At 33.5% G+C, this 72,089-nt stretch overlaps 2 protein-coding genes, 1 long non-coding RNA gene, 3 other non-coding genes and 1 pseudogene across 6 annotated transcripts in view; 4 read left to right on the top strand and 3 right to left on the bottom strand.

The window, feature by feature from the left end:
* Nucleotides 1-5,473, bottom strand: part of LOC107926977 (ubiquitin carboxyl-terminal hydrolase MINDY-1) — a 6,964-nt gene extending 1,491 nt beyond the window's left edge. The window contains exons 1-10 of the mRNA XM_016857927.2: nucleotides 5,034-5,473; nucleotides 4,465-4,583; nucleotides 4,269-4,375; nucleotides 4,092-4,179; nucleotides 1,858-2,932; nucleotides 1,545-1,599; nucleotides 1,352-1,433; nucleotides 1,101-1,181; nucleotides 275-379; nucleotides 142-191 (exon numbers count right to left, since the gene is read on the bottom strand). Coding sequence (XP_016713416.2) covers nucleotides 142-191; nucleotides 275-379; nucleotides 1,101-1,181; nucleotides 1,352-1,433; nucleotides 1,545-1,599; nucleotides 1,858-2,932; nucleotides 4,092-4,179; nucleotides 4,269-4,375; nucleotides 4,465-4,583; nucleotides 5,034-5,280 — 2,009 coding nt within the window. The 5' untranslated portion in view covers nucleotides 5,281-5,473. The remainder of the gene's footprint in view (nucleotides 1-141; nucleotides 192-274; nucleotides 380-1,100; nucleotides 1,182-1,351; nucleotides 1,434-1,544; nucleotides 1,600-1,857; nucleotides 2,933-4,091; nucleotides 4,180-4,268; nucleotides 4,376-4,464; nucleotides 4,584-5,033) is intronic.
* Nucleotides 5,474-14,570: 9,097 nt separating this feature from the next.
* Nucleotides 14,571-16,252, top strand: LOC107926912 (protein STAY-GREEN homolog, chloroplastic). Its single transcript, XM_016857857.2, has 4 exons — nucleotides 14,571-15,041; nucleotides 15,130-15,303; nucleotides 15,393-15,560; nucleotides 15,648-16,252. Exons 1-4 carry the CDS (start codon nucleotides 14,919-14,921, stop codon nucleotides 15,984-15,986), a joined length of 804 nt encoding a protein of 267 aa, XP_016713346.1. The 5' UTR covers nucleotides 14,571-14,918; the 3' UTR covers nucleotides 15,987-16,252.
* Nucleotides 16,253-24,782: 8,530 nt separating this feature from the next.
* On the top strand, nucleotides 24,783-24,889 carry LOC121205320 (small nucleolar RNA R71). Its single transcript, XR_005900403.1, has one exon. It is a non-coding gene; the product is annotated as a small nucleolar RNA R71 (small nucleolar RNA).
* A 14,472-nt stretch (nucleotides 24,890-39,361) lies between these two features.
* On the top strand, nucleotides 39,362-39,468 carry LOC121205675 (small nucleolar RNA R71). The gene has a single exon (XR_005900751.1). It is a non-coding gene; the product is annotated as a small nucleolar RNA R71 (small nucleolar RNA).
* A 5,932-nt stretch (nucleotides 39,469-45,400) lies between these two features.
* On the bottom strand, nucleotides 45,401-48,170 carry LOC107926941 (protein FIZZY-RELATED 2-like; annotated as a pseudogene).
* Nucleotides 48,171-61,076: 12,906 nt separating this feature from the next.
* LOC107926914 (uncharacterized) lies at nucleotides 61,077-61,891 on the bottom strand. The gene is made up of 2 exons (XR_001692341.2): nucleotides 61,616-61,891; nucleotides 61,077-61,324 (listed from the first exon to the last, which is right to left on the bottom strand). It is a non-coding gene; the product is annotated as an uncharacterized lncRNA (long non-coding RNA).
* A 6,302-nt stretch (nucleotides 61,892-68,193) lies between these two features.
* LOC121205653 (small nucleolar RNA R71) lies at nucleotides 68,194-68,300 on the top strand. The gene has a single exon (XR_005900729.1). It is a non-coding gene; the product is annotated as a small nucleolar RNA R71 (small nucleolar RNA).
* Nucleotides 68,301-72,089: the final 3,789 nt, after the last annotated feature.

Raw genomic sequence — 72,089 nt, 5'->3', positions numbered from 1 at the left:
CGTCTAATATCCACAAAAGAATGACTTCCAATATGTAAAAAAGATTAATCACTGAGGCTAATTAGAAAGTACTGGCATCAAGAGAAACAATTGAAAAAGAAAATAATGCAAATACACATAACCAAAAGTTGGTATAATTACGTTATATCCAATCCACCTTGTGCTGCATTATCAATGCTGGCAATATAGTCCTGCAGAAGGTAATTCGTATGTAAGTTTCACTAAAGTCATTAAATAGACATTCATAATACTCTTGCCAAAGGGATATACATACAGCCGTACTAGCCATGGCATTTTGTTGATCCCAAGCACCATTGGTATGACTATCCACCTTGAATTCTTTGAAGTTGCCAGTCATAAATAGTGTGTCTCCATTGACCTGAAAGCACGGGTAAAGTTTTGGATACCAAACTCAAAAGAACCAAGAACAGAAATGAAATAGATTTACAACAGTAAGAAGGTACGAATTTAAAATTTTAATATATTTAGCAAAAAAATTTCAAAAGTTTTTTTATCATATTAGGAAGTTGAAAAGGGCAAAAAATATAAAAGAATGGAGAAAATGCATCATCTAATGAAAGAGCATTTAAAGTTATTAGTACTGTGGAGTATGGATAAACAAGGAAAAATCTATATCTGAAAAGCAGTTTTCTATTTCTTGTTACTTAAGGTATGGTTGTTTACATATGAACTTGTTTACCGCACAGCATGGAGAAAGATCTAGTTTTTTCTCAAAGCACAATATGTAAATTCAGGGGTAATATTCTTCCCTCTGTTCATATTATAGTTGTTACAATCGACAAATAGGAAAATCCACAGACCATAGCTATAGCTAGAACTTCCTTTCCAAAGACTAAAACCACTGACGGGCAAAGATTTTTGTTCTCGCTCATTTATTATGTTTTCCATTACTTTATAATGCTAAAGCAAAAAAGACCGGTTAAACATCATGACAAACTTCAAGAAAAACAATATACTTTGAGACTTCAAATAAGCAACCATATAAATATTCCAACTTTACCAAGTTTGAGTACAACATAAATGACACCCAAAACTCAAAGAAATGATTCTTGGTTAAGGTCTCAAGATAATAATTTTACCTCATTTAGTTTCTCCCACACCAAATCAGGCTGATTTAGATAGCCTTGGTCAGTAGCTAAAAGATAAAGTTCACCGTCATACTGCATGAGTTTCATCAAACCAAGAAATAATTAAAATAGAGCAATAAAGAAACTGGTAGAAAAATTGGCCTATTAATTTAGTAAATTTGTTCAAGAGTTACAAGCATAATTAGCAATTCATAGACAGCTATAAGCAATAAGTCACAGAAAAAGTCACTCCAGTTCGTAACCTTAAACATGGTGCTGAAATGATTATTACGAAAGAAAACACAAAGCTCTCGTTCTTTAAGACCATCTTGTAAGCAAAAAAGCCTGCAAAATATATTAATAGTCACTGAATGGCAAGCTTCCTCATGCCATAAAACTATAATGTACTCAAAAGTAAATAAGATTTTTAAACCGATAAAAAGCTACTCAACATACCCATAAAAGGTCAACTGACTGGCATTGTTCTTCAAGAAGTTTCCAATCAACTCCCCTGTATAGCACTAAGGAAGTTAATACTAGGTCATCTCACATAAAACACATGAAAATATCTAAACAAAAAAGTCCATTTGGATAAAAAAGTACTTTTAACAATTTAAAAAAACTGAAATGAACAAGCAAGTACATTAGTTTTCCCTTATAACAATTTTTGAGGAAGCAACAAGCAACGAGCAAAAGGTAAATAGCAAACACAACAAAGAAAGATAACCACACTTTAGATTTACATTTTTGATAAGGTACACCTACTAACCTTGCTGCAGATTGATTTCATCTTTAGACCTCATATTGGAGTCCTCCACAGCTGTTTTGCCAGCTTGTTTTGCAAGAATTACCTCACCTTCATATATAGGCTCCCGGTCTTGATATGTTGTTGTTATTGAATCTAATATGCAGTCTTCACCTTCATATATAGGTTCACTTCCATCAAGACTAGAAGTGAACACTTCAGGCACATCTAAATGATGTATTCTGCCACTAGATGAATCTGAACCAGCATTCTGTAAAGACACAGATGATTCTTCAGTCGTGTCACAACCATTCACATTATCTGGAATGTCAAGAGCATCAGTTGCAGATGTGGATTGTATCTCAATATTTCCACCCCCTTGTGAAATTTCAGTATTTTTTCCATCTGCAGAAGCAGTATTTTTTGCAAGAGAAATAGTAACTGCATTTTCAATCTGGAGCAATTCATCAGCACTACTCCCCTTAACAACCATTGTTTCAACATTATTCTCCTCGACCACATCATTAGAAAGGGTAATATCCCCAGATTTAACATAAAATGACTGATCCTGATTAATATCATCAGTCTTTAGCAACTCTTCTTTTGAGACGGTCTGAAAACACGTCTTACCAACACTATTATTGCTCAAGGAAATGCAATTATCTGAAAAGGATGGTTCATGCTGGTGCAAGTTCTGATGTTCAGCACTTCTGTCCCCCTCTTGTTTATCTACAGAATCTACAGAAACAGGGTTGTTTGAACACGATCTTATATCTAAACTGCCAGGATCACCATTTGAGGTTGGCAATTCAGCCTCTGATAATTTCAAGGCTTTCATTAGCTCTGCTTCCTCCTCAAGATCCCCTTTTCTTAAGCTTTGCTGGTCAGAAACAGAATGAGGAGAATCATCAAAAGATCTCGTTTTTGACAGGCAGGGAGAGGGAACACCTAGAGTGGCAGTTGTTGCAGCAGCAAAATCCACACAATCTTCAGAGTTGTTTTTGGGTGAAATCTCCATATTTCGAGTTTCCAATGCGACAAGCTCCCCCATAATAGCATTATAGGATTTTGACCCAATGGCACTAGCAGTTTCATAGTCCTGGCACATGTGTACCATGACAATAAACCATCAAATACTAGACCAAATAATTTGTACTACATAATGTGCGATTAATCGAAAATCAAGATGTGCAGGTCCAAACCTTGTAAGCCAGATCTAAGCAGGATGGACGTCTCAGAAAATAACAGAACAGTGATATAAATGGCTATAAGAAATGAGATGTATAATACGAAAAGAAAAAATATATATATAATAATCTAGAAAAGCAAGCAATACAATCTGATTATAAATGAACATACAAGCATGCATAATCAGAAAACCCATAAAGCAATGCATGTAACATATCCATAACGGGACTTAATCTATCTCAAACATTAGAAATTTGATACACAAAAAAATTTAATGTCTAATATAACTTGAACCATAACACAAAAGTCTAGCCAAACAAGCTACAGACTCAACTTGAAATGGTTTGTGGTCATAAAACCTATATGAACCCTTGTTAACAATGAAGTACAAATCAGTCCATCAAGAGCCCAACTACCTAGCTCATTCATCTGGAGGTAAGCTGCTCGGACAATTGAAAACATGATTTTGTGTACAAGGGTTACTCATATTTGTCTTGATTGTTAAAAATATGGATGTTATGTACCACTGACCATACAGCAGAGCCATAGTCAAGATCATACAAGAAACTATACATTCTTTGGCACATTTTTTCAACTATTGATGCCCCAGCTTGGAAAATTAGATAGAATAACAGAATTCAATATGCTTTATGGTGCACTAGCAAATGCTCCTTTGTCCAGCTGCAGTTTTCTACACAATCATATTTACAGCTGCTATATCTAAAGCCATTAAAGCGCCGTTATTACAAATAGTAAAATAATAGTTCATACTATAATGAAGTAAATACCCAAAAGGCATATAATCGGTCAGAAAGGGAAGATTTTAGTCTGTTGGCAGTATTCATGGGGACCAAGAATACTGAGAATCTTATTTAACCTATGTACTAGGCACATAACAAGCTTCCTTGAGTAACATGAGGAGCGTGGCAGGATTATTGATATGAAATGATGTAGATGCAGACAACAGTTATATAATCAACAAAGGCAGTAACAACATATAAATGCAATTCTTTCTTTTGGAATACACGATTCTTATTAGCTTGAGAATACTTGCTATGCATTAAGCATACCTGGGGATCAACTATCCAGCCATGATAAAGGGGAATATCAAGCAGATCAAATATGGCACACTCTGGAGTGAACTCAAAATCATCAATTCTGCAAGTTGTACACATAATTCAATAAGAACTGAAGAAAGAAGCCATTTATAGAAAAAAAATGAGGGAGAGAGAGATGAAAAGACTAACCTCCTGAATTTAATATTCACATCAATCCCTGTAGCAAGGCGCGGAAGTAAATCAATAGCATCTGCAATATTCTGCTGTTGGTTTTCTACATACCCTGCATCTTTATTCTATATGCCAAAAGGATATATAAGTATCATCCTACTGTAGCAGCAACAAGCTTTTTAATGAGCTGAGCATAATAAAGGAAAGAAATTACATTGACATTACTGTTAGAATCAATCAGGCGCTCAGCTACCAGTGAGAGCAATTTCTCCTGTGAAACTTCAGCTATATCAGCACTCAGGCTCAAATTGTTCCTTAAAAGGAGAATATTACCTGTCACAGCCCCCAACAAGTGTTCATTTTCAAAACTTAATTACCTCCAACTGTAATTTGCATAAAATTAACAATATAGTGCAATTAGACTTTTGATCATGTTTCAAATCCAATTTACAGACAGAAAATGTCATTCCCAAAATCTTCCTTTTTCTACTTCAATTCACGGTCCAAGGTTTTCCACAAACAACAGGAGGAACGGTAAATAATTAAAAGATTATCAGAACATTCCAAATGATCAAAAAGATCGATTATAAATCGCTCCGGCAACAATCAATACGCAAATCGAAATTCTCCAACTTCCTTTTCACTAAAACTACAAACCTGAGAAGTCAACCAAAGATTAAACTAAAAAAAATCTAAACAAATTCCAATCCGGATCACCTAAGCAATACAATTAGAAAACAATCAAAATCTAAAACCCTAGAAATGGAAAGAAAAAGGACTTACAGATGGCAAGGAGAGGGCAAGGTCCATTGTCGTTTTGGAGAATAATAGGCGTAGTACGACCTAAGAACTGGATTGGCTTAGTCTTGTGCAAGCACTCTTTAATTCCGTCTTGCTTTTGTTGTTCCTGATTCTGTCCTTCGTTCACTGCTACTTCCTCCGATTCACATGCCGAAGAAGCCAAAGTCAAAGGAGAAGAAGAAGAGGAAGCATCAGCAGCAACAGGAGGAGGTGTAGCAGCTGCGGCCATTTTTCTTTTTTCTTTTTTACTTTTGGTTTGAAACAATTTGATCACGGAGAAATATTACTACCGGATGAAACAAGAACGAAAAATATAAAGTGTTTATTTACACGAGTTTCTCTTTCTAAGAGTGTTTTATAAGCTTAATGCCCTATGTAGTGACAATTACAAAAAGCAAGGCGATTCAACGAAAAGAAAGTGAACCATTATAAGGTTCTTCTATTTTTGACGGCAAAACCAATGTTTTCATTTTCTTTTTTCTTTTTAATTTGGATATTTAATGAATTATACATATTTATATACTTTAGAATTCAAACTTTAAATTTTCCTACTTTATTAAAATCTCATTAAATGGTTGCATCTAATAATAAAGTATATTACACACTTAAAAAAAAATATAAGTCCAAATTTTAAAGACAATATTATTAGTAAAGATAATAATAAACCCCGAACATGTATATTATAAAAAAAATCTCATATATTTTTTTATTAAATATAAGATTATTATTCACTCTCTTACAAGTAAAATAACAAAATTGTATAAGATGATTTAGGAGGTTAATATATTCATGATATACTAAAAGTAAACAAAATATATTTAATAGTATTTTAAACTCGTTTGAAGTATAAATATTTTTTATTAGTGTCTACAACAAAGAAAAATGAGAATTTCATTTATTTTTATACAAAAGTAACCAAGGGAGATATTTGTTCAAACTCAAATTTTTTACCTATACTTAAAAAAATTTATTAAGTTGAAAAATGATTTTGGACAAAAAATTCATGAGTAAATTTCGAATTTCATGTCAATCATGTAACATGTTATGGTGTTGACTTTGAGAATTTAATTTATTTATACATATATATAATAATGTGTTTCAAGTTAATGATATGTATATACCTTAGCAACCAAGAAAAGGAAAAATGGTCAAATTAGTAACGGTTAATATTAGTCACATAATTAGGTTTTTTTTCCCCGATTTTGATGCCACATCTATTAGATAAAAAAGATTTTTGAGTAAAAGTTAAAATTTTATGTTTTTGTTTTTAGTTAAAAAAGAAATTTTGTAAAAAAAAATTTTATCTTAAAAATACTTTTAAAAAATTTAAAAGTATTTTATTTAGTAATGTTTTTTATTTCAAAAAATTTTTTTAGAAGTAATATTAAATGCACTTTAAATATTATTACAAGAAAATTTAAAAATTAGATTGTTGTTGTGGATAAAATCTTCATTTAGTTGATATTAATATTATTATCAATGTAAAAAAAATGTGAGTTCAAACACACTTAAGCAGATTTATTCTTTTATTTAAATGTTGAGGTAAAATTATAGTTAATACTAAGCTTTGTATAAAAAAGAACTAGATTGTTTTAAAAAAATAAAACTAAATTATGTAATTATGTGATAAATAATAATTTAGTTGAAAGGGGAATTTACCATTTCCGGCTTTCTTATTTCGGTAGCTGATGTTGGTTGGTTTTTGACTTTGAAGACCCATTATCCCGAATAAAGCTTAGGTTTTCGTCTTTGATTCGGCCTTTCCAAATTCCACCCTGCTAACCAAACCAATAAATCACATAATAACCAAACGGGATATGAGTTTTGGTGATGGACCTCTCAAAGGCAGAGCCAGCAACCAATCATTGTTTTCAGGTCTTGGCTTATCACCAAATGTTGACATATCTTTATAAATATGTGAAGCAGTTTATTTACGTGGTAATCTTTTAATCTAGGCACCTATATTTATACCATTCATTACTTACACTACGCCGGCCACTGTTTACGTCTTCAAGGCGTAATTCATTGCCACAATTATAACTTTACTTTTATTTATTAAATAGATATTTTTTCTACTAAAATATTTTTTTAGAAAACTTAGTTATAAAGTAAATTATTAAAACAATTTGCACACACCAATAAAACAAACACCCTTAATCTCATACAATTCATATTATACGTCTTACTTAAAACTTCTTTGAAAAATTATTTTTAAAAAAATTACCAAATCATTTTTAGTTAAATAAACAATCTAAATAGAATGATTTTTCTTTTAAGCTTTGCGTTAGACAGTTTGCGGCACTACTCCATCAAGCCTCAGGCCTCAGCCAAACTGAGGCCCTTTTCACAGCTATTTGAAGCCCAGCTTCTGGTCAGACTACCTAGCAAATAACAGTCGAGATTTGGGCCATCCACACAATAAAAATATGGATATTCTCTTTTCTTTTCTTTTTTTTTAAATGTTTTTATTTCGTGATAGAGATTTTTTTATTCTTTTTATAAAAACGAATATGAGCAACGTGGAGAAAATGGTACACACCTTCATTTAATCTCTTCGATATAAAACAAGGCAATACCGCATAAGTGGATGTTTGGGTTTTTATTGAAATTGGTGGATACCGGTATCCGATTCTTTAAGTACTAAATATTAAATAAATAGTATTAAATAAATTATAAAATATTCACGCACCAACTATGCATAATGTTGAGGTCAAAATTGTACGAAACAAGTAATGTGATTGTTATAAAGCTGAATTTTATTTTGTGCAAAATGTTAGTACAAATCTGATGTGAGAAAAATTTCGAACACACGGAACTCAAACAGAAAAAGAAATAGGATAAGGTTCTAAGGCGCATATCAAACCACTATCTTTAATGTTATATTTGCCTCCACCTATCTTTGGTGTGCAAACGAGTTCCAAGTAAATTAACCTCGAGGATACAATGAAGCCAATGACTATTTGTGTTTTGCACTGACGAGAATAGCCCACTACACACTGAGCAATGAATGACAAGAAACTCAATTTCTATAAAAGATTTCTACAGTAATACTTTATAGAATAATCTAAAAATATTAGAAAATGAAAGAAAGAAAGAATATTAGAATTTGTTGGTACGATTTCCAAATAAAATCTCATTCCTATTTATAGGAATTTTCATATCTTTTCATAGAGACATCTTTCATCAATAGGTGTCTTTCTGAATAATAATGTCTTTAAAATAAACACATAATTATTCATTTAATTATAACTATTCAAATAATATTATTTAAATAGTTATAATTCTTTTTTTAAAAATCAAATAATATAATTTTTGATTAATTACACCCATTCATTTATAATTATTGGAACACTATAAATATTTGAAAATGTTCTAGCAATCTCCCCCTATTGTCAAAATATTTTAGATTTTGATATTCTTGGAAATCAATTTGCATAAATGAAGGTATCTTACGATTGAACATTCACTTAGTGAAAACATGTTAAAGTTAATCGAAATCGCATGGTAGACTAAGCTTTGAACCAACTATTTCATTTGATTAACTGAACACATCTTACATAATGATTTCAACATCGGTCAATACATAGTATCTAGAGACACTATTATGGCCATGTGTTTATGTCATCTTTTCATGAGTGCTGTCGGAGCCAAGCCCTTGAGCTCCTAGAAGCGGCCACACTTTCATTCACATAGGTAGATCCCATCAAGAGTGTTCCCGTAATTATAACACTTTAACATATTTATGTTATGGGTCCATTAAGAGTACATTACTCATCATTTCCTTGTCATTACGGGTACCTAGCACTTTAATCTTAGGATGGATTTATATATAGTGCTAACAGTCACATACTAATGATGTACTTTGTCTCATTGAACTCAAGACTTGACGTTATACCAAGCATTGAGTCGAGTTTCCATCATGGGTGACTTAATAGGCTTGAGTCTCATCCCTTTTGAGGTCCTTTTTATTGCATCTCTAGTAAGACTTTTTGTCAAAGGATCCGTCAAATTTTCACTTGACCTCACATAATTAATAGTGATCACTCCATCAGAGATTAATTGTCGGACATAACTATGTCTTAATCCAATGTGTCTAGACTTTCCATTATATACTTGGCTATATACCTTTGCTAGAGTAGCCTCACTATCACAACGAATAGAAATATGTGAAATTGGCTTAGGCCATAAAGGTACATCATAAAGTAAATTTCTTAACCATTCTGCTTCTTTAGATGCAGTGGCTAATGCAATAAATTCTGCTGCCATGGTGGAATCAATAATACATGTTTGTTTCTTGGAACCCTAAGAAATGACTCATTCACCAAGAATGAAGATCCATCCACTAGTAGATGCATGATCTTTCAAACTGGTAATCTAACTAGCATCCGAATACCCTTCTAAAACTGGAGGATATCCATTATAACACAATCCATAATTAATAGTTTTCTTTAAGTACCTAAGTGCTCTATTCAAAGCTTGCCAATGCAAACTACTTGGATTACTTGTGTACCTACTTAATTTCCCAACAACATATGCAATATCTGGTCTTGTACAAGTCATTATGTACATAAGACAACCAATTAGACTTGCATATTTCAATTGATCAATTTTCCTACCAGCATTAGATACTAATTTTATTTGAGGATCCATGGGTGCAAATGCTGGTATGCAGTTTAAAAGATCAAACTTTGTAAGCACCTTTTCAATGTAATGTGATTGTGATAAAGCTATAGTGCTTTCATCTTGGGTTATTTTAATCCCAAGAATAACATCTGCTACACCCATATCCTTCATAGCAAAGTTGTTTGACAAGAATTTCTTTTTGTTTTCTATTTGTTCCAAATCCGTGCCAAAAATGAGCATGTCATCTACATATAAACAAATTATGACACCTTTTCCATTTCAAATTTGCTATATATACACTTATTGGATTCATTTATTTTATAGCCATTAGTTGAAACAACATTGTCAAACTTTTGGTGCCATTGTTTTGGTGCTTGTTTAAGCCCATATAAAGATTTAACAAGCTTACAAACCTTATGCTTTTGTCCTGGAACAACAAATCCTTCCGGTTGTTCCATGAACACTTCCTCTTCCAATTCACCATTTAAAAATACAGTTTTAACATCCATTTGGTAAACAACCAAATTCTATATAGAGGTAAGTGATATTAAGAGTCTAATTGTAGCAATTCTTACTACTAGAGCATAGGTATCAAAGTAATCAATACGTTGTTTTTGTGTAAAACCTTTGGCTACCAACCTTGTTTTAAACTTATCAATGGTTCCATCGACCTTCATTTTTTTTGTTGAAGATCCATTTACAACCTATTGGTTTGGAACCCGGTGGAAGATCAACTAAGATCCAAGTTTGATTTCCCATTATTGAATCCATCTCATCATTTATTACTTCTTTCCAAAAAGCAAAGTCTTGATATTTTATTGCCTCTTCCTAGGATCAGATTCTATATTATAACAATAAGGTATCTTATTGCTTATACTTTCACTTTGTCCTTCTACAAGAAACATAATGAAATCTGGTCCAAAATCTTTGACCTTTTTAATCCTCTTACTTCTTCTTAATTCTTAACAAGATTCATCATTATTATCAATTTGTTCCAATGGAATCTCATTCTCATTTGAAGAATGAATCAACTGTTGTGGCTGTAATTGTCTTGATATAGAATTAAATCTATTTTCATCAAAAATAGCATCTCTTGATTCAATAACAGTATTAATTGAAATTGAATCGTTTGGTTCAATTACCATGAACCTATATGAATGAACTTATATGCCTTGCTATTATGTGCATATCCTATAAATATGCATTCAATTCCTCTTTCACGTAACTTTTTACATTTAGGTGTTGGAACTTTGACAATAGCTCTACAACCCCAAACCTTCAAATAATTAAGGTTTGATTTCCTTTTCTTCTATTGTTCATAAGGGGTTATTTTAGTTTCCTTATTAAGAACTCTATTCAATATATGACAAGCTGTTAGAATAGCTTCTCCCCAAAAACCTTGTCCAAGACCTGAATATGATAACATTGAATTTACCATTTCAGTCAAGACCTTATTTTTCCTTTCAGCTACACCATTTTGTTGTAGTGTGTAAGGGGCTGAAACTTGATGGATAATCCTAGTGGATCCAAAATAACTTGGATTATAATATTCTCCATCTCTATCTGATCTTAAGTACTTGATAAATGATTCACACTGAAGTTCAACTTCAGATTTATAAACTTTAAATTTATCAAGTGCTTCATCTTTTGAATGCAATAAATATACATAACAATATCTAGAACAATCATCAATAAAAGTAACAAAATATTTATTTCCACCTAATGTAGGAGTATTATGCATGTCACATAAATCACTATGTATCAAATCAAGCAATTTTGTTTTTCTTTTAACCTTAGGGAAAATGTTTCTTGTAATTTTAGTCAACATACATGTATTGCACTTTTCAATATTATTATTAAAAACAAGAATTAAATCTAACTTATACATGTCATTCAATTTTCTATAATTCAAATGACCTAATCTATAATGCCATAAACAAAAAGATTCAACCATATAAGTAAAAATAATATTTTTATTCTTCTTAATAATATTCAGTTTGAACATTCTCTTATACATATACCCTTTCCCTACAAAAATTCCTCCCTTAGACAATATAAACTTATCTGCCTCAAAAACAAGTTTGAAACCAAACTTATTCAACAGACTACCAGACACTAAATTCTTTCTAACTTCTAGTACATAATATACATCATTTAAGGTTAAAACCTTTTCAGAAGTGAATTATAGTTCAACAGACCCTTTGCCTTTGATTGCCGTGGTGGAAAAATTTCCCATGTACAAGACATTGTCATTTTCACATTGTGAGAACTTTGTGAACATGCTTTTGTCTTTGCACACATGTTTGGTTGCTCCGGTATCAATCCACCATATATTGTCATCTTGTGCCATATTAATTTCAGATGTCATTGCAACAAACTTTTCGTTATTATCAGCTTTAGAAGATGATTTCTTCTTTAAAAATTGATATTTATTCTTGAAATGTCCCTGCTTACCACAATGATAGCATGAGCCCTTTTATTTCTTTTTGAACTTATGTGCTCTATCAGTCTGTTTGAACTTTTTCTTGAATGGTTTAGTAGTATGTACTTCCTCTGTAACATGCACTTTGGCATTTTTAGAATTTATATTCTGATCTGCTTTCGATATTCTTCTTCAATACGAAGATGATTTGCCAAAGCCTCAAGAGATATTTCCTCTTTCTTATGTTTTAGACTTCTTTTAAAGTCTTTCCAAGATGGAGGAAGTTTGTCTATTATGAAGGATACAACAATCATTTCATCCATTTTCATATCATATTGCTTGAATTGATTCAGCATCTTTTCAATATCATGGAATTGTTCCATAACAGAATGACCATCAACCATTTGATAATTATTGAAATGACTGGTAAGAAATTTCTTACTTGTAACATCTTCGGTCATGTATCTTGTCTCCAATTTGCCCCATAATTCTTTAGCAATGTCATTGTTTTGGTAGGTGTCGAACAAACCATCAGATAAACCATTCAATATGTGGCCCATGCACATGTAATCAATATTGTCCCATTTTTGTCTTTCTCGGGTTGTAGCAACAGATTCATTTTTAGTCTCTTCAGGTCTTAGAGTATCCAAAACATAAACAATCTTCAAAGTTGATAATAAGAAGTGCATCTTTTTCTGCCATCATCAAAAATTGCCACCATCAAATCGATCAAGTTCAACAAAATTGGAAGCCAGCTCCCTTAGTGTTCCACTTTCATGTGTTGTAGTAGTCATCATGAAATATGACCTTAAAATTGTTAGTACAAATCTCCGGTGAGGAAAATCTCGAACACACTAATGAAACTCGAACATAAGAAGAAATAGGACAAGGCTTCAAGGCGTGTATCAAGTCACTATCTTTAAGGTTATATTCGCCCTCACCTATCTTCGGTGTGCAAATGAGTTTCAAGCAAATTAACCTCGAGGATACAATGAAGCCAATGACTATTTGCGTTTTGCATTGATGAGAATAGCCCACTACACACTGAGCAATGTATGACAAGAAACTCAATTTCTATAAAGGATTTCTACAGTAATACTTTATAGAATAATCTAAAAATATTAGAAAAAGAAGGAAGGAAAGAAAGAATATGAGAATTTGTTGATATGATTTCCAAATGAAATCCCATTCCTATTTATAGGAATTTTCATGTCTCTTTATAAAGACATCTTTCATTAATAGGTGTCTTTCTGAATAATAATGTCTTTAAAATAAACACATAATTATTAATTTAATACTATTCAAATAATATTATTTAAATAGTTATAATTCTTTTTTAAAAAATTAAATAATATAATTTTTTGATTAATTACACCCCATTCATTTATAGTTATTGGAACACTATAAATATTTAAAAATGTTCCAATACAAAAAAAAAAGAGGAATTGATTACACAAATTTATTGTTAGAACGATGCGCTAGAATCATTGCAAAATGGCCTACACTAGTACAAAGAAGAAGGATAGTGTTTTTGATAAAATTTTCATAACAATCCTTATATTATATTTTAGACTGCATATTAATCTTTTTATTAAAAAATAGACAACTTACTTATACATCAAGAGTATTGAATGACACAATTTTAATGAGGAATTATTTATCTCCATTTAGGCTTTGCTTAGGTGAGTGGAAAGATAAAAAGCATATTATTTTTTTGTAAGTGTGCTTAGTAGGAGAGATAAAAAATAGAAAGAACATATAATTTTCTTTTCATTGATTACTTGGTATAGTTGAAAAAAGAAAAAAAATAAAACATTTAAAAAATGTATAATTTTGAATTAACATATACATCTCTATCATTTTCTCTCCTCTTATCTTTTCTAAACTAAAATTTATTTTTCAGATATACTTACTATAGGCACATTAAGATAAAAAATAATTATCCCTCATATTTACTTTCTTTTATGAGCTACTTATCCACCTAATCAAGTTGTGCTTATTATTTTTGGTAGGAAAACTAAAATGCAATTTAATCTAGAATATAAGAATTGCTCCGTTCTCTTAAATATATGCCATCGTTATATTTTTAGGCTAAAATTAAAATATTCCATATACTCACGTTAATTATTTAATTACTTATTTTTTATTATATATTATAATGATATTTGAAAAACTTATAGGTTTACATATATTAAAGTAAATAATTTATATTAATTTTATACGACAATAAAAACTACAATAATAATATTAATGAGACCCCCTAAATCACATTTCCCAGCTAACCTTACACGGCAATTGAAATATGATAGCTCCCAAATGCTAAATATAAAACTAATGAAATAAGTGTCACTAATAACATCAGGGTGACACCCGCACTCAACACGTTACACAAACCAATCCATGTGTCATTGTCAAACACCTCTCTGGTCTTTTTTTTTTTTTTAATTTGTAGCCAACTGACTACAATTTGATTCTGTTATTCATGTGTTTGGTTTTTTTTACTTGAAAAATAAACATCATATTTAATCTCAAAACCCTTCCCCAAACGCAATTCCAATCAATGGGATCTTCAAGTTGGCTTACCATACAAGCAAAATCAAAAGCTGAAAGCAAACAAAAGTAGCCAAAGTTTCCAAGTCTCACTCTCCTTTTTCTTTGTTCCTCTCTTTCTTTTTGGCTAATAATACTCTATCTAATACCTACTTATCTTGGTTTATTGTTTTGTGGTTTAGCCGTTTAGTAGTATTTCATTGTTGAATAGTTTTTTTTTTTGGTTGGGGGGTGCTGCTTCTCTCCATCAAAGTTGGAGCTTCAAGATTAACATGGGAACTTTGAGTTTTGCTCCGATTCTGCCTACAAAGCCAAGACCTTCAGTCTTTGAACAAAACCAGTCTCCTTTTGTTTCAAGAAGAAGATCCAAGAAGAAGAATCTACCTATTGTTCCTGTAATCTTTCCTCCTTTTTTTTTTGTGGGTGGGGGGTGGACTTGGGAGATTATATATTGGTTTGACGTGTTGGAATGGATTGAAACAGGTAGCAAGGTTGTTTGGGCCAGCTATATTCGAGGCATCAAAGCTAAAAGTTCTGTTTTTAGGAGTGGATGAGAAGAAGCACCCAGGGAAGCTTCCCAGAACTTATACACTTACACATAGTGATATAACATCGAAACTTACCTTAGCGATCTCACAAACAATTAACAACTCTCAGGTAAATCTTTTTATCTCATATTTCTTTTGAGTTTTTTGTTTTTTTATTATTTAGAATAAAAAAACAGGGGATTTGGGGTTTGATTACAGTTGCAGGGTTGGGCGAACAAATTATACAGGGACGAAGTAGTGGCTGAATGGAAGAAAGTGAAGGGAAAAATGTCACTACACGTCCATTGTCACATAAGCGGGGGCCATTTCCTCTTGGACTTGTGTGCTAGACTTAGATACTTCATCTTCTGCAATGAACTACCCGTGGTACGTTTTTTGATCATTCATTTTTTGTTGATATTCTTTATTATCATTTCTCTGTATTTAATCTTCTGGAAATTAAAAAAAAAAAAGGTACTGAAGGCGTTTGTCCATGGAGACGGGAATTTGCTAAAGAACTACCCAGAATTACAGGAAGCATTGGTATGGGTTTATTTTCACTCAAACATTCCGGAATTCAACAAAGTAGAGTGTTGGGGTCCAGTAGTGGAAGCTGGGTCCCAACAAGGAGGGACAAAGCAAGAAATATTGGCAAGTAACTGGGAATTGCCTCGTCCATGTCCAGACAACTGTGACTGTTGTTTTCCACCGATGAGTTTGATCCCATGGTCACAAGAGCTTCCCCACCAAAATGAAAAACATCATGGGTCCCAGTCAACTGCAGCGGTTGCGTCTACTAATCTGGAAACTTGATATTTAATTTCAACATTGCTTACCATTCATTTAGAGTAAACATGTGTGTAGTCAAGATGTAAATATACAAAAGTCAATTTTCTTAAAATACTTCACTTCAAGTAATAGATCTTTTTCAAGGGGATGTGTTTAATTACCATCCATACGCTTGCTTTTAGGGCACCAGCTACACCTTACGTCTCAATGTGCCTATAACTTTTTCCTCTCTTATACTTGTATTTACTTTTAACGAATATTTGGCTTTTATATTTTATTATTTTTATGAACGATTTTGTGTAAATGTACCCCTAAGTTTTTCATTCATAAAATTATTAATTAAATTTTATTATATCGTAAAATTGCATTAACAATGTTATTAAAGGAATTCTAATTTTTAAATTAGATGAATAGAGAGATTAATGTTTAGTTTAGCAATGCTAAACATATTAAATAAGATACTTTAAAGTAAAAATTTTAGCTTTTTTTTTATTTGAAAAATGAAGGATTGCATGGAGGCCACATAATTTTATCTTTTTTCTAATATTAACATATTTATCTTAAATTTTAATATTTTTAACTTGAAAAAAGTTAAATCTAATTGAAAATTTTGAAATTTAAAATTAAATTGTTGATGTGGTATTAAATTATTAAAAAGAAATAATATATTTGTTTCATACAATCATCTCTTTTTTTACAAATGTTTTTTATCTTAAAAATATTTCTTGGAAGCATAGGAATACAAATGTTTTTTATCTTAAAAATATTTCTTGGAAGCATAGGAAATAAAAGTTGAGGGACTGAAGCTTAGGGACTTTAGTCATATTTAAACCTATTTAAAATATCAATACAGTTAAAATGATACATTAAAATATATCAATATCAGTATATATCTATAAACTATATATAAAAGTAATGTAAAAGAAAAGCTTTCTCCTTTTGATGCGTGTTATTTGGACTTGGCTTTTCTTTCATTTTTAAGGGATGTTTTTCCTTTACTTATATTATTAATAAAATAGTGAAGTTTTAGTTTTGGTCCTTTTATTTTTAGATTATTTTTTTATTGTGTTTATGTCATGTTAATTTATTCAATGTTGTGCATAATTTGTTACCATAATTCAATTTAGAGAAAATTGTGTTTTTGTGTTTATGATCCATAATAATTTGATTTTGAATTATTTATATATTTTATCATAGTAATTGTATATGATTGATGTGAATCGTAATAAGTTTTATAATTTATGAATGTCCGTTCTTGAAAACTAACTATTATCATGACAAAGGCAAGCGCACCTTATCAAACAGTAGTATAGCTTATGGCAAGACCCGGATGTCGAACCCAAAGGAACTAAAAGTACTAGTATTAACTTTCTTTTTATTATCTAGCCTAAAAATAAAGGGGTTTGTTTTATCTAAACTAATTACTAAACTAAGAATGCACAGAAAGTAAATTGGGGAAATATCTTGTAGGAAAACTGAATGATTTGGACAATAACCAAGCGAAAATTCCACTTAGACTTCACTTGTTATTGACTCTAAATTAGACGATTTATTCATTTGACTTAATCAGTAGAAATCCCTAATTTATATTATTATCTCTCTCGAGACTAACAATGTCTAACCCTAGGTTGATTAATTGAAATATCTTTCTAATTAAAACCCCTAGTGTTGTATTAACTCGATTTATAGATTCCTTTATTAGGTTTCACCCTAATGCGGCAAAATTATGTCACCCTATGTCTAGGCGTGCAATCAACTCTGCTCAATTATGCTAGATCTACTCTTAGACAGGGACTTTTGCTCCTCTAAATAAACACATCAATACTTGAATCAATATTCTGAAATATTAAAATAAGAATTAAGAACAAACCAAATATTTATCATATAATTCAGAAAATAATAACAAGATCCATCTTAGGTTTCATTCCCCTTAGGTATTTGGGGGGTTTAGTTCATAAGTGTGAAGGAAAACACCTCAAAAGAATAATGATAACAAAACATAAAGAAAACCCAAAAACTCTTGAAGGGAATTGAAGGGAGATCTTTAGTCTTGAAGGAGAATCCGGCTTCTGAGATGGATCAATCAGCTTTCTTCGTGTAATTCCTTGCTTCCTACCCTCTGTGTGTCTCTTAGGTACCTCCTGGGGTGTTTATATAGGCTTTTGAATCCTTCAAAACCCTCAAGAGTGGCCTTTTTTGAATAGGACTAGACTTGGGCTCGACAGGGACATGTCCGTGTGCAAGTGCTTCAACCCGTGTTCGAGTCTGTTAAATAGACACGGGCGTGTGGTCTACCCGTGTAAGGAAGTCTAGGCTGTGTTAGAGTCTGCTAAAACTACACGGGCGTGTGGTCTACTCGTGTAAGGAAGTCTAGGCCGTGTTAGAGTTTGCTAAAACTACACGGGCGTGTGAACTACCCATGTGAGGGAGCCCAGGCCGTGTTGATTTCCCACGCTGACCCATTTTCTCCGTTTTTGGCCCGTTTCTCGCTCTTTTTACTCTCCTATGCTCACCTAAGTATAAAACATGAAATTAAAGAATTAGGAGCATCAAATTCACCAAATCTAAGGATAATTCATCCAAAAATGTGCTAAGCATGAGATAAAAATATATATAAATTACGGTTTATCAAATAACCCCATACTTAAGCGTTTACTTGTCCTCAAGCAAAATCCTCAACTCACAATCAAAATAAATTCTTCTCAACTTATAATTCTCATCAATAATGTCTCAAAATAATCCATAAGTAATCATACATTGAAAATTCAACACGAAGAACATCAAAGTTTCAAACATTCCAAGTTGAGCATTTTATCACAAAAACATAAGTGTCTCCCATCTTCTAAGTAATCACCTTTGATTCAAAATATCACAGAGTTTCACATCCTCACTGAAGATTCACTTAAATCACTCGAGGTGTTTAAGGACAAGAAATTTAGCACTTAATAGTTAATATGAAAAGTTATTACCATAGGCTTGCATGAAAATCAAATCTCCACCACTATATATTGAGATGATACATCAATTAAAAGGTCTTTAGAGGGTTGTAACGTGGCTTTGGTTAGGGGGTGTGGTTACAAGCTAAAAAAGAAGGTTAGAATCGATATTGAATTGAAAAATTACCTAACTAGAAAAATACTAAAACTTGATATATTACATTCCTAATTAGAAGATCCTAGAATTGAGCTTTTCTTCATGGGATATGGAATTAAATACTTAAGCTCAAAAACAAAAAGTTACTACTAATATGTATGTTTTTTTTTAAGAACAAGTCAAAATAACATAAAGCTTTGCTAACTATCAAAAATGAAACATAGCTAAGTAATTTATTCAAATCAAATCTCGACAAAAATAGGGATCAAATGAGGGGATTTCAACAATAATGGGTTATGGGTTAATATTGAGGGTAAGTCAATGAATAGCTTGTTAGGCTCAATGGGGTTCACTAAGGGTTAATTATGAGGGTAGACTTTTATGGAGTAAGTGGGTTAAACCTAAGTGCCTTTATCATCTTGACATATCAAATCAAAGGTGTGGTCTTGACATGCATAATCAAGCAAGTTCTAAAATAACAATTCAATATTGACGCACTCATAGCAACAATAAAAGTGAGTATGAAGGAAATAATATATACTCTAAAGGCTCAAGATCTCACAAAAATTATGGCTTTTTGATGTCAAACCTGTTAATTTCAACTCAAGATAATACCTAAAGTTGGGGAAACAACCTAAATAATTTTTAATTCTCAAAAATCAACTTTTCATGCTTGATTCCTTAATTCCTTAAAGTTTAAACAATCAATGCATAAATGCCTATGTTTTAATTCAAGACATATCAATAAAAATCACAAATTAATCAAAATTTATTCTAAAAATGATATGAGAAGATTATTTGAGAACAAGACAAATTTCAGGGATTTTTTCTGATGATGATATGAATAACCCCCCACACTTAAGATGTACATTGTCCTCAATGTACAAAGATAGATTTACTGAAAAATATAGAAATAAGAGAGGAAGAGAAGTGAAACTTCCTAAATTTGTGGATGAATTCCTTATAGTTATGGAGAATAATCGACCAAGGCAATGATGAGAGTGGAGGAGGATACTCCGGTGGTGGTAGAGGTTGAGTTATCAAAACAACCACAGTGTCCAGCGAAGAGGTTATCGTGGTGGTAGGGCAGGACATAGCAGTCGTGGAGAACTTTTTTCAGTGGAGTTGCAAATTCCTAAGTAACAGTGAGCTTTGGAGCTTTTTATAACTACGATAAAATTACTAACTCTTTAGGAAATATAAAGAAACATAATTACCCGTAAAGAAATAGCCGAAAACATAAATTATCTAATATAAATTATAAAACCTAAAAATGAAATAGTATTAAAGGGAAGTAAAATAAAAAGTACTTTAAATATATAAATAAAGATAAAAGTAAAAATATAAATAATAAATAAAAAGTCTTTAAAAATCTTCATCGCCAAATGGTTCGCGAGGTGGGGGTGGCGATGAGATGTGAAGGTGCTGACAAATCTGATGTAAGATAGCATCAATGTGATCAAAGCGCTGAAAACACTGCTGTTCGAATCGAGTGAGACGCTCAGAGATGTCAGAAAGTGAAGCCGCCGCATGAACTGGATGATGAATAGGTGGTGGCTGAGAGGCTGGATCCTTGTAAGATGGAGGGACATCATCAGTAATGTCCTCTAGGTCCTCTTGCTCGGCTGACTGGACTAGGCGTGGGGAGGATCAGATCCATGTCGTCGCTCGATCATCCTCATATATAGCATACTCGAGATGCCCTGTGGGGACATCTGATCGATGAGGGTGAGGAAGGATGTTTACGCCGCTGTATTGAGAAGACCAAAATACCGTGCCAGGCCACGTAAGGGCCGATGGATATGACTCCCTTCTGTGCCGCTCCGTCTGATGGCGAATGGCGAGGGCGATGAAATAGACAAGGTCGAAGACGTGTCTATACACCATGCTCCATAAGAAATAGGCGTCATGAATGTTGACGACGTCGATACTCTCTCGTTGCCCTGTCAAGGTGTGGGCTAGGATGGCATGTAAATATCTCAGTGATGGGGCGAGAGCTGATGCCTTGGAGCGGTTGGGGTTAGAGGTGGCCGTGGTAGGGACTAGAGCATTCTAACATTTTGATGGAGAGTTGTGGATGTGGAGATGGAGGCTGTCGAAGTCTTCGTCATCCATGAATTCCTCCGTATATAGTCCCAGTGTGACTCCGAACTCAGGTACGCTCAACTGGCAGACTAAACTACCGATACGGAACTAGACCATTCTAGGATCATCAAACTCTGTCATGATGACTTGAAGGTGGAAGGTTGAACAAAGTTTGAGTGTGAGCTCGAGGTACGTCGGCTCGATGATTTCAAAGAAAAGCCCCCACGGGTCAGTCATCAGGAGAGCCCGAACAGCGTCAGCCAGTTGGATCTACTCTAAAGCGGTCTAGTTGATGCAACAGCTCACACCTAGGTGTCGAGCCCGTAATATCTGAAAAAGTTCCTCATGTGGTCCCGGTGGAAATTGGAGGAATAGGTGCCTGATCTCGATAGTGGGACCCGATGAGGATGCTGCTCCTTTTCATTTCTTTAAGACGGGGACGACAGTCTTCTTGCCTTTTGGGTTTGTCATGGTATCTGCAATGAAAAGACGAAGTTATAAGAATAATCCCAAAGAATAGCATATAAAAGTATGCAGGCATGTTAAAACTAAACAAGAATACTTCATAAGGGTTACTGACTAAAGGGAAAATCTACTGAAAATAACTAAGTCTTAATAGATATATCAATTTATTATTAACATTAAGAATACAAGAATAGTGCTAACGAAATACCTAGTGCATATGGTAATGATAATATGGAATATGGCATGAAATCTATGGAAACACAATGATGAATGTATCATAATGCATTAACTAAAATGACAAGTTTCTAAATAAGAATAAAGAGTATAAGCATGATTATCATCAGAAACATTCAAATAAACAAGAAATAACAATAAATAACAAGAGAATAGAGAGAAAAGAATGGACAAACGCAATAGTGCTTGGTGGAGGAGTGATGTGGTCAGCCACGGGCGTAGGTAATGAGGCTGTGTGGTGTGCAAGGGTGAGAAGAGGGGATAAAGAAGAGGGAGAGAGGAGAAAAATAAAAGAAGAAAGAGAAAGGAGTGGCCGGTCGGTGGTGGGAGAGGGGATTTTGGCTGCTAAGGTTAGGGTTTTTTTGAGGAAGGGGATGATGAATAGTGAGGGGTTTATATAGATACTGGGGAACATGGCCGTGAGGCACACTCGTGTGCCCTTATTTTAGCCCGTGTGTTTCATGATTTTCAAATTTGGGCTCGTTTGAAATTCGGCCCACGCCCGTGTTTTTTAGGCGTGTTGATGCACATGGCTGTGTCCCACAGTCGTGTTCTTCTTTGTTCACTTCTCCCACGTCCGTGTATGTATGCGCATGCCCGTGTTGTTTTGACAGTCTCGACCACGGGTAGTGAGTATTGGTGTATTGCACGCCCATGTTAATTTTTCAGTTTCAACCATGGCTTCTAGACACAGGCGTGTCGCATGCTCGTGTTGTTTTGACAGTTTTGTCCATGGCCATGTCGCACTGCCATGGCAATGTATCGAATCCCGTGTTAGGGAAAACTTTCACTCTGTTTTCACAGGCCGTATCTCACGACCATGTCGCCGTCTGTGGTATGAGTACGGCCTAAGGCACGCCCGTGTGTCTGGCCGTGTAATTTTTGGAAAACCTGTGTTCAAGTACTCAGTTAATGATTTAAATGTTAAAAACTAAAATTTAAAGAAGTTAACACCGTTAGTGCTCGGGTTGCCTCTCGAAGAGCACTTATTTATAGTCTAAGCTCGACTTACCTTTCTGTTGCGTGGTCATGGTGGTGCAAGGAGTTTACACTCCTCATTCCTGCTATCAAACTCAAAATAAGGTTTTAGAAGGGTAGGATTTACCTTAAAGGTGCCGAATTTAGGATGAATTACCTCGACTGTCCCATATGGAAAAATACTGAGTACCGTAAGAGGGATTGCTCCATTAGGTTTAGAAGTGACAATACGAGGGTCTACTACATTTAGTAGTACTTTGTCTCCAACCTTAAGTTGATTTGGTGAAACATTGAGCTCATCTATCGTGTGCTCTCGATTTCTGTGTCTGCCATTCATCTAGTTTCTCGATTTGTAGCCTTCGTTCTTCATAGATAGGTCCTTTGTTGTTACTTGAATAAGGCTCATGTATGCTTTTCGAACGTGTTTCCTACAAAAAAGATTGCACCACATGATCAGTATTAGTAGAATTTCGAGTTTGAAGAGTGATTGTTTCATCACCCACACGAAGTGTGAGTTCACCTGTACCAATATCAATTATAGTTCTAGCAGTTGCTAATAAAGGCCTTCCTAAAATTAAAGGCACGTCACTATCCTCTTCTATGTCTAGAACAACAAAATCGATTGGGAATATAAATTTGTCAATTTTAACGAGTACATCTTCAATAATGCCCCTAGGAAATTTAATTGTTTTATCTGCTAACTAAATGCTCATCCTAGTTTGTTTAGGTTTCCCAAGACCTAGTTGTTTAAACATTTTATAGGGCATGACATTAATACTAGCCCCTAAATCAGCCAAAGCATTACTAACATCTAAGCTACCAATTAAACAAGGAATCGTAAAACTCCCTAGATCTTTCAATTTGTTGGACAGCTTATTCAGCAGAATGGCTGAGCAAACTGCATTCATCTCCACATGCGACGCCTCATCCAACTTCCACTTATTTGCTAAAAGCTCCTTTAAAAATCTAACTGCATTTGGCATCTGCGAAAGAGCTTCAATAAACGGTAAGTTAATATGTAATTTCTTTAATAATTTAAGGAATTTATCGGATTGTTCATCCGTGTGGTCTTTCCTTGTCGCACTAGGGTATGGTACCCGTAGTTTGTACTTTTTACTTATTGATTTTTGCTCACTGTAGACTACCTCATCTTTACCTTTACTTACCACAATTTCTTGCCTCGGTTTTGGTTCAGGTTCAACTAACCCTTCCTCCTCTTGAATGGTAATCGCATTGAGTTGTTCCCTTGGGTTAGATTCAGTGTTACTTGGCAGGCTACCTTGTGGTTGTTCAGAAATTAGTTTAGCGAGCTGTCCTATCTGAGTTTCAAGCCCTTGGATCGATGCTTGTTTATTCTTAAGTACTGTTTCGGTATTTTGAAAGCAAGTTTATAACACTGAGATAAACTTTGTTAGCATCTCCTTAAGGTTCGGCTTCTTTTCCTGTTGGTAAGGTGGTTATTGAAAACCCGGAGGATGTTGTGGCTTCTGATTCCCTTGACCACCCTACGAGAAATTGGAATGGTTCCTCCAACTTGCATTATATGTGTTACTGTATGGGTTATTTTGAGGTCTAAAATTATTGTTACCCATATATTGAACTTGTTCCTCCTCGGTGTTGGGGTTGAAGGATTCATATTCTGTGTGCACTCCTCCTCTATTTGAATCGCACCTCATCACTGGATTTACCTTAGTAAGACCATACAAACTGTCAAATTTTTTGTTTAAAAGTTCTACCTAATTGGAGAGCATGGTGACCGAATCGAGGTTGAAAACACCAGCTACTTTTGTCAACTTTATTCTCATGACTTGCCACTGATAGTTATTCAGTGACATCTCTTCCATAAATTCGTAAGCCTCCTTAGGTGTCTTATTATTGATAGTCCCACCAACAGCTACATCAATCATCTGTCTAGTCAAAGGATTCAAGCCATTGTGAAAAGTTTGAACTTGTAGCTAGAGTGGTAATCCATGGTGAGGGCACCTTCTCAAAAGATCCTTGTATCTCTCCCATGCATCATAGAGTGTTTCGAGATCCATCTGCATAAAAGAAGAGATGTCATTCCTCAACTTAGCTGTTTTAGCCAGCGAAAAATATTTAAGTAAGAATTTTTCTGTCATTTATTCCCAAATAGTGATTGACCTTCATGGTAATGAGTTCAACCACTGTTTAGCCTTATTCCTTAATGAAAAGGGAAATAACCGAAGGCGAATGGCATAATCAGAAATGCCATTGATTTTAAATGTGTAACAAAACTCTAGAAAATTCGCCAAATGAGTATTTGGATCCTCATCTTGCAAACCATCAAACTGAACAAACTATTGTATCATTTAAATTATGTTAAGTTTTAGTTCAAAATTATTTGCAGCAACAGTAGGTCTAACTATTCTCGATTCAGTGCCTGTTAAAGTAGGTTTAGCATAATCATACATAGTACGCGGAGCAGGATTCTGATTTACTTGATCAGCAGCAATTGCAGGAGGTAGCAGATTTTCCTGATTTTCAGCCATCTCCTCGGTTGTGGAGGAAGTATCGTCTTCTTGCTCTTCCTCTATGTATCTTAGGCTTCGTCTTATTTCTCTTCGGTTTCTGTGAGCTGTGCGATCGATCTAACTATCAAAAAGTAATGGTCCCGACGGGTTTCTTCTAAACTATAAAAACATTCCAGAAGGAAAAAGAAAATTTAGTAACAAAAATCAAAATAAAATTTAAATTGCAATAAAATAAATGGCTAAAGTAATAAAAAGTAAGTGTTCCTAATATATTAGTTCCCCGGCAACGGCGCCAAAAACTTGATTGATGTGAATCGTGATAAGTTTTATAATTTATGAATGTCCGTTCTTGAAAACAAATTATTATCACGACAAAGGCAAGCTCACCTTATCGAATAGTAGTATAGCTTATGGCAAGATTGGGATGTCGAACCCAAAGGAACTAAAAGTACTAGTATTAAATTTCTCTTTATTATCTAGCCAAAAAATAAAGGGGTTTGTTTTATCTAAACTAATTACTAACTAAGAATGCACAGAAAGTAAATTGAGGAAATATCTTGTGGGAAAACTGAATGATTTGGACAATACCCAAGGGAAAAATCCACCTAGACTTCACTTGTTATTGACTCTGAATTAGACGATTTATTCATTTGACTTGATCTGTAGAAATTCCTAATTTATATTATTACCTCTCTCGAGACTAATAACGCCTAACCCTAGGTTGATTAATTGAAATCTCTTTCTAATTAAAATCCCTAGTGTTGCATTAACTCGATCTATGGATTCCTTTATTAGGTTTCACCCTAATCCGATAAAATTATGTCACCCTATGTCTAGGCGTGCAATCAACTCCGCTCAATTATGCTAGATCTACTCTTAGACAGGGACTTTTGCTCCTCTAAATAAGCACATCAATACTTGAATCAATATTTTGAAATATTAAAACAAGAGTTAAGAACAAACCAAATATTTATCATATAATTCAGAAAATAATAACAAGATCCATCTTAGGTTTCATTCCCCTTAGGTAGTTAGGGGGATTAGTTCATAAGTGTGAAGGAAAACATCTCAAAAGAATAATGATAACAAAATATAAAGAAAACCCAAAAACTCTTGAAGGGAATTGAAGGGAGATCTTTAGTCTTGAAGGAGAATGCGGCTTCTGAGATAGATCAATCGACTTTCTTCGAGTAATTCTTTGCTTCCTACCCTCTGTGTGTCTCTTAGGTACCTCTTGGAGTGTTTATATAGGCTTTTGAATGCTTCAAAAATCTCAAGAGTGACCTTTTCTGAATAGGACTAGACTTGGGCTCGACAAGTACACGTCCGTGTGCAAGTGCTTCAACCCGTGTTCGAGTTTGTTGAATAGACACGGGCGTGTGGTCTACTCGTGTAAGGAAGTCTAGGTCGTGTTAGAGTCTGCTAAAACTACACGGATATGTGAACTACCCGTGTGAGGAAGTCCAGGCCGTGCTGATTTCCCACGTTGACCCATTTTCTCCGTTTTTGGCCCGTTTCTCGCTCTTCTTACTCTCCTATGCTCACCTAAGTATAAAACATGAAATTAAAGGATTAGGAGCATTGAATTCACCAAATCTAAGGATAATTCATCCAAAAATATGCTGGGATAAAAATATGTATAAATTATGGTTTATCAGTATACAGATAATTATAATGGAAACTGATGTTGAAGTTGGAAAAATAAAACGTTAATCAAAATTGATTGATATAACACCAACCTTGTCATGTTTAAGATAAAGGGAAAAAATGAAACCTTATTTGAATTTGTATAAATTCACTTAACAATTTTCATTAATCAAAACTGATAGTTAGATGGAGTTGCTTGCAGGATAAAACATTATGGTGCCCTTCGTTGACTTCTGGGTTGTTCGTGACGGTTTATTAGGAGTTTAATGTTTTCCTCCCCTGAACCTGCATTCTTATCATCCATTGACGAACCTTGGGGTGTATCAAAGTAACCCGAAAAATTGATGTCCTAAAGGTTTTGACAGGTAGGTGTGAAGTACTAGAATGCAGAGCTAAACATATCATCCATCATTGATGACCCCAATTGTTGATAATGAGAACTGGAACCGAACATCTACGTATAATATGAGTAGCCTTAGAGCTCTGACGCAAAACTGTCACTACGCAACTCCAGATGGTAAGAACTAGTCTGGATATTGATGTACCCAAAAACTCATACACAAGTTGCGATTATGTTTGTGTATGAACCGAATACTCATTATCCTTTACATTTTCTTCGACAGCTATAGGTTTAGGCCCGAGAGCAAGAGTAGAGTGTTTTCAGTGAGGATAGGAGTGACTCGGTACACTTTGTTGATGTCCTCGTCAATGCATGTGTCCAGGAACTATCATCAACCACCAATTAAATACGACAACCTGTTTTCCATATACCATTGTTAGTAATGGACCGAGGGTGTGAAACCCCCCACACAAGAGTTTATTTGAGGCCTCCTATCCAACCAAGTATTCCATATTATGATCCATTGTCGATTCTCCAATTTTCAATTCTTTACATCTTTTCCCTTCTTATTAATGACGTGGACATTGTCAAAGTTGATTAGAACATCTAGAATATCTTGCTTACACCTGAATTGTCACAGAACCCGGTCTCTGTTGTACCATTCAACGATTGAAAATTTTAGGGTTAGTGTTTTAATGCACCACACATATGAATGGTGGTAAGTCGACTGGGCAATTACACCCGCAACATATTACATCCATAAGAACTGCACAATTAATATCATGATTATAATGACATGAATAAAATAACATAACTAAAATAATAAATGACATAAATGTAATTTTATTTTGAAAAAATTTTACCACATCTCCAGTACATGCCTCAATCATTTGTCTATACACAACAAGGGTTTTCGACTTCCCAATCCCCGAACAATTACACCATCTAAAAGAAAACAAAATTGATAGATAACATTTTCATGAAAAACAATTTTTAATCAATGTTTTAATTTTTTTTCACCTATTTACAAGTGAGAAATCATATTTTTAGTGACTTAATGTTGCCAAAAATGTCATTTTACCTTTATCTTGTGTATCGTGCTTTGTCGCCTGACAAAGCTCACAGTTCAACATTGCTAATACTGTTGAACTCCAACTATACGAACGGACAACTGGAAAAATCAGCCAACATAGACAAATACATCATGTGGACTTTATTATTACATGAGTCTATCATGAGTACTCCCTATTAGCTCCATTATATACACCCAAACAATGCACATCTTCCCACACTTAGAGACAATACTTAGTAAAGTTTTGAAATTTTGATTGAGTTAAGAAAATTTTAAATTGGTAAATTTAGCAACACCATCACCTGATGATCGTCCAAGTAACTGATAGCAAAATGACGCAGGTTTGATCACCTTACTTGAACCCGTGGTTGTAGCATAGTAAACTGGGAGCCGAAGTTGCAATGCAACATATTTTAAGGAAATGGTGCACTCCCCACATAACAAATAAAATGTATGGGTTTTTAAGCGCCACCTCTCAACCAAGGCCGATATCAAGTCAGCCTTAAGCTCAAACGTCCTAATCAATGCCACTATTTCAAATCTTGCGGAATCCAAATATGGGAAAATACATTCGTCTAGTAGGTAGCTCAGACCATGGACACACACTCTCAAGATGTAGTACTCACCCTAGCCATAACAAATTACCATATTAGTTAAATATGTCAATTAAAAAAACAATGACGTGCAAATTTATAAAATACTCGTGAATAGCAAATAGCAATTTTTTTAATCGACACATTAATCATCATGGCAGTATAATTGGTTGCTTTAATCAATAAACTCATTTCAATATCTGCACAAAAAATTGAATAAAAATGTAACAGCCCACCCCACATAGACTGTATCGATATGTTATTTGGCACATAGTTGAAAAAGCCAGGGTAGAAAAAGGATGAGGTTGGTAAATTCTCCGTTAAGTGTCTGGGTGGCGTATTGCATGGGTTTCATAGTACGCCTATTTTGCTAAATGTCTCGCTGGAATTTGCCATTTGGTGGACTCTTTTGGGAGACAAATAATCAACCCTAGATACTTTAGGTGAACTTATTAGTTCGCGGATCGATAGTTTTGTTTTCTGTACTTTAGTGTGAAAACATGACTTGGTGAGTATCGTTAGAGTTTAGTTGAGACCTAGTTAGATTGAACTAGAGTACTGTAGATGACAGTTTGATATGTTTAGGTAGCTAAATAATTTGTTTAGTTGACTTATTTTAGTGTGCAAGCAACGTTTTACTACTCACTAAGCTGATTAGTGGTAGTAGTTATGTTTGGTAGATAATTAGGTTTTAAAATTTTAGACAAGTCTTTTCTCGGGTTTCAAAGGTTATAGTGGGATTTTCTGACCCTCCCACTAAGCTTTGTCCCCGCTATTCGTGCTATATATGGATGCCGATAGTCAACATGTTTCACCTTTGTTTTTTCTCTACATCTTTTTCTGAGTCTCTGGAAATTTTTAAGTTATCTTCATCACAGAAGACAAAAATGGTTCCAGTAGTTAGTCAAAACACCATTTTTAAGTACCAACTTACCAGTAATTTTTGGAAAGCCCTTAGGTTGTTGTCGAAGGGATTTATGTTTTTGCATTAGTGTATGTATGATTAAATTAGATAAACGATCTGATAGTTATAATTGTTTCTTATTTAGCTCAAGAAGCTAGTGAAGGTCTGTGCAATCGAAGCAAAAGACAAGTAGAGTAGATTCTATTCTAAAGTTTGTTTGTTAGTTCCTTCTTACTTCCTTTGGGTTATGATACTTCCATGATATGTAAGTTGTGTACAGTAAGTTGTCTCTACTATAAATGAGTCATTGTGCTGTGTTTGGACGCATGTGTAATAAACCAACGTTGTATGTGTGAGTATGGTCCTTTTCAAGGTAAGAACACCCTCTTTGTTGCACGAACCCAATACCAGAAAAATTGTGATATGTGAAAATATAGAAAGGAAACCTGTTTGTAATGCCTCGAGTAAAGAAATTATATTGCAAACCAGACCAATAGATCATGGCTCAGCCTTGCGATAGAATACGTGTTCAACTTAACAAGGATGATATGAATATGAATATAACTGAATTGTGATTCTGAATTCTAAATTATGGGTCCGAGGCTGGCATAAGGAAGAGTCATTTGTAAACTTGCATAATTGTGAGAGTTGCGTATGTAACGACCCAATAGTCATGGGTGTCAAAAAGTGCATTTTCGAGACTCCGTTCCCGTAATCAGACTCGTAAATATTTATAAAAATATTTACGAAGCTAGTTGTGTGGTTAATTAGGTTTCAGTTAAGTGAAATTACTTGAATTAAAAGTAATTAGGTATAAATAGGGTGAAAGTTGAATTATAGATTAAAGAATAATTAAAGGGACTAAAGAGGCAATTATACCATTGTCTCTTTAGTAGGATGGTATTAGGTAAGATATTTGTAAATTTATTTTATATATATTATAATATGAAATCTTAAGTATTAAGTATATATATTATATAATTGTAATAAAAAAATAAGTAACAAAAGAAATAAAGAAAAAGAAGGCCAAATCAAAATTAAGAAAGAAAAAGAAAGAAAAAAAGAAAGAATAGAAGAAAGAATAGGTGCACTGTAACAGTCCGGTTTAGACCCTAGATAGAATAGTGGTTTTGGAACCACAAATCTGAGTCAGAAAAATATTTAATATCATTTTCCGTGCTTATGATATGTGAATTAGCATATGTGAAAGTTTTGTATGAAAATTTAATCATTTGTGTGCTCAATTTGATAAAAGGACCTAATCGCGAAAAGCATAAAAGTTGCCTGCTGTTTGTTCAAGTGCCTATTTGAGGTGTCTCTTTAAATATGAGGTCCTTATGTGGTTATTTAACCATGGCATGCATTAAATGACTTAAATGGGCATTAGATAATGGTTTATTAATGATATGATGCAATGGCAAAATGGTAAACTAGTTATAAATGATATATTAAATAAAAGAAAAGCTTAAATTAGTTCATTTTAAGTCTTCTTCCACCTAAAATAAGAGAATAAGAACACCATTTCTATGGTTCAAGCATTTGGCATTCACAATACTTGATTAAGGTATGGTTTTGACTCAGTTTTTGATAATTTTTACATTTTTGTGATCATTGCTTAGTGTTCTATCAAGCCCATGCCTAAATTTATGATTTTTATGATGATTTTGAATTATTCCATTGATGAAATTGTGAGCTTTGTGAAGTTAGTTGATAGAAATTGAAAGATATGTGTTAGGTTGATATATTTTATATTTGAATTTTTGATGAATTTGAGTAATTTGGACTAAATTATGAAATTTGTAAATTGAGGGACTAAAATGTGAAATAAATGAAATATGTGGACTTGTATGAGTGCTATGAATATTCAGCTAAGCATAAGTATATGCAAATTTTGTGTATTTTGTAATTTTTGTGATTAGGGACTAAATTGTTAAAATATGAAAATATAAGGGATAATTTTTAAAATGCCCTAAATGTGTGTTTGTGGATTGATTTGAATGATTTTGTGAATAAAAGAGTTAAATTTGAATTTATATAGATCAAGAATTAAAAAAAATAGAATTAGATCGGGGAAAGTCGAAAATTGTCGAGTAGCTGATTCCATCTATCCGAATCCGTACGAGGTAAGTCTATATACAAATAAATGTGTTTGTAATGGTTTACTTATGTTTAAATGCTATTGAACAATGATAAATGGCTTATTAAATTGAATCTGAGATATCCGAGAAAGTATCGACAAAGTTCTGACGTCCGAAAAACTCCGTACGAACCATAGGAATATTTAGGATACATCTGTCATGACATAGGATCCGATTTATGATTTATGTAAGACCACGTCTGGGACGTTGGCATCAACTTATGATTTATGTGTAAGACCATGTCTAGGACGTTGGCATCATATTTGATTTCGTGTAAGACCATGTCTGGGACAGTGGCATCGATATTTGATTACATGTAAGACCACATCTGGGACGTTGGCATTGTACGAGCTTCCGAGTTATCCACGTATCCTTATGATTCCGAACAGTTCAACGACATTCCGAGAAACGAATGATTATATGTGATGTATATCCGATTCAGGTACGTTCGAAATGTATACTATGTTGAAAATAAAAGGTAAGTATATGTACAAGTGATGATATATGTTATAAATATGAGAAAGTATGCTATATGTGTAAATGAATTGGGAATATGCTAAATTTATATGAACTATATGGTTTGAGATGGTATTTGGCCATGGAGTGTATTTAATTTAATGATGCTTCCATGTTTTGAATGTTAAGTTTATTTGTATATGGCTTACTAAGCTTTTGAAAGCTTACTCTGTGTGTTTTTCAACTGTTTTATAGATATTGAAACTACTGAGAGCTTGGGGATTGTCGAGGATCATCACCACACTATCAAACTCTATTTTGGTACATTTTGTAAGTGTAAATATTGAAGTATGGCATGTATAGGCTAGAGATAGTTGAATATGTTTTGTGAAGTGTATAATTATGGTTGAACTTATGGTTTGATTTTGGAATATGATATATGATGCAAAATATACTTATTTGATGTGTATATGAATGACCAAATGAAATGGTCAATTTTGGTAAGTTTTGGTATGTGCATATTTGAGAAATTGGTAAGTTTATAACATGTGATTGAATGAAGTAAAATGAGTTCATGAAACAAATGTATAATTATGATTTTGTCTTATGTTTTGGCATAATTTGGTATGGCTATTAGGCATGAAATTGGTTGATAATGTTATGGCTTAATTGGTGTATGATTTGGTTATGAAATGGTTGAGAATTTGGTATAAAATGTTGTAATTTTGATGCTTGTAGGGAGGACCCTTAATGGGTGGCATTTTGGCCTTATAAATGGCCTATTTTTTTGCCCACATGGGCAGAGACACGGGTATGTGTCTCAGCCATGTTGCTCGAGGGCCATTTCGAAATGAGCCTGGGCAGATCACAAGGTCGTGCACACCGGCGTGTGCTAGGCCGTGTGGCCAAGTCAGTTTCTAACACGGCCTAGACACACAGCCGTGTGACCCAAGTCAGTAGCCTCCCTAATTTTCACACGGCCTGACACACAGGCGTGTCTTGTGGCCGTGTGGACAAGTCAGTATGTAGGCCCTGTTTTGACACGACCTAGACACACGGGAGTGTCTAAAGCCGTGTAAGGCACACAGTCTATTCACACGGGCATGTGACTTGTACAACTTTGAAAATTGTTTAAATTTTGAAAACTTTTGTATGAACTCGGTTCAGTCCCGACCCCTTTCTAAAGCATGTTTAAGGTCTTGTTGACCTATGTAAGGGACTCTGTAATGATGTACGATTATGTGTGAATGATGTTTGTGAATTATTTATGAAATGTTCCGATTTGTTAGGTAACGCCTTTAACCCTAGTCCGGTGACGGATACGGGTTAGGGGTGTTACACGCACGGCCTTGGGGGCTTTAAAGTTTCCAAGTTCAATTAGTTAGTCAATTTAGTCCCATTTTCTTGTAATTTGTATGTTTTTGAAACCTTGGGGTTAAGTATTGCCCGACCCATATCGAAATTTTAGCAATTATTAACTTTTTAAGTGTTATTGATGACGTCACGAACAAACTAAAATATGAAAATGGCAAGCGCACCTATCAAATGGTAGTATATCTATAGTGAGTCGAGAATATCGTATCCACAAGGACTAAAAGTACTATTAGTTACTATTTTTTGATTATTTAGCCGAATAAATTGAAGGATTTGTTTTAAAATCTAATTTTAACTAAACTAATTACTAAATGACAGAGAGCGAATTGGGAAAATAATCGAAAAAAAACTTATGAGAGAGACAATACCCAAGAAAGAATCCACCTAAACTTCACTTATTATTCTACATTTGAATTAAACGATTTATTCATTTTACTTAATCCGTAGAAGTCCCTAAATTATATTAATATCTCTTTCGAGAATAAAAAAAAACTAACTCTAGGTTGATTAATTAAAATCTCTTTCTAATTAAAACCCCTATCGTTACATTAACTCGATTTATGGATTCTCCTATTAGATTTGACTCTAATTCGATAGATTTATGTCGTCCTATTTCTAGGATTGCATGCAACTCCACTCAATTATGCCAAATCTACTCTTAAACAGGGACTTTTGCTCCACTAAATAAGCACATCAATCATGAATTAATATCCTGAAAACATTAAACATGAAGGTAAGTAAACATAATTGAGATCAAGAACAAATATTTATCATGTAATTCAAAAAAATCAAATAATAAGATTTGTCATAGGTTTCATCTTCCCTAGGTATTTAGGGAATTTAGTTCATACTTGGAAAGGAAAACATCTCAAAAATAGGAAAACAACAAAACATAAAGAAACCCAAAAACTTCTAAAGAAATTGAATGGAGATATTCTGTCTTGAAGGAGATCCTGCTTCTAAGTTGAGTCCGTTGACGTTCTTCGAGTAATTTCTGCGTTCTACTCTGCGTACCCCTTTAGCTCCTCTTCTAGTGTGTATTTATAGACTTTAGAATGCTTAGAAACCCTAAAAATTGGGTTTTTCCATGTAATAGGGAAGCAGGGTACGTAATCGACACAGACTGGCACATGGGCGTGTGGTCAGCCCATATGGAAATGCCCAGGCCGTGTAGATCCTAGAAACAGCTCTTTTTGCCCGATTTTAGCTCTTTTTTACTCTTTTCGCCCCCTATGCTCACCTAAGTATAGAAACATGAATTTAAAAGATTAGGAGCATCAAGTTCACTAATTCATATGATAAATCATCCAAGTAATTACCTTTAATTCAAAATCGACAAGATTTTACATCCTCACTAAAGATTCACTCAAATCACTAAAAGTATTTAAGGTTTAAAAATTCAGCACTCAATAGTCAATTATGAAAAGTCATTACCATAGGCTTGTATGACAATCAAATCTCCACCACTATAAAATGATATGATACACAAATCAAAAGGTCTTTAAAGGGTTGTAACGGGGCTTGGGTTAAAGGTGTGGATAAAGGCTAAAAAGGAAGATTAGAATCGAGATTGAATAGATAAATTCCCTAACTAGAAAAATAAACTAATACTGAATAATTACATCAATCGAAATTATTAAAGAATAACGCGAGCTTCTTCTCAGAATATGAAATTAACTACTTAAGCTCAAAAACATAGAACTAGTAATAATCAACATAAATTTTTTTTTTCACTTTTTTTTCATTTTTTTTGAGAACAATGGATAATAAGAGGAAATTTAACAACTGAAACAAAATAACATAGTTAAGCAACTAATCAAATCAAATCTCGACAAAAAGGGAGTCAATAAAATGGGAAACAATTCTCAATGAATAAAAAATGAGTTATGAGTTAATATTAATGGGTAAATCAAGAAATGGCTTGTTAAGCTTAAAGAGGGTTTATTAAGGGTTAATCATAAAGGTAGGCTTATGGTATAAGTGGGTTAAAACCTAGATGCCTATATCATCTCACTATATCAAATCAAAGGTGTGGTCTCGACATGTATAATTGAAGCAAGTTCTAGAATAACCAATCAATATTGACACACTCATAACCAATAATAGAGTGAACAAGAAAAGTGTATGCTCTAAAGGCTTAAAATCTCACAAAAATTATGGTTTTTTATGTTAATCTTGCAAATCTCAAACTTCAAGGTAATACTTCAATTTAGGGAAACAACCTAAAATTTTTAATTCTGAAAATAGACTTATCATGCTTGATTCTCTAGTGTCTTAAAGTTCAAATAATCAATTCACAATTATCTATGAATTTAATCTAAAACACATCAATGATAATCATAAATCAATAAGAATTAATAGTAATGTGAGAAAATTACTTAAACACAAGACATAATTCAGGGATTTTCTAATAATTCTATAGATAACCTTCCTACACTTAAGATGTACATTGTCCTAAATGTACAAACATATATAATTACAATATAAACAGAATATCATAAGAAAAGGAGAAAACTGAAACTACCCTGTATATTGGATGAAATCTTCAGAATAGTGAAATGCGGAATTGCAGTCAAATCTAAATGTAACTTACGATTCCGAGCAAACTAACAAGAAAATAAACACAAATAATAAAGAAGATTAAGGGGTTATAACTCGATTAGAAACAACCATAAATATTTCAAAAGATAATAATGAAAATAAGTTGAAGAAAATAAAAAATAAAACAACTAAAACAAAATTTAAAAGAAAGATAAATAATAATAATAATAATAATAATAATAATAAACTCAATGATATCAATAAACTTAAAGATAATTGTAATGATAATAGTAAAAATGAAAAAAAATAGAAATAAAAATAGTAAAATAAAAATAATAAAAATATAAAAAATATAAAAAAAAATATAAAAAAATTAAAATATAAGAATAAGAATAAGAATAAGAATAATAAATTAATTAATTAGTAAAATAAAAAATAATATAACAATTAATAATAAATAAAATAAAATAAAGTTGGGGTAATTAACCCAGTTTTCACATGGTCATGGACATGCCCGTGTGTCCAGGCCGTGTGGATCACACAGCCATGTGCCAGGCCATGTGTGTTTTCCTTCGCTTCTCCCACGCCCATATGAGATCCCACATGCCAGTGTGGCTAGGCTGTGTGGATTACAGGGCCGTATGCCTTACCCATGTAACTCTCTAACTTTGAAAAAATATTAGCTCCAGGTTTCACACGGGCACGGGCTAGGACACGCTCGTGTGTCCAGGCCGTGTCGGTCACATGGCCATGTCGCTAGGTAGTGTGTGTTTTCCTTCACTTCTCCCACGCCCATGTGAGATCCCACACGCCCATGTGGCCAGGCCGTGTGCTCCAAACATCCATGTAACCAGGCCGTATGGGTCAAAAACACACATTTTTTTATATTTTAAAAATTAATTAATTTTAAAAATTCACAATGTTAACACTCGAGTTGCCTCCCGAGAAGTACTTATTTAAAGTCTAAGCTCTACTAATCTCGTATTCGCACGGTTACGGTGGTTCACGGAGTCGAAACTCCTCTTTCTCACTGTCAATTCTATTATCAACATAAGGTTTTAGTCGAGTAATATTTACCTTAAAAGTGCCAAATTTAGAATGATTTACCTCGACTGTATCGTATGGGAAAATATTCAGTACAGTAAAAGGAGTTGCTCCATTTGAATTAAGCTCTGAAGTGGCGATTCGAGGGTCCGTTTTATCCAACAATACCTGATCGCCAATTTTAAATTGGTTTGTCCCATCCTTAAGCTTGTCATGGAGTCGCTTTGGTTCATTGTGTATTCTAGGTTCTCCCTGACATGTGTCTGCCATTCATCTAGTTCATCGATTTGTAATCTTCTTTTTTCATGATTTGTTTTATTTTTGTCATGTAAACTAGACTGCAGCTCTGTCACGTTTTTTCGAGGTGTTTTCTGCAAAGAATGTTGAGCTACAAGGTTATTAACATTAGTAGAACTCGAAATATCATCTCGATCACTAGATATCCTAATAAAATCATGAGCTTGGAGTTTAATCGTGTCATCACCTACACGAAGTATTAACTCACCTGTACCAACATCTATGATAGTTTTAGCAGTTGCTAAAAAGGGCCATCCTAAAATCAATGGTACGTCACTATCCTCATCCATGTCTAGAACAACAAAATCAAATGGGAAAAAAATTTGTCAATTTTGACGAGTACCTCTTCAACAATACCCCTAGGAAATCTAATTGTTCTATCTGCCAATTGCATGCTTATCCTAGTTTGTTTAGGTTTCCCAAGACCTAGTTACTTAAACATTTTGTAGGGCATGACATTAATACTATCCACTAAATCAACCAAAGCATTATTAACACTTAAACTACCAATTAAACAAAGAATAGTAAAACTCCCTGGATCTTTCAATTTGTTGGGTAGTTTATTCTGCAAAATGGCTGAGTATACTGCATTTAGTTCCACGTGCGACAAATCATCTAACTTCTGCTTATTTGCTAAAAGTTCCTTTAAAAATTTAACAAAATTTGACATCTGCGAAAGAGCTTTAATAAACGGTAAGTTAATATGTAATTTTTTCAAAAATTTAAGGAATTTACCGAATTGTTCGTTTGTCTGGTCTTTCCTTGTCGCATTTGGATATGGCACACGAGGTTTATATTCCTTACCGACCGAATCTTGCTTATTTTGGCTTACCTCAACCTTACCATTGCTTACCACAGTTTCTTAGCTCGGTTCAGATTCAAATTTAGTTAACCCTTCTTCATCTCGAACATTAATCGCATGAAGATACTCTCTTGGGTTAGTTTCGGTGTTTCTTGGCATGTTACCTTGTGGTCATTCTGAAATCATCTTTGCCAATTGACTGATTTGATTCTCAAGCCCTTGAATCGACGCTTATTGATTTTTGAGTGATGTTTCGGTGTTTTGGAAACGAGTTTTTGACAACGAAATAAACTTCGTCAACATCTCCTCAAGGTTCGGCTTCTTCTCCTGCTGGTAAGGTGGTTGAAAGCCTAGAGGGGGTTGTTGTCTTTGATTTCCTTGACCACCCCAAGAGAAGTTTGGATGGTTCCTCCAACCTGCATTATAAGTGTTACTATAGGGATTATTTTGAGGTCTAAAATTATTACCCATATAGTTGACTTGTTCGTCTTCTGTGCTTAGGTTGTAGGATCGATTTTCTAAATGGTTCCCTCATCCATTTGCGTTGTATTGCATCACCAGATGTAACTGCATAGAACCATATAAAAAATCAATCTTTTTATTCAAAAGTTCTGCCTGATTTGACAACATGGTGACCGCATCAATGTTAAAAACACCGGCTGCTTTCATCGGCTTTGTCTTTATGACTTACCACTGATAATTATTTAGTGACATCTCATCTATAAACTCATAAGCCTCCTCAGGTGTTTTATCATTTAGAGTCCCACCGACGGATGCATCGATCAATTGCCTAGTTGAGGGGTTCAAACTGTTGTAGAAAGTTTGAACCTGTAGCCATAGAGGTAACCTATGGTGAGGTCACCTTCTTAATAAATTCTTATACCTCTCTCATGCATCATATAGAGTCTCTAGATCTATTTGCACGAAGGAAGAGATATCATTCCTCAGCTTGGCTGTCTTAGCTAGTGGAAGGTACTTCAATAAGAATTTTTCGGTCAATTGTTCCCATGTAGTGATAGAACCTTGTGGTAGGGAGTTCAACCACTATTTAGACTTATTCCTCAACAAAAAGGTAAACAGAATGCCATCGTCAGAAACGCCATTAATTTTAAAAGTGTCGCAGAATTCCAAGAAATTAGCCAAATGAGCATTTGGGTCTTCGTCCTGCAAACCATCAAACTGAACAAATTGTTGAATCATTTGAATAGTGTTAGGTTTCAGTTTAAAATTATTTGCAGCAACAGCAGGTCTAACAATACTCGATTCAGCCCTAGTTAAATTGGGCTTGGCATAATCGTACATAGTACGATGAGCAGGATTCAGATTTACAGGATTTACAGCAACCACATGAGGTAGCTGATTATTATGATTTTCTGTCATCTCCTCAGTATTAATAACAACATCCTCTTGCTCTTATATTATACTCAGTCGACTCTGCCTCGCTTCTCTACTATTTTTGCAAGCTGTACTTTTGATCTCACTGTCGAATACTAGAGGTCCTGACGGGTTTCTTCTAGTCATAAATGAAAGGAACCTGCCAAAAGAAAATAAAATAAAAGTTAGTAAATAAAAGTAAAAACAAAAATAAAGTGTAATAAAAATAAAAAAATGGCTAAGGTAATAAAAATTAATTGTTCCTAATATTTTAGTAACGGCGCCAAAAACTTGATGACGTCACAAACTAACTAAAATATGACAAAGGCAAGCGCACCTATCGAATGGTAGTATAGCTATAGTGAGTCGGGAATATCGTATCCATGAGGACTAAAAGTACTAGTAGTTACTATCTTTTTATTATTTAGCCGAATAAATTAAAGGATTTGTTTTAAAATCTAATTTTAACTAAACTAATTACTAAGTGACAGAGAGCGAATTGAGAAAATAATCGAAGAAAAACTTATGAGAGAGACAATACCAGGAAAGAATCCACATAGACTTCACCTATTATTCTACATTTGAATTAAACGATTTAGTCATTTTACTTGATCCGTAGAAATCTATAAATTATAATAATATCTCATTTGAGAATAAAAAAATCGACTCTAGGTTGATTAATTGAAATATCTTTCTAATTAAAACCCCTATCGTTACATTAACTCGATTTATGGATTCCCCTATTAGATTTGACTCTAATCCGATAGATTTATGTCGTCTTATTTCTAGGATTGCATGTAACTCCACTCAATTATGCCAGATCTACTCGTAAACAGGGACTTTTGCTCCACTGAATAAGCACATCAATCATATATTAATATCCTGAAAACATTAAACATGAAGGTAAGTAAACTTAATTGAGATCAAGAACAAATATTTATCATGTAATTCAGAAAAATCAAATAATAAGATTTGTCATAGGTTTCATCTTCCCTAGGTATTTAGGGAATTTAGTTCATACTTGGAAAGGAAAACATCTCAAAAATAGGAAAACAACAAAATATAAAAAAAAACCCAAAAAACTTCTAAAGAAATTGAATGGATAAATTCAATCTTGAAGGAGATCCTGCTTTTGAGTTGAGTCCGTTGACATTATTCGAGTAATTTCTGCGTTCTACTCTGCGTGCCCCTTTAGGTCCTCTTCTAGTGTGTATTTATAGATTTTAGAATGCTCAAAAACCCTAAAAATTTGGTTTTTTTCACGTAACAGGGAAGCAGGGTGCGAAATCGACACAGATTGGCACATGGGCATGTGGCCAGCCCATGTGGCTCACATGGGCGTGTGGCCAGCCAGTGTAGAAATGCCCAGGCCGTGTAGATCTTGGAAATAACTCTTTTTGCTCGATTTTGGCTCTTTTTTGGCTCCTTTCGCCCCCTTATGCTCACCTTAGTATAGAAACATGAATTTAGAAGATTAGGAGCATCAAATTCACTAATTCATATAATAAATCATCCAAAAACGCATCAAGAATGGGATTAAAAACATGTTACTTTTATGGCTTATCAGTTATTAATGTTGAATAATTTTAGTATTGATAGATTTTTAAGCTAGAAGTAAAAAAAGGATTAAATTGTAGAATAAATTATAAATTTTGAGCAATAGAGACTACATTGTAAAATTTTTGAAATTTAAGAATTTAAGTGAAAATAGGGAGTTAAATTTAATTTAAAGTGAAATTTGTGTAAAAATATAAAATTAATTGTGAAGAATAAAAATTAGTCTCGGTTTAGGGATTAAATTAAAATTTAGGCAAATATTGAGTAAAAATTGAAATTTCAATATGAAATTGAATTGTGTTATATTGATGAATTTTAATTGTTTTAATTCCGTAGCTAACGTCATACCAAATCTTTGACTAAAAAGGGGAAAGATAAAGTCAACATCGAATAACTCAGAATTCTTGATTTGTATTTCTATAATCTGAACTAAGTTGTAAAATTATTGCATTTTGATTTCTTGCATATGGTAAGTATTGGAGGTGAGAACTATTGTGATTTACAATTGAAATGGATTGATTCGGTATGTGATGAATTTATTGAATTTATGTAAATTGAATTGAATTCATGTATTTATATAAAAATTTAATATTGGATATTGGCATGCCATAGAATAAGACGAGTTCACGAATTTCTTTTACTTCGAGTTGATAAGGCACTAGGTGCCAATTTACTTCGGTTTAACCGATAAGACACTGGGTGTCAATTTATATAGCGTTGGGCGCAGTTACTACTTCGGATTTATCCGATGAGGCACTAGGTGCCAAACTGGTGTGTTGGTTGGATCCGTGTATCCATCCGAGTCCGAGTCGTGTTAATAGGGGTAAATAAATAATAAAATTCTATAACTGAAATTGATATGACATAGTATAAGAAATGGAAGTGACATAGTGAATTGAAAATAGAATGTGAAAAGCTATTATATAGCAAGTGATGAGAATTGTGTATGGTATTTTTGAATTGAGTATTAAATGGCTAATGCCATTGTATGAATAAATTTGGTTTTAGATATTCAATTGTGCTTATAATTTATATGTGTATATTATATTATTATGTCTTTAAATATTCAGATTATAGAAATACCGCTGAGTTTTACTCAGCGTACGATTTTGTTTACCGTGCGCAGGTTAGGTACTTAATTTTTTATCGCTGATTCAACATCCAACAATGATCTCGATTTTAAATAAATGTGGTCATGTCTATCTTTTGTGTCGGCATGTACCTAGGGTGTCTAAATAATAGTTATTTTTTGGATTGATTGTAAATGAGGTTATAAGTTTAATATTGGTTTGGTATATATATAACCTTGTGTTTGTTTTGAAGCCATATTATGGCATGGTAAATTGAACCAAATCTAGATATGTGCATGTGAAATTAAGTTGGTGTTTAAGTGCTTATGAACTAGGCAAAATGGATTGAAATTGGCATGTTTATAAATTGGATTTGAATGATGCTTTGATGATATGAATAGATGATATAAATGTGGTACCAATGAGGGTACATTGGTTAGGCACCTAGGATGATTGTTTTGACATGTTTTGAATGTATTTGATCGTGTTTTGAACTGGTTAAACTAATGATTTTTGAGTTGATTAATGTCCAAGCATGTAGGGAATGGCAAATTTATTGTTTAAGACACATTTTAAGTCCACATGGGCATGAGACTTGACCATGTGAGACACACGGCTAGCACACGGATGTGTAAGGCCATTTCTAAAGGGTACACGACCTGGCACATAGGCGTGTGGCTTGGCCGTATAACCCAAGTCAGAGAGTTAGACAGGCATAGACAAGGGTTGGGACACGGCCATGTGTCCCTATTTCGAATGCCCACACGACCTAAGACACAGGTATGTCTCTTGGCCATGTGAGTCACACAGCTTGGCCACACAGTCATGTGAACCCTGTAGATTTGAAAATTTTTAATATATTCCGAAAAATTCTCTGAAGTTTCGAATTAGCCCCAATTTTTTTCTAACATGTATTTTGGGCCTTGAGGGCTCAAATAAGGGACAATATGTATGAATTTGATTGGTTTCTAACCTGAATATTATATGTTATGAAATTTCTTTCTTTTTGATTTGTAAATTTTGGTAATGCTTCAAAACCCTATTCTGGCGATGGATACGAGTTAGGGGTGTTACAACGCATGAGTTGACAAACAGTAAATGTCCATGTACTGTGTTGACAAAGTGATTCCGCCAATAAACTGTAGATAACATTATTGAGGTATTGTGTCTATACGATAGAATCTCACGTATAAGTTTGTTTTTCTTATGGGTATTGATACGTGTTGAATAACGGTATTTCTATAAATTATTGTATCTATTTTTGGAACTCACTAAGTTTAATTCTTACTTCGTTACTTATCTTTTTTCCAGCGTATTTCTAGTAGAAGAGGAATCAGTTGAAGGGGATTACGCCAGACCTGTGGTTGCGAGTGAGCCACTTGTTTGTTTTTGTATCTTGTATGGCTATTTGGCGAATGATGTATACATACGTTTTGCACCTAACTTTTGAAATTATCTTTGTCGTTTGTATTATTCTATCTTAAAAGGAGAATTGCTCCTCACTATGGAAGGGTATTCCAAACTCCCTTGATTTGTATTTTATGAACTTATCTTTTTTATGCATATGCCTCAGCTGGGCAATGGTTGGATAATGAGACTTCTCTTGTATAATTCTTAATACTTTCTTTAAAGACGTGATACTGGACGAAAGAAGAATAATAGTTTTAAACTAAAAGGGAAACCTTCATAACTGTTTTCTCAAAAATTTAAGTTAAGCCAAAAGATTTGAATCCGTTTGTAACGCCCTAGTCTATTGGAGGGTCTATCTGGTTATTTGATACATGTCATATCTTCTTGACGAACTAAGGGGTGTTACAAAACATATCATTTTAAAATAATAATGTTTCCACATAATAATATTTATCACCAACTAAACAAAAAATTATTAAAATAAATTACCTTAACTTGATTGCTTGCAATTGAAATATTCTATTCTATGCAAAATAACATTAAAACATAAGTATCTTTATTAATATATATATATATATAAACATAACTAATCTAGTAAAATATAAATTACAAACATAAAAAAATAATAACGAACCAATAACTTCAATCATACACATAACTAGAAACGGTTTCACAAGTTGACACAAAACACTAACAAATAAAATATAAAAAAATATAATAATATAATCTTAAATATTAAAAATAAAATATAAACATATAATATACAAACTATTATTACAAACAAAAAAAGTCATACCTTATCATAATCTTTTCCTAAAACTTCAACACAAATAACACAAACAATTCTTTTCTCTCTTACTCTTTTTTCTGTTCAATTTTTTTTAAATTCCCGTCCAATGCTGTCAATGTGTTAGATAATACCTCTTTAAAAAATATTTTTTTCCTTACACATATTCATCTTTTTATGTTGTTTGACTATTTGATAGCGTCACTTTAAAAAAATTTCAGCTAAAATAATTGTCAAATGATAAGATGCTTGTTAAGATAGTGTTGTTTGACACATTAGTGAAAGAACATACCATTTTTATAATTAATCTATCACTTATCACATTTTTATAATTAATTTTTTATATTATCTACATAAAAAAAACAATATGGAAATTGTGCACCTCTTGTTAAGATGAATTACAAAAAGAATCGTGCTAAGCACAGGTAATACCACCTCCCTCTATACATATCAATAACTCTCTATTTTAATCATTGAACCAAAAAATTCTCTATTTTTAATCAAAAATAAAAGAATATTGGGATTCATAATCTAGCCACAAATTACTTCTTGAACCTGCTCCACATTTCTACACTTGACTACATTTTGTGGGTTGATTCAGGCTGACAAGTTCGGTATTTCAGAGCATGAGGAATGCTTCCACCATCTCTTCATGAAATCTGATAATTCATAGCACGATTTAGAATCAACGAATTGTGGTTCGTCCAAAAGATGATGATCCTATTTTGCTATCAGTGCTCTGTTTAAAAACATCATGTCGACAAATAAATTAGTTGCTTTATAAACTTTTGGCTAGCAGACAGTTCGCATACAAAACAGAAAAAAGTAAGCATTCAACAGTACTGAATAGAAATAAGCTTTGTTGAGCAAAAATGTTTGCCATTACCTGAGATTTAGAGGCAGGGAACAACCTCCAAAAGCAAAGTGTCTCATCCCCAGATCCCGTAACTATTTTCTGCAAGGAAAAAAAAAAGAGAAGGTCATTTCACCATAGGAAAAACATGTACGCACAAATAAAGCTCAACTATAGAGTAGAAGGTGAGAGAAACCATGAAGCGTGGGAAAGCAACCTACCTGTCCATCCGGAGAGATTGCGAGACAAAGAACTCGAGTTGTGTGGCCCGTGAGAGTAGCCAACTGCATCATTACAATAAAATTTTAGAAAGGAACAAAAGTAGATGATGAGCAACTATTATCAAATATACACTATTTTTAAACTTCGCATACCTTTGACATGGTAGGGTATCTCCAAACAATTATATGGTCCTGGGAAGATCCATGAGTACTGACAAGTTCATTGATATTCTTAGACCACACAAGATTGCTTATCTGTCATGCATAAAATGGACATTATAACTGTAAACTCCAGTATTAAGCACTTAGGCACAAAAATAAACTAGCGGAATATCTGTTCGGTGTTTTTTCTCATTCCATGCACGTGTAAGGACAAATTAAAGGGGCATGAAATGATAGAGACCAAAAAAGAAATGATCACCTGACTGCCAGTGTCCAAGCAGCTCAAGTGTGTGTTAGTGGTTGTATCCCAGAATCGAATACAACGATCAGTTGCACCACCTCCAGATGCAAGAAGGCCATGCCGATGGGGAGACCATGCAATTGCTTTTAAAGCAGCGGTATGCTCACAATGTTTCAGGACAGGTTGAGCCGAATGTTGATTCCAAACAAGAAGCTGCATATGGTTGAGAGATTCCCCATTCAATCAGTTCAAAAATTGAACAATATAATAAGTCTATATAGGAATAAATTAGACAGGGAAAAAAACATGTATTACATACTCTGTTCTCATTACCGCCTGATGCTAGTTCACGGTCATCGTAAGACCACTTCAGTCCACAAACCTACAAATAGCCACCGGAGATTCAGACTCGAGAGTTCGGGAATAAGCACATAAAAATGAATGAACACAAAAAAAGTACCACTACCATTCCCAAAATAACTAATGACAAACATTGGACGATGAATTCATGACAAACAAGAGAAAGAAGTGGCAATTATGAAATAAAAGGAGATGCATGTCAGAAAAATCTGAGCCATATCCAGTTGTAATAGTATTTGTATGTATTTGTATAAATGCATATATACACAACTGTCAGGGTAAAATATATATATACTGCTGAGCATGCTAAATCAAACTGAAGATGAGTAAGAGTCTCACCTCATTCTTGTGTCCAACAAGCTTACTGGCAAAATCATCCCGAGCACGTATATCTATTTGAAGAATGCTGTTGTCATGACTACCAGAAGATAATAGAGAAGAGCTCCAAGCTAACACCCCAACACGTGATCGATGCCCTTCCATTGTTCTTACCCTGCGGCAGTTAGATGCATCCCATATCTACAAAGAAAGTGATAGATATTAACTCACTGCATTATCCTATGAGCAAAAGACTGGAAGTGAAATATAGACAGAGGTTAGAAGACTCCAAGCAAAGGCGATAGTGGAGCAAGAATAATCTTTTAAGAAAAAAAAAATCCTATAACCAAACCTGAACTTGGCCATTGTTAGTTCCAACAGCAAGGTGAGTTCCACATTGAGCCCAACCAACTGAACAATTACCATCACTTATCCCGAAATCACACAACTTGGAAACCTTGTTACCACAAGCATTCCACAAATAAATACAACTTTCCAACCCCACAGCCAAGACATTGTTGGGTGACCAGTCCACCAAATTCAAATAGAAATCATCTTCCAATCCAGGTGCATCCAAAACCTACAATGCATAGGAATAAATGTTAACCCGAAAATTTTTTTATTACAAAGTGTTGAAAAGTCAAATTAAAAGGGGTGTTGAAAAGTCAAAAAAATGGGAGGTGCAAGTGGCACCGAAAGAAAAAAATGGTAGGCAAGTTGTTTAAAGTTGAATAGGATAATTGAGAAGGGATATTCTGACTAAGGAAAGACTTGGTATTTAAGAGATCCATGTGATCCACCTCTCTTCCCTAGGAATTGAACTTTGTGTGATTTTTTAGTACAATAATTTACACGCTTCCGACCCTATTGGAACAACACAAAGACCCTACTAATTTTCTAATTTCAACCTAATTTACCATAAAACGCATAAAGACCTCACCTTGTAAGGTGAGGTGGGAACCTTCCTGGGAGCTTTAACAGGACTATGGCTAATGCCAGGGCCCGACTCGTCATACCCTAAAGGTCGAAGCGAATGTAAAGACCGTTTAGTTTCAGTTTTGTACCGGAAAATACGCGGGAAGCCGGAGTACCCGGCTTATCGGGCCCAAACAACGTGGCGCGTAAAAGGCTTTGATAAGTAATAGAACGATCTTCTTTTCCTTGGTCTGACGCGGGAGAATTGGAGAAGTCGAAAAGTGCGAAATTTGAGCCAGATCTGCTGGGGATAAACCTATCAGAGTAAATTGTGTGCGACGGAGAGTTGTTGTAGTTGGGAGTTGATCATGCGATTGATCGACATAGTCGGAGTCGGAAGGTTTCCTGGATGGAGGATGTTAAAAATGTCACCACCGACTTCTCTTTTCTAGTCGAAGGTTGTGCCCATCGTGAGATGGTGCAGCCAAAGAGAAGGGCAGGCTAGACCTGCAATTAAACAGGTCCTTCGGCTTTTGTACGAGAGTTCAAATCCGATGCGAAGCTGTCGAAGATGAAGATTACGAAGGTAGCGACGGATAAGCGGAGGGAAAATCCCTAGGAGTGATGATCTCTTTTTCACAGATATCTTGCTTCATCTTCAAGCACATTAAGCTCATATTAATAGCACTAGAATTAGAATTCTATCAAGAAAGAAACTGCAATAGAAACTTTTTACTGGAATTATCAATATATCCGTTATTATGCCGACTTTGTAAACCCAGGTATATAGTCCGTATCAGATCCCGCCATTATGTTCTTTTTTAAATTTTTAAGCGGTTAAATTTTAGTTTTTCTCTTTTTATTATGCCGGTTTTTTACCTAAATAAATTTAAAAAAAAATTAAATACTGAAATAGTTTGTTTGTTGAATTATATACGAAAATTATATTTTTTTGGGTCGCGCCTATCTGACAAGTACAATACATTTTTTATATTAAAATATTTTTTAAATAAAATATTATTATTTTATTTTTATTAAAAATATTTAAATAATGGTGATTTTCCAAAGTCAGAACAGGGGAATCCGAATTCATTCTAACCTTGTCTCACAAAATTCATTATATCTCATAATTTACAATTCAATTGCTATATCGTTTCTTCTATAAGAAACTAGACTCAATAATTTTTAATTCCATATTTTATTCATCCTCTAATTCAATTTCTTCAATTTTTGGCGATTTTTCAAACTTAGACTACTGCTGCTGTCCAAAATAGTCTTAGTACAAAATGTTGATTTACTTTAATTTCAATTTAATTCTAACTAAATTCACTTACTTTTCTATCTTAATTCATACTTTATTTCTACTCAATTTTTAACCAAACTTAGACATAATTATCTCTTTTTCATCATAAAACCATAATTTCGATATTCTTTCAATTTAGTCCTTAAAGCATAAAACTTATGAATCACTTTACAATTCAATCCTTGTATCATTTTTAACTTGAATTTCTATCAATTTAGCCCTTAATTCATCATTTTATTTAACATGGACAATATCTAGAAATCTAATAACTATCAAAATATCAACTTAATTTCATCAAAACTTTGTTCTAAAACTTTTAAAATATCAAAATTAAGTAAAAATGGCTTGATTGACTTACCTATTAAAGCTTAAAGTTTCAAACCTTCAATTTTCCCTTTTCTCCCCTTCTTTCTTTCTTTTTCTCCCCTGCTCTCTGTTTCGTTTCATTCTGTTTCTATTTCCTTTCATTTGCTTCTTTAGTTTATATATATAATATAATATAATATAATATAATAATATAATAATATACTAAACATAAAAAAATCTTAGATTTTCTTCACGATAAACCGCCTCAATTTATACTTTTTGTATAATTGCCCTTTTAGTCCTTTTTATTTTCTTTTAATCTATAATTTAACTTTCACACTTTATTCAATTTGGTCTTTTTACTTAATTACTCTTAATTAAATTAAATTCACTTAATTAAACTCTAATTAACCACTCATTTTACTTCGTAAATATTTTTAATAAATATTTACGAATCTATTTTTCAGAAACGGAGACCCGAAAATATAATTTTTCGGTAACGATAAAATTCGGGTCATTACAATTCTCTCCCCCTTAAGAAATTTCGTCCTTGAAATTTGCCTAAAAGAGAGGTGGGGGTTCAGTGATCTCACTGTTTCTTTCAGTTCCCGTATTGTTTCCTCAATATTATGACATTACCGCTCAGGCTAGTATCTCAACCGGCTCTTTCTCATACAATAGATTGCGTCAAATCTCAATATCCTTTGTCGATATAACATGTAAAAGATCTGATTTACATCTTTTGAGCACCAAATCCTGATAATCCCCATAAATTTCTTGTAATTTTGGAAGTAAAACTCAATAATATATTACCAGTCTGACTTTTTTTTTTCGAAATTTTACATGGCCCAACAGAACGAGAATTCAATTTCCCTTTTTCATCCCAATCTCAAAGTTTTCTTCTGATGTGAAACTTTAAGAAATACCGCATCACTGGCAGAATGCTCGAAATCCCGACATTTTAAATCTACATACAATTTCTGTCTATCAAAAGTTGCTTTCAGTCTGTTTTGAATTACTTGCACTTTTCTTCAATTTCACGAATCAAACAGCTCCGCATATTCTTTTTTAAAAATAGAGATAATTCCAATTCAAACTCATAGAAATTATACCCCATTTCCATTTTGATATCACCACTGGTTGTAACAGTTCTGAAGATATCTGTACCTAATATAAACATTTATATGCAAATTCAAAGTATTGCTTTTCTTTTCCCAGTCTTCAATACATCTGTCTCAAATCACTGTACATCTTATTCTTCCAGAATGCATAGATATAGTACTACTATAATTTCATGCAAATTCTCTTGTATAAGTTCTGAATCCCTCTGTTCAGCTTTTATTTTTAAATAGCAAACAACCATCATATCCAATCCGAAATGTTTAATCAGAAATCATCTGTATACTATATCCATTTAACCGATAACTCATTACTACATTTCCGAGCTTCGCAGATCTACTGTAAAGAAGTCGATTTAATTTTTTTTATCTCTACCAAAATTGATCCATCTTCAAATGATAACAGTGAGATGTTCATAGCTCATAACACAAAACAAAGCTTTCAATTTGAATATACATACATTCATTTGTCTTTTTCGGATGATAATTAATTATCATATCTTGATCTTTTAATGCAAGAACAATAACAACCACTTCCGAATCAGGTATCAAATAATTCTTCCCATGTGATTCTAACATTTCGTAACATAAACCATTACTTCACTTTTTTTTTTTGCATCAAAACACTGCTATCCTGTAAATCACAAGTTTCTTTATCGGATTTCAGACTGAACCAGAACTAATGCTTCAGTTAACTGAGCTTTCAACTAATCAGAACCTTGCTAACGTCTATCAAATCATTCCAATTCCATATCTTTCTGTAATAACCGACTAGTTTTAGAAAACCTCTGATTTCAAATATATTTTTCACTATCATTTCAGTTACAAAATCTATAGCACATTCAACTTCTTCAATCAACAGTAGTTCGGGCAGCTTTTCTGGAAACATATTAGAATTCTCTTGCACTATTGCCATTGATTTAAACCTTAACTTAAATATTTTAATATTCAATACATAAACAAGGTAAATACCATGACCCCTTTCCGGCATATATCTGTGTTGGCATGTTCAATATCACAATAGACAATTAGCTCAATCTTCCCTGATTCAACAAAACATTTCATCATCTTGATCTTGCAACATATTATACTTCTGCTTATAATTTACCACCATATCATGCAGAATTAACCATTCCATTATTGAGATTATATCAAACAGTAAGAACATCAAATCGATCAGAAAACAGTAGTATCATTATCAAACAGTTCCTGCAGATCTTATCAGCCCATAAATACTAATCTAAAAAATTTAATGCTTCAATCCAAAAATTTCAGCAAACTCAACAGACAAATCTTTAATAGATACTGAACTTATGTAATCATAGGAATAGTCAAACCAAGATCAATTTAAAATAATCATATTAGTGTCGATAAAGAAGAAAGTACCTGTAATGACATCTGGTAGAGATAAATCTTCTCATATACAATTAACATATACCCTGGCTGATGTTCATTCTCCAGATTTTACAATGAAGTCATTTGTCACACTTCAGCTTTCACTCGTATTTCTGAGATTACAGGGTAACCTACCTCTGTTAATTACATTACTCGGTCTTGAACTCTGAATAATGTTTTTTTCAATTTTCTTCAAGCAATCACTAAGATAATAATCAGGAGAATCATGTCTAACACATATTCCATTCCTTATTCTATATTCTTCAGCTTCTGTCTTCATTTAAACCATCTTCAAACCATTTGTATCATACAGTTTCTATCGGAATATACCCTCTGATATATTTATTTAATCAAACAAATTCCCTTCATACACAGTTGCAGTTATATGATCCTGTTTAAGCTTCAAGAATTCTGTATGTTTCTGATCAAGAAATCTCTGACTGATATATATATATATTTCTTTCAGAAATCATCTCAGAAAATTTCCAAATAACCCTTTCTTAATCACAACATAATCAATTTTTCTACCACTGATAACCTAAATCTTTTAACAGAAATATCATACCCTTCTAACATTTAATCGGTGAACAGAACAATTCATTTACAATCCCGATAATATTCTCTAACCAGATTTTAGTTCTTTCAAGATCATTCTCAACTGTAATTCTCAATTCATCCACACTATATATATACATGTACAGATCATTAATAGCATATAACTTACCCGTTCAGACAAGCTCTATACCTTGAAGCACTTCGGGAACCGAGTAAGAAACAGGAGGGATAGATACTGTAGCAGATACAATTTCTTCTACTCACTGAAGAACATCAGTTATAATTCTAAATAATTATTTATCATTTCTTTTTCTATTATTTCATCAGTCATTATTCAGTAATTAATTACCCATTGAGTTTATACCCAGTGTTGTTGATTCAGTTTTCATCTAATCATGAGACTATTCGTCTCCAGTACACATTTCATAATCAATACCATCGATATTTTCCTCTAACATTTTCACTATAAAACAATACCAAACAAATATATCAGCATCCGATCCCGACTCAATTTCGACTCAATTATGGCATGTACCTCTAGACTCAATTTCAAGCTCGATTTAGTCCGAGAATCGGCTAAACTTGAATAGCTCTGATACCACTAAATGTGTAACGTCCCCTAACCTTATACCGTCACCGGAACAGGGTTACGAGACATTACCAGTCAGTACAGTCCAATTCCGGTCATTAATTAAAATAAATATTCACACACATCCTAGTTTTAAGATGTCGTCCCTTTAATGGGCCCTTGCGGTCCAATATGAACAGTAAATTCAATTCGGGACTAATTTAGAATCACTACGAATTTTTAGTAAATTTCAAAATTCATACTACATACCGTTGCCAACCATAATTTACTCATTTCATCAATACTTCTACAACCTAAATGACTCTCATTAAACATCCTGGGTACATGCCACTATCAATACTGAACATACTTTACCTTAATGAATTCGGGATCATCCTGGGATGCTGATTCAACGTACTATCTTTACTTAACCTGCGCACGGAAACAAACCGTACGCTGAGTATGGTATACTCAGTGGTATTTCTATAATCCGAACAATTTATAATATAACAAATACTTAAGATCATAATAACAATTACAATTATTCAATTATTTATTCATAGATAAATTTCAACTACTTACCATATAAATTTTATACAAATCATATAATAAACACAATAACATAATTGTTCAATTCTTAACTAAATCCATTATTATTTACTCCATTCTTTCACTTACTATTCGGTATAGCTTTCCTTAATTTATTCACAATTCAATATCATTAAACTATATTCAACTATACACTTATCAATCATATTCCATTTTAATTCATTTCAATAACAATCAATTTCATTTATATCATATCAACTTACTATCCCTGATAGCTTTGACTATAAACATACGATTCATATATCTCAAATCACATTTTAATTCATCAAGTGACATCATATATCATCAATTCGAACTCCAATCATTTCATGAACCTTTGGTTCATATTTTCAATTTCATATAAATTTTCAATTTTCAATTCAATTTCTCGTTTCATTTCAATAGCTTGATCAATCAAATTTATTCGATTTATCTTTCACTTATTTACCCCTATTAACAAACCCGGACTTTGACGGATACACGGATTCCAACCCAAACACACCAGTACGGCACATTGTGCCTAAAACGGTACATAGTACCTGATCAGTATACGACACATAAAGTGCCTAAAACGACACACGAGGTGCCTGATACGACACACGAGGTACCTGATATACGACACATAAAGTGCCTGATCGATAAAGCCGGCAAATCCCGTACACTTCCAGATCCTATGGCATGCCAATTATATCCGACTCAGCCCGACTAGTTAATAGGGTATTTCATTCACTTTCTCAATTTAATAATTCTTCCATCAATATACCATTCTGATAATCACTTATATTCACCCATTTTCACAATTCATACAATTTCATTCAATTCAACAATATATTTCAATTATTCACATTAATTCATAATTCAATACAATTCAATTCACTTTTCAATATCAAATATTCAAGTATCACAATCTCATATATTCATATAAATTTCCTCATATTTCTAATCAATATATTTTTTCAATATAATATTCATTCAATATTCAAATTTCTACATAAATCATATATATTATATAATTCAATCAATATAAATTCAATCAAAATAATTTCAATCAATATAAATTCAATAAATTCATCGCATACCAAAATCAATCCATTCTAATTGTAAAACATCATAATTCTAACACTAACAATTGCCATATGTATATAAATATAACAAATAATAACTAAGTTCGGATTATAGAAATACAAACCGTAATTTTCGAGCTAACTCCCGTTGACTTTGTCTTGTCCTTTCTTAGCCGAGATTTCCGGTACCACATTGACTACGAAATTAATACAATTCATAATCATTAATAAATTACTAATTCATATCTTGAGTTACAGAATTCTAAATTAAGATCCGCTAATTTTTCCTGAAACTAGACTCACAAATCTTCTTACAATAAAATTTTTAGAATTTTTGGTTTAGCCATTAAGTACAGTTTATTCTTTAAATTCACCCCTTCTTCACTAAAAATTAATTATCTCACAGTACAGAACTCGGATAGCATTCCCGTTGATTTCTCCTGAAAATAGACTCATTAGGGATTCTAAACATATAGCTTTAAGCCTCTAATTATTTTTATTCAATTTTTGGTGATTTTTCAAAGTCAGAACAGGGGAACCCGAATTCATTCTAACCTTGTCTCACAAAATTCATTATATCTCATAATTTACAATTCAATTGCTTATATCGTTTCTTCTATAAGAAACTAGACTCAATAATATTTAATTCCATATTTTATTCATCCTCTAATTCAATTTCTACAATTTTTGGTGATTTTTCAAACTTAGACTACTGCTGCTGTCCAAAATAGTCTTAGTACAAAATGTTGATTTACTTTAATTTCAATTTAATTCTAACTAAATTCACTTACTTTTCTATCTTAATTCATACTTTATTTATACTCAATTTTTAACCAAACTTAGACATAATTATCTATTTTTCATCATAAAACCATAATTTCGATATTCTTTCAATTTAGTCCTTAAAGCATAAAACTTATGAATCACTTTACAATTCAATCCTTGTATCATTTTTAACTTGAATTTCTATCAATTTAGCCCTTAATTCATCATTTTATTTAACATGGACAATATCTAGAAATCTAATAACTATCAAAATATTAACTTAACTTCATCAAAACTTTGTTCTAAAACTTCTAAAACATCAAAATTAAGTAAAAAAGGCTTGATTGACTTACCTATTAAAGCTTAAAGTTTCAAACCTTCAATTTTCCCTTTTCTCCCCTTCTTTCTTTCTTTTTCTCCCTGCTCTCTGTTTCGTTTCATTCTGTTTCTATTTCCTTTCATTTGCTTCTTTAGTTTATATATATAATATAATATAATATAATAATATACTAAACATAAAAAAATCTTAGATTTTCTTCACGATTAACCGCCTCAATTTATACTTTTTGTATAATTGCCCTTTTAGTCCTTTTTATTTTCTTTTAATCTATAATTTAACTTTCACACTTTATTCAATTTGGTCCTTTTACTTAATTACTCTTAATTAAATTAAATTCACTTAATTAAACTCTAATTAACCACTCGTTTTACTTCGTAAATATTTTTAATAAATATTTACGAATCCATTTTTCAGAAACGGAGACCCGAAAATACACTTTTTCTGTAACGGTAAAATTCGGGTCATTACAAAGGGTATTTTTATTTTATATTCATTGATCCTGGACGGAGTCAAATCTTCGAACTACGGATGACTTGATCCCGTGAAAGTACGTAAGCAGGCTCGAAATGAGCTCCAGTCAGCCGCTACGCACCTTTGCACTTCTTCCTCTTCTCCATGTGGATTCTTAAACTGAAATCTTCAAACTCGCCTTTCCCTCTTAAATGGGAAAATCAAGTTTAGTGCTAATCTCCTAGTACTAATCTGTTCACTGATTACCAGTGTCATCACCTTCCATGGTGCTTGAGTGCTTGGTTTGTCAGGGATGCGAGTGGCTTGGGGTTGTTCAGCAACAGTTGTTGTGGCTCCTGATTTGTAGCCATTATTCTGTTGTGGGAGAAAGAAGATGAAGAGAAATGAGAGAAGAACAAGAAAAAAATAAAAGAAGCATATAGAGAAAATTGTTTACTTCGACTACTAATCTTCCAGACTTATAATTTGGTGTACATAATCATCTATTACAGTAAGTGTCCTATAGGGTCTTAACACCCCTAACCCGTATCCGATGCCTGAATAGGATTATGAGGCATTACTGATCAAATCACAATATATAATATACATTTCTCATACATGATTCAATTTCATATAAATATCACACTAACACAATGACATTGTCCCTTAAGAGAGCCTATGAGGCCCTAAATATGCTTTAAAGGTGGTTCGAGACTAAACCGATAACATACAAAAACTTTGGGAACTTATAAAATTTTTCATGAAATCAGTGGTCACACGCCCGTGTGAATAGGCCGTGTGCCTCGCATAGCCACCAGACACGTCTGTGTCACAAGCTGTGTGAAAACAGGGCATACATACTGACTTGCACCACATGGCCAATGACATGCCTGTGTGCCAGACCGTGTGAAATCTAAAGGGGTTATTGACTTGGGTCACACGATCAACATATGCCCATGTGCTAGTTCGTGTACCACACACGGCCAATAGGCACGCCCGTGTGTCTAGGCCGTGTCAAACCTGTAGGGTATACTGACTTAATTCGAAAGGGCACCTAAAGGGACACACGGTCGTGTACCAAGGCCATGTGTCATACATGGTCAATCCATATGCTCGTGTGCTCAGCTGTGTGGAATGAAAATAGGCTTGGTTTAAGCCACATTTTTCACCCTCCTCATGCCTTCCTACAACAAGACATTTCATGCCATTTCAACACATATATTATGCCATGTAGCCATTCTCTCTACTACTCAATTCCATGATCAATTACATACCAAAATAATATGTCGCAGTCATCAAACTCACATAACTTCTAAATGCATTCTATAACCTTTCCATCAACTAAATCATGCTTCTCAAACAAATCAATTCATCATATCAAAATATACCATTCTTCAAGCCTTGATATATCAATTAATAACTAACCAAATGAACAACCATTTAGCCATATCAACAACCAAGGCAAACATGCCAAATCGCAAGGTATCTTATAAAGCACATATATCACTTATCAAACACATAATTCAAGCCAACTTAAATGGTCAAATACACAAAAATAATTTACATCAAAAGCTAGCCAAATCTCATGGCTATATCATATCCCAAAACATATCATGAACTTACTAGCCTATAAATGCCATATAACCAAGTTATAATTGTATAAATACCGAAATCAAAATCGGATAGTGTGATGCGATCTCCACCGGCTTCCAACCCTAGCGAACGTTCAAATCACTATAAAACATAGAAAAATAACACAAAGTAAGCTATAAATCTTAGTAAGTTCGTAAAGTATTAAACTCAACTTATTGAATAAACATATATTAAACATTTTCATAAATTTAACATTTTCATAAATTATAATGTCCACATATACTTTCACCTTTATAACATGAATCCATTTACATATACTATAATATAAATTCATTTGATTTCATCTTTATACCATAATTCCAATCATATAATTATCAAAGCTTCACAAGTTTATTTATTTCAATGCTCATACGGATAAAAAACATTCTTATCAGTTCGATTACATTTACATATACAAAATCAACTATCTATATAACTTCATTCAAACCAACATTTCCTCACATTTTCTTTAGCCCAGGTGAATTTGTGTTAATATCATCATCTAACTGTATTTTGCACGTTATATACCTTATGTATATATAGATAAAACAACATAACTCATGCCTCATTTAACATCCAATTCATACTTCGGTATAGCTAAATGAATCCATTTTGGCATAACACATATTTATACACAATCTTTCTCATTTCATATACATGATACAATATGAACTCACTACTTTCATTCGATTCTCACATAAGTTTTGTACGTACCTCTATTACTTGTTTCGTTTGTCCTTTCATTCTTGCCTTGACTATGCCCATTGAACCATTCAGAATCATTAAGGATACTCGAAAATCACATATGTCCTCAAGCAAAATCCTCAACTCACAATTAAAATTAAACTCTCTCATTTCATAATTCTCATCAATAATGTTTTATCATAATTTCACAAATAATCATACCTTGATAATTCAACTAAAAGAGCACTAAATGCACAAGCAATCCAAGTCTATCATTTTTAAAGCATGAAAATATAGGTATTTCCCCTTATTTAAATAATTACCTTTAATCCAAAATCGAAAAGGATTGACATCCTCACTAAAGATTCACTCAAAGCACTCAAAGTGTTTAAGGTTCAAAAGTTAAGCACTCAAGAGTCAAACATGAAAAGTTATTACCATAGGCTTGCATGAAAATCAAATCTCCCCCACTATAAATGAGATGATACACAAATTAAAAGGTCTTTAAAGAGTTGTAACGGGGCTTGGGTTAAAGGTTTGGATAACGGTAAAAAAAGAAGGTTAGAATCGAGATCAAATTGATAAATTACCTAACTAGAAAAATAAACTAACACTAAATAATTACATCAATCGAATTTATTAAAGATAAACATGAGATTCTTCTCAAAATATGAAATTAACTACTTAAGCTCAAGACAAATAACTAATAATAATCAACATATATGTATTTTATTTATTTTCCTTTTTTTTGAATGAATGAATGAATAATAAGAGAAAATTATACAACTGAAATAAAAGAACATGGTTAGGCAATTAACCAAATCAAATTTCGATAAAAAAAAGGAGTCAATAAAATAGGAAAAATTCTCAATGAATCAAAAAGTATGATGTATGGGTTAATATTAAGGATAAATTAAGAAACAGTTTGTTAGGCTCAAAGGGGTTCACTAAGGGTTAATTGTGAAGGTAGGCTTTTTGTGGGGTAAGTGGGTTAAAACCTTGGTGCCTTTATCATCTCAGTATATCAAATCAAAGGTATGGTCTCGACATGTATAATCGAAGCAGGTTCTAGAATAACAATTCAATATTGACACACTCGTAACCAATAATAAAGTGAGCACGAAAAAATGTATGCTTTAAAGGCTCAAAATCTCACAAAAATTATGGCTTTTGATGTTAATCTTGCAAATTTTAAACTTCAAGGTAATACTTCAATTTAGGGAAACAACCTAATTTTTTTTATTCTAAAAAATAGACTTGTCATGCTTGATTCTCTAGTATCTTAAATTTTAAACCATCAATGCACAAGTATCTATGAATTTAATCTAAAACATATCAATAAGAATCATAAATCGAAGAAAAATTCATTCTAACAGTAATATGAGGAAATTACTTAAGCACAAGGCATATTTCAGGGATTTTCAAATGATTATATAAATATCCTCCCCACACTTAAGATGTTTATTGTCCTCAATGTACAAAAATATATAAACATAATAGAAACATAATATCATAAGATAGGGAGATAATCGAAACTGCCCTGAATAGTGGATAAATTTCTCAGAATAGTGAAAAGCAGAATTGTAGATAAATGTGGAGGGAGTACAAAATTCTAAGCAACTGACAAGAAAATAAACACAATACTGAAGATGATTAAGAGGGTTACTCGATTAGAAACAACCGTAATAATTAAAAGAAAGTTTAAAATAGAAAAACAAAACAAAATAAAAATAAAAATAAAGATAAAAACAAAAAATAAAAATAAACATAAAGATAAATAGACTCAATTGTCCTCATCGTCAGATGCGTGCATCGTTTGCACTGGAGGAGTAATATGTAAATGCTGGCAGATCTGCTGCGAAGTCGCATCAAGCCTATCGAACAGCTCAGAACAGTACTGACGGAAACTCATGAACTGCTTATAGGACACTCCTCGAGAGCTAGTAGCAGAATGGACTGATCTATGGCTCGAATATAGTGACTGAGGTGGATCCTCGTGATAGGGAGGAACATCATCAGTGAAATCCTCTGGGTCTGCTCGACATCAGACTGAAATAGTCTGTTCTGAGGAAGGTCCACTCTACGTCGTAGGTCGATCATCCTTATATGGATCATGCTCGAGATGTCCTGAGGAGGCATCTGGCCGACGAGGGTAAGTGTTGAAGACTGCTCCGGTGTGTTGAGAAGGCCAAAGTGTCGAGCGAGATGAGTTACATAAGGGCCTAGATAGATGGGACCCTTCCTATGGTGATCTGTTTGGTAGCGAAAGGCGAAAGCGATAAAATAAGCTAAGTCGAATATGTGGCTGGTTTCTATGCGCCAGAGATAATACACGTTAGTAATGCTCACAACTCCCGTGCTCTCTCTCCTACCAGTCAAAGTGTGAACTAATAAGGCATGGATGTATCATAGAGCTGGAGAAAGAGATGTTGCCTTCAAGTGACTCGCATCTTAAGTGTAGTTAACCAATTTTGTCCGGGCCCATTTAATTTATTTGCAAATAAATAAACCCAAATAAAGAAATAAAGTCCAAGACTAAATAGTCTAAAAAAGTCCATTTACAATTTTCAAAATACATAAATTACCAAAATAACCCATGACCTAAAACCCAATTCTAATAAACCCATATCCTAAATTTAGCCCAAACCCAAAAGATCCCAAAAAGAAAAAGAATTCCAGCAGCCAAGAACTCTAGAAGTTCTTGGAATACACTGTAAGGGCACCAGAGGAACGCCTTCCCACGTGAGATCCCCGGGTCATCTTCTCTGTACCTGCAAAAGAATACACCAGAAGGAGCCAGTAACAGATTTCACAGCAAACGACAGTAGGAAAATAGGATTTTTAAGTTTTTATTTATTTTGAAAATCTGGCTATAAAAGCCAGAAATGTAATCCACAATTTTTTACGCACACTGTGAAAATCCAATACTAAGAATAAAAAAAATCAGAAGGTGATTTTAAATTTTTCTCTTCCGTCTTCAATATATTTTTTCTTCTTTTGCATATGTCTGGTTTTTAGTTTTTTTTTAAAAAAAAGAAAAGAAAGAAAAACGAGAAATTTACCTCTGCTAAATGCATCGATGAGATCCCTTGGCTTCTTCGTCGAAATTGGGGTTAGAAATGCGGATCCATAAGTAAAAGTGGTCTTTGAGTGTTGATTCTGATGAAATAAAGGCTGCTTCGATACCCCTCACCAATTTTAATGGTGTACTGGTGATGAAATAGCCTTAGAAATTAAAGGCTGTTGAGTCAAAACCCTAAACAAATTGGGTGTTTGGCTTGCGTTCGGAAAGAATGGCTAATTGCCATTCAATTTCTTTTAAATTTTGGGCAAACAATGAAACGGCACAGCTTAGGAAGGAGTAACCTGCGCGTCAACCCGTCCAAAGACCCGGATCCGCGCTTTTGCGCTTAAAATGGATTATTTATGCATAAGGTCCTTCTCCTTTTGTGCCGTGTTCCAATTAGTCCCTATTTGCGTCTCACATGTTTTTTTAATTTTCTCCTAAAACTTTCGCGTTTTTGCAATCGAGTCTGCTCTGCAGTGCTACATTTTGGGGCCTGGACTATTCTCAATTCTAGTCCCTTTACATTCGCGCGCGTTACACGTTAATCCTATTTGTAATTATTTTATGTGTAAAGTGACCCTTTCATTTTAATTTTGTTTTAATTAAGTTTTTTATTTTTATTTTTAGTCACTGCATATTGCTCTCTATTACATGCTGATTATATATTTGGATATTTAAGATGATTTTGGTTTTGTTGTTCTATCATCTTGATAATTTGTATATTTTTCACAATAAAGTTCATGTTGATTTATGTATGCTGTTAATTTTATGCTGTTTTGTAATTTCTTTTGAATTTATTTACATATTTTAATATACTTCTTAAAATTCATTTATTTTATTTAAGTAATTATTAAGCATATATTTAATACTTATGATTAACTCACATGCATTATTACGGCCATGGCATTTTTATACATATAGTTTTTTAATAAATTTGTATATAATTGTGTTTTTTTTTAAGTTATTACACATATAATTTATGATAATATTAAGTTAATCTTAATCCATATTTTAATTCAATATTATTTTGACCTACAATTATTTCTAAAATTTCTTCACATGTATATAACTCATATTAAATTATTTTTACTATAACACATGTTATTAATTTCATATAGCTTTATGTAAATATTTTTCTATGTATAGATCTTCCCTTAAGGTTATTCATGTGTATAATATATTTCTTTTAAGGACCACATTTTAAATTGTACAATTTACTTATTGTATATATTTTCATATTTTATTATCCTTACGTATATATTATTTATATGTGCCATCAATCCAAACCAATTTGTCACATGTAAAATTATGTTATATATTATTTGTTTTAAAATTCCCTTTATAAATATAGTTTATAAATGTACATCACCAAATTTAGGCATTTCGTAAATATATTCTTTTACCTCTTTGTGTATATGATTATATTTTCTAGAATTTGTTATATGTATCATTTATATATTTACTTAATTTTTTTTTCTATACATTATTAATTTCATGTTTTTTTCATAATTATTTTCAAATTTATTTATATATACATGTTTTATAAATTTGTTATGTATATAATATTTTAGCCTGTGTTTTATTATTCTTTTATATGTTATTTAAGCTACCATGCCTATTGTCAATTTTTAAAACTTGTGTTTGAAATATTTTACAAATGTTTTATTCTACAATATTTACTTCAAATAATTATATATCCCTAGCTTTCATACCAATTTGTTAATTTATGTTATTAATTCATCATTATTTTGAAAATGTCTTATACTATATATTGATTTCTAATTCCATTTTATTTTGTATATATTTGGTGGCACATTTTATATTATGTCATGTTAATTATTGTTGTATATCATTTTTATATTGATTGTTCACCATCCATGATTAAGAATTTGGTCACATTTTACTTAGAATAATTGTACATAATTGTTGGATTTATTAATTGTGACTTGTTGCCTCCTATTATTTCGTGTTCATAAATCCTTTCTCATACAAAAGTTTTGGTACAATGCATTAAGTATTCCATCTATTTTAAAACAAATAAACGTGTTTTAAGCGAATTTTCAATTTTCTTTATTATTCAAAAATTTCGAAACAATGCAATATCCAATATTTGGGAATTCGAAAAATCGTGCTCAATCGTGCTGGGTATGATTTTTTCGGTGAACTAAATATTTGGATAACCTTTTATAATTTTAGTGTATGAGTTTTCAAAAGTTAAAAATCAATCGTATTTTTAAAGGTATAAAGGATTGTATCCAATCGTGCTGGGTATGATACTGCATATCTTTGAAACGAGAGATTTTTGACCACTAATTTGAACTATTCAAACATTTTAAAAAGAATCATATTTTGAAATATCTTTTCTTTAAAGAGAAACCTTTTGGTATAAGGATAGCATCAAATCAATTTGGTACCAATTTTTGGGCGTAATGAGGGTGCTAACCCTTCCTCATGCGTAACCGACTTCTGAACCCATTTTATTTGATTTTATATGAACCAAAATTATTTTTTTCATTGAATAAAGCGTTTTAGTAGGTAGCCCAATCATACCTAAATCAAGAGATTGGTGGCGACTCTACATTTTTGTTTTCAAAGTCGATTCTCATTGTTTTCAAAATAAAAAGGGTTTCGACAATAAGGTATCTGACTAGCTGTGAGATCGGTCCAACAGCATGAAGGTGAGTAAAGGGTGTGACGGTGGAGGTGAGAAAAGTTTTCGGCACCCATAAACTCATTGGTGTAGATGCCCAAAGCTGTGCCAAATTCAGGGACGCTCATATGTCGCACCAAGCCACCAAGTCAGAATGTAATGGTACTTTTCTTGTCATGTGATGACATCACGCATTGAAGGTAAAACGTCGAGCAAAACTCCAACGTAAGCTCCATATATGTGGGCTCGACGATATCAAAGAAACGGTCCCATGGTGCCATAGTAATAAAGGCGCGAACCTCCTCAGCTAGTCCTACTTGCTCCAACACTGCCTAGTCAATGCATCATCCCAAACCTAGTGGTCGCACGCACAGGAGCTGAAATAAGTCCTCAGGTGGGTCTGCAGAGAATCTGAGATAATAATGTCGAACCTTGGCAGAGGTGCTCGAGGAGGTCGCGCCGGGACCTTTTCACTTTGTCGAAGTGGGGACGGCAACTTTGGATTTACCTCGTGTGTTTTTCATAATGGTCCTAAAAAAAGAAAAAAAAAGGTTCATCAAAAAATAAATAAATCATCACCAAATTTGTAAATAAAAGCAAAGTCTAAGTAGTCTTAAATAAGAAATTATGCCTAGCATGTAAAAACCAAAAATGAAGTCATCACGATTTAAATTGGTGAAAATAAGGATAAATCAACTAACTAATTCTCAACTAGAAGGCAAATTTAAATATTCTAAAACAAAGAAGCATAAAAAGACAGCAAATCATAGATAATCAATTCGGAATGTGAATAACAATTAACCAAGATGAATAAAATTGATGAAAAATCAATCCAACTAAAAAGAAATAAGTATCATCACAATAATAAGCAAAACTAGAAAAAGAAAGATAACTATCAAAAATTTGAAAACAATAAAGAAATGAAATAATCAAGAAACAAAGAACTAAACAAGTAAAGATATAAGCTAATAGAATATAGAAATAAATAACTAAATAAGAAATTAACTAAATAATAATAATGAAATAAGATACAAATAAAATAGAATAAAATAAACTTAATGGGAATGGCAAAGACCGTCAGTGGTAGGGTGGTAACCGGAGGGAGGGGTGTGTAGGGGTCGGGGCTGAGGTGTTTCGAACCAGCAGGGAAAAAGGAAGGAGGAAGAAAAAAGGGGAAAAAGTGAAAGAAAGGGAAAGAAAGGGGGGGAATGAAAAATAGAAGATGGAGGCCGGATGGAGCTAGAGGCACACAGTGGTGCATCGGTGAGCGACTGTGGGGTTGGGAGACTGGTGCAGGATGGTGGCCGGAGTAAGGGAAAGGGGAGTGGCGACTAGTAGTTGAAGAAGATTGGGGAAAAAGATAAAAATGAAAGGGGATTTAGGGTTTAAATGAGGACACGGTCGTATGAGCCCTGTGTTGGGCCACACGACCGTGTCATACGCTTGTGTGGCTCGAATTCCAGCTCATGTTCGTCGAGGAAAGTAATAGCCCACTCATCACATGGCCTTGGACACGCCCGTATGTCCAGGCTGTGTGGTTCACACGGCCGTATCGCACTACTGTGTGCTACGTTGTTCGCTTCTCTCACACCCTTTTGTTCTCCCACACGCTCGTGTGTCCGAACACACGGACGTGTGCCTCACCCGTGTAGCTTTTTGACTTGTTTAAAAAAAATGAAAATTTAGCTCTAGTTTTCATATGGCCAAGAACATACCCATGTGTCCAGGCCGTGTGGGTCACACGGTAGGCCATGTAACTCACTGTTTAACCCTTGTTAGAGCTCACGGCCTGGGACACGCCTGTGTGTCCAGACAGTGTGGGTCAAAAACCTTCATTTAGACATGAAAAATAGATAAAATAAACTAGTTAGTGGTGTTAATGCTTGGGTTGCCTCCCGAGAAGCACTTATTTAGAGTCTAAGCTCGACTTACCTCTCATTTACATGGTCATGGTAGATCACAGAGCCGAGACTCCTCTTTCTCGCTGTAAATTCCTTTATTTAAATAAGGTTTAAGTCAAGTACTGTTTACCTTGAAAGTGCCAAAATGAGAATGAGTTACCTCGACTGTACCGTATGGAAAGGCATTGAGTACCGTAAAAGGAGTCGCTCCATTTGCGTTGAGCTCTGTAATGATAATTCAAGGGTCCGTCTTATCTAACAAGACTTGGTCCCCACCCTTGAATAGATTGGTTTTATTATTAAACTCGACATGGTGTTGCTTCTTCTCTTACTTGCCATAAATCCACCATTCGTCTAGTTCATCTACCTGTAGCATTCGTCTTTCATGGATTGTTCCATTGTTAGTGCATGAACTAGAACATGGCTCATTTATGCTTCTCGATAGTGTTTCCTGTAAAGGGGATTGGACCACATAATTAGTCTTATTAACTGGATTTATAAGGTCGTCTTCATTACTTGATATCTCAATCGAATCACGAGCTTGAAGAGTAACCGTTTCATCACCTGCACGAAGTGTAAGTTTATCTGTACCAACATTAATAACAGTCCTGGCAGTCGCTAAAAAGGGTCGCCCTAAGATTAAAGGAATGTCACCGTCATCTTCCATGTCTAAAATAATAAAGTCTACTGGAATATGAATTTATCAATTTTTACTAGTACATCTTCAATTATACCTCTAGGAAATCTAACAGTTTTATTCGCTAGTTGATACTCATTCTAGTTTGTTTGGGTTTCCCAAAACCTAGTTGCTTAAACATTTTATAGGGCATGACGTTAATACTTGCCCCTAAGTCAGCCAAAGAATTATTAACAGCTAAATACCAATTAAACAAGGAATAGTAAAACTCCCTAGATCTTTCAATTTACTGGGTAATTTATTCTGCAAAATGGCCAAGTAAACTGCATTCAACTCCACGTGGGACGAATCATCTAACTTCCGTTTGTTTGCCAGAAGCTCTTTTAAAAATTTTACTAAGTTGGGCATCTGCGAAAGAGCTTCAATGAACGGTAAGTTAATATGCAACTTTTTCAAAATGTTAAGAAATTTACTGAATTGTGCATCTGTGCAGTCTTTCTTTGTCGCATTAGTGTATGGAACACAAGGTGCATATTCTCTGCTGACCAGTTTTTGTTTATTCTGGCTTTCATCCACCTTATCTTTACTTACCATGCCTTCTTGCCTTGGTTCTGGTTTGGAATCAACTAACCTTCTTCATCTCGAACAGTAATTGCATGGAGTTGCTCTCTTGGGTTAGTCTCAGTGTTGCTAAGCAAGCTACCTTGTGGTCTTTCTAAGATCAGTTTAGCAAGCTGACCTATTTGATTCTCGAGTCTTTGAGTCGACACTTGCTGATTTTTAAGCGCTGCTTCAGTGTTTTAGAAACGTGTTTTTGACACCAAGATGAATTTCATTAGCATCTCCTCAATGTTTGGCTTCTTTTCCTGCTGGTAAGGTGGTTGAAATCCTGGAAGGGGTTGTGGTCTTTGATTGCCTTGACCACCCTAAAAGAAATTGGGATGGTTCCTTCAACCTGTATTGTAAGTATTACTATAGGGGTTATTCTGAGGTCTAGAATTGTTACCCATATAGTTGACTTATTTGTTCGTAGTGCTAGGGTCGTAGGCTAAGCATTCTGGATTATTCATTCCTCCACCACTCATGTCACACTGCATTACCGGATGTACCTACATAGAGACACATAAACCATCGATTTTTTTATGTAAGAGCTCTACCTGGTCTGATAACATGGTGATTGTGTCGAGGTTGAAAATACCAGTGACTTTTGTTGGCTTTGTCCTTATGACTTGCCACTGATAATTGTTCAGTGACATTTCTTCAATAAACTCATAAGCCTCCTCAGTGTTTTGTTATTTAGGGTCCCGTCGGCGTCTGCATCGATTAATTGCCTAGTTGAGGGGTTCAAACCGTTGTAAAAAGTTTGAACTTGTAGCCATAAAGGTAACCCATGATGAGGGCACCTTCTCAATAAGTCCTTATACCTCTCACATGCATCGTATAGGGTCTCTAATTCCATCTACACAAAAGAAGAGATATCATTCCTCAACTTTATCATCTTGGCCGGCGGAAAGTATTTCAATAAAAACTTCTCGGTCATTTGATCCCAAGTAGTGATGGACCCTCGTGGTAAGGAGTTCAACCACTGCTTAGCCTTATTTCTCAGCGAGAAGGGAAATATCCGAATGCGAATGAAATCATTAGAAACGCCATTAATTTTGAAAGTATCACAGAACTCTAAGAAGTTGGCCAAATGAGTATTTGGGTCTTCGTCCTGCAAACCATCAAACTGAACAAACTGTTGAATCATTTGTATAGTGTTAGGTTTCAGTTCAAAATTATTTGCAGCAATGGCAGGTCTAACAATACTTAATTCAGCCCCCGCTAAATTAGGCTTAGTACAGTTGTACATAGTACGGGGAGCAAGATTCTGATTTACAGGATTCGTAGCAACCACAGGAGGTAGCGGATTATTCTAATTTTCAGCCATCTCCTCGGTATTATTGGTAACGTCCTGGTTCTCTTCCTCTATATACTGTAGACCTCGCCTTATTTCTCTACGATTTCTACGAGCTGTGCTTTCAATTTCACTGTCAAAAAGCAATGGTCCCGATAGATTTCTTCTAGTTATAAACTAAAGAAAACCTGCCAAAAGCAAAGGGAAGATAAGTTAGTAAATTAAAATAAAAACAAAACTAAATTGCAATAAAAATAAAAATGCTAAAGTAATAAAAATCAAGCGTTCCTAATATCTTAGTCCCCGACAACGGCGCCAAAAACTTGATGATCATTTTATGAATCACTAAACTAGACTACGATCACGACTAAGGCATGCACACCTATCTTATGGTAGTATAGCTATGGTGAGTCCAGAATATCGTATCCACAAGAACTAAAAGTACTAGTATTAACTATCTTTCTATTATTTAGCCCAAAATATAAGGGATTTGTTTTAATTTAAAATTAACTAAACTAATTAACTACTGAACGCGACAGAGAGCGAATTGGGAAAAATACTTGAAGAAAACTTATAAAGAGGACAATACCCAGGAAAGAATCCACCTAGACTTCACTTATTATTCTAACTCTGAATCAAACGATTTATTCACTTGTCTTGATCCGTAAAAATCCCTAAATTATGTTAATATCTCTTTCGAGACTAAGAACAACTGACTCTAGGTTGATTAATCGAAATCTCTTTCTAATTAAACCCCCTATTATCGCATTAACTCAATCTATGGATTCCCTTATTAGATTTGACTCTAATCCGGCAGATTTATGTCGTCCTATTTCTAGGATTGCAATCAACTCCACTTAATTATGCTAGATCTACTCTTAAAAAGAGACTTTTGTTCCACTGAATAAGCTTATCAAACTTGAATTAATATCCTAAAAATATTAAGGCAAGAATTGATAACACATAATTAAGAACAAGAGCAAGTATTTATCATGTAATTCAGAAAATTAAATAATAAGATCCATCATAGGTTTCATCCTCCCTAGGTATTTAAGGAGTTTAGTTCATAATGTAAAAAGAAAACATCTCAAATTTAGAAAAACAACAAGACATAAAAAACCCAAATAAACTTAGAGAGAAATTTGAATGGAGATCTTCAATCTTGAAGTGGATCTGTTTTCGAGATGATTCCAATGGCTTCCTTCGAGTAATTTCTGCTTTCTACTCTCTATGCCCCATTAGGTCTTCTTCTAGTGTGTTTTTATAGCCTTTAGAATACTCAGAAACCCTAAAAATTGGATTTTTTCGCGTGTTTAGGAAACAATGAGCGATATCGACATGGGCTGCCACATGGGCATGTGGCCAGCCCGTGTGGCTCACGCGGGCGTGTGCTCAGCCAGTGTGGAATTGGTTTTGGCCGTGTGGATCTTTCAATCAGGTCATTTTTTCTGTTTTTGGCCCATTTTCTGTTCATTTTGTTCCCCTATGCTCTCATGAGTATAAAATATGAAATTAAAGGATTAAGGGCATCAAATTCACTAAATTAAATAATAAACCATCCAAAAACATGCTAAGCATGGGATTAAAATGTATTACTTTTATGGTTTATCAAGGGTTAGACGGAGTTGGTGTGTAGAGGCTGGTGGTTAATACTCTGTTTAATCTATTTTGTTCTGCATACTGTTTCTGAGATAGGCTAAGACCCTAATACATATGTCTAATTCTGCATCTGAATGGGCCAAGGCCTACACTGATTTCTGTATGGGGCTTCAGCTCAGACTGATTCTGATGTATAACTGTATGCATGATTTTCTGTGGGGATTAAACACTGAGTTGTAAAAACTCACCCTTTTTCTATTTAATCAGTGTAGGTAATCCCCAGATTTGATGGATCGGTAAGGCGGTGAACTCGTGGGTGGCCACACGTAAATATTTATACTATTTTTCCAATTACATCCAGTTTTTAACTATTTATTTGGTTTTTGATGTAATTCTGGACTTGGATTGTTTGGTTTTCATTTGGGACTTATTACGGTTTTGTGATTATTTAAACTGCAAATCACCAAAATACGGTTTTCCTAAAAGCTATGGTTTTCGTAAATAAAAATGATTTCACTTAAAATTAATTATTTGGGTTTCAAAAGCTTCAGCGTAAAAGAGATGGTTTGAATCAAATCAAGTAGAACTCGGATTCCTGAACCGAGTAAAAGCTAGTAAATGGAATGATTTGAAGGTCAATACATTTTTCTAAACACTTTCATGTGACTTTGCCAGATTCGGACATAGCATCCAGACCGGGTTTGGGGTGTTACATCAACCATCTCCCAGTAGCTCCTCAACCTATGGAAGGAGAGAAATATCCACGAACTAAGTATTCAAAAATTCTTATTGATGCTCAAATAAACTCATTCTCCTTCTTACTGACAAAAGTCTCTTCATTGATAATATACTTCTTCCTTTAACAACATGCTATTTTTTTCGGTAGCAAAATTTTGCTCCAAGTAAGTACTTTCTCAAATTTGTACCACATCATGTGATAGAGTTTACTCTCTAAAGGAATACCATCAAGTCGAATAAATTAACTCTCATTTCTATTGCTCTAATGCCATATGGTAAAGCTTAGTCTTTTAAGAGATACCATAAAGTCAAATAACATGACTTCTATTTCTTTTATTCCTACTCCACGTAGTAGAGCCCTGTCTTTCAAGAAATGCCATCAAGTTAAATAACTGGATTCTCATTTCTCTTGCTCTCAGGCCATGTGGTAGAGTTCAATCCTTCAGGGGATATTATCAAGTCAAATAACTTGAATCTTATTTCTCATACTCCCACCCTTAGGGAATACCATCAAGTTAAATAACTTGACTCTCATTTCTCTTGCTCCTACGCCACATGGTATAACTTGATTCTCATTTCTCTTGTTCTCATGCTATGTGATAGAGCCCAATGCTTTAAGATTCCTCAGCAGTAAGCTTTATCTCTCCAACAGTTGCACATTAGAAATAAACTTTTCTTTTCTTACAAGTTGCTCCTTAGCAACAAGCTATAACTTCTTAGTTGTTACTATTCAACAGCAAGCTCTAACTCTGTTAAGTTATGAAACAGAATAAAAGAGAGAGTTGGAAAGAAAATAAAAAAAATTAAAACTAAATAGTGTATCTTTCATTAGTGCATAATATACAAAAGACTACTACTGTTGCAGTGATTAATCATATCCTATAACTTTAGCAAGCATTACAAAAAATATGTATTCTAATCAAATACAAACTGACACATTAGGTGTGTCATGCTTGACTGCCTATAATTGCTCTATCAAGCTAAAACATCAAAAAGATTGACATACACTCTTAGAATATCTAAGAAAAATCTCAGTCATCTAATACT

The sequence above is a fragment of the Gossypium hirsutum genome, chromosome A08 (genome assembly GCF_007990345.1).
Source record: "Gossypium hirsutum isolate 1008001.06 chromosome A08, Gossypium_hirsutum_v2.1, whole genome shotgun sequence".
Lineage (NCBI taxonomy): Eukaryota > Viridiplantae > Streptophyta > Magnoliopsida > Malvales > Malvaceae > Gossypium > Gossypium hirsutum.
Note: the sequence above shows the minus strand (reverse complement) of the source record. Positions and strands in the feature narration are given on the sequence as shown.

What these genes read in the sequence shown, in the direction of transcription:
- LOC107926912 (XM_016857857.2), top strand. Translation starts at nt 14,919, where the DNA reads ATGGGAACTTTGAGTTTTGCTCCGATTCTGCCTACAAAGCCAAGACCT. An exon ending in AGAATCTACCTATTGTTCCT is followed by an intron (nt 15,042 to 15,129) that starts GTAATCTTTCCT and finishes GGATTGAAACAG; the next exon opens with GTAGCAAGGTTGTTTGGGCC. An exon ending in AAACAATTAACAACTCTCAG is followed by an intron (nt 15,304 to 15,392) that starts GTAAATCTTTTT and finishes GTTTGATTACAG; the next exon opens with TTGCAGGGTTGGGCGAACAA.